Here is a 72089-nt window from a genome sequence, read left to right on the forward strand (position 1 = left end):
CAGTGGTGGAGCAGAAGAGAAGGGGGTACAGCAGTTGAGGAGATAAACAGGGGGTTACAGCACTGGGGCAAATGAGCAGAAAAGTACAGCGGTGGGACAGAAGAGCAGGGGGTTGAGCAGATGAGCAATAAATACATTGGTGAGGAAGATGAGAAAGGGGGTAAAATAGTGAGGCAGATGAGAAAGGGGGTAAAATAGTGAGGCAGATGAGAAAAGAGGTACAGTGGTGGGGCAGATAAGAGGGTACAGTGGTGGGTTAGATGAGTGAGAAGAACAGTGGTGGGACAGATGTGCAGACATGGGTATGGTGATTTGAGATGTGAAGTAGCAGGAATTGAAGCTGATCTGAAATGTGGAGGTACAGAAATTGGGAGTGATCTGGGGTGTGGAGCTGCAGAATTGGGCTGATCTGAGGTGTAGGAATTGGAGTGATATGAGGTGTGATGGTGCAGGAATTGCGGTGATATGAGGTGTGATGGTGCAAGAATTTGGGTGATCTGAGGTGTAAAGGTGCAAGCATTGGGGTGATCTGAGGTGTGATTGTAATGATTGTGCGCAATAGAGACATGGAACCTGTACGTGACTACCATTTTTGTTTTTCATGAGCAATGATCTTCCTCCCCTTCCCTCTCCTAAATTAAAACACAGAGCTGGCCAGGCTGTAAACAGCTAATTAGTCTTGGCAGGATGTCTGCTTCCACTAACCATGGAAAACACTTTCCTCTGCCCTATTGTAAAACAATAATAACTCAGTCAAGCAGTCACACATGACCTGTAAGGCCATTAAGGCTCTAAAAATGCAGAGCGTGACATAAAACGTCTATTCCACAACTTAATTCCTTCAATGCATAGAATTCAACAGGAACAGGACACATTAATATTAGACATATATTTGAATGGGGAATGTCCTACCGAACAAATCAAGGCCATTCATGACTATGTTAGCACATACAAAAGGGGAGAAAGCAGTCTCTTCCCTCCTGGGTGACAAAGTACGCTGTGTTTGGTATCCCTGGGTTTGAAATATAATTCCCAATATTAATCTGCTAGTTGCTAGAATATCACCTGTACATTTTGGAGGTTATTAATTTTAGTGTAAAACTGTAGTTAAGACTTGGTCATAAATTTAGTGACCTCCTACCACCCATCCCTTAAACCAGATTATTGGTCAGTTGGTCTCTAGCGACACCCCTTTGATATCATAGAAAAGGGACTGACCAGATCTAGTAAAAGAACTGTCATTTAACATCAGCCAAGGAACACCCAAGAGAGCCACAGCAATGTTTTTGCTTGGACAATTGGACTCTGCTAAAACCAGGACTTTGCAAATATTCTATCTTAACTCCATTCTTTTATTTCTCTGTTGCTTTATTGTTCTTTATTTATTTTTAACATCCTTTTCTGTAAATATTTTAATTGCACCATTTGACCTTTTCATTAATAAACTCTATTGAAAAGTGTTAAAATGATCTCTAAGGCTTTTAATGCAAACTAAAGAATCCCCATCTCTTGAAGACTGCTACTGTATGTAATAATCATCTGAATATACTTGTCTGTGGTGACAGTGTGTATTAAAGATATTTATTGTTCACATTTGTTCTTGCTAACATTGTGAAGGGTTGATAGTCCCAAAACTATGGCAGTTTGCACTTTGAAGGGTTAATTGCGTAATTAACCTAACCCAGTGACAATCGCTCTCAGGCTGCTGGCACATAGATTGTGGTCGCACGAGCTGGAAAATCTTTGTGCAGGGCGCAGCTGAGAGTGGCATTGTTATGCAAGTGACAGCGCGGTGTGAGATAAGCTGGTCTTTTGTCACCAGTTGGTGAGAAGGGCAGGGGTCGGGCACTGCGTTCATCACAGTGGTGGTGCAGGAACTGGGGTGTTCTGAGGTGTGATGGTGCAAGATTTGGGACTGATCTGAGGTGTGAAGGTGCAGCAAGCTGGGGTGATCTGAGGTGTGAAGGTACAGGAATTGGGACTGATAGGAGGTGTGAAGATGGAAGAATTGGGACTGATCAAAAGGTATGAAGGTGTAGGAATTGTGGTGATCTGGGGTGTGAAAGTGCAGGAATTGGGGTGATCAGAGGAGTGAAAGTGCAGGAATTGGGGTGATCAGAGGAGTGAAGGTGCAGGAAATGGGATAATCAGAGGTGTGAAGGTGCAGGAATTGGGGTGATCAGAGGTGTGAAGGTGCAGGAATTGGAGTGATCTGAGGTGTGAAGGTGCAGGAATTGGGGTGATCAGAGGAGTGAAGGTGCAGGAAATGGGATAATCAGAGGTATGAAGGTGCAGGAATTGGGGTGATCTGAGGTGTGAAGGTGCAGGAATTGGGTTGATGAGGTGTGAAGGTGCAGGAATTGGGGTGATCTGAGGTGTGAAGGTGCAGACATTGGGTTGATGAAGTGTGAAGGTGCAGGAATTGGGGTGATCAGAGGTGTGGAGGTGCAGGAATTGGGGTGATCTGAGGTGTGAAGGTGCAGGAACTGAGCCTGATCTGAGAGAACGTTATTAGGGTGACAGTTATTACATCATGCTTTATTTCCAACTGTATATTTTGCAATGATGGCCAAATCGGCCGATCGTTTTAACAATAAAAATTTGCGCATGAGCCGTGACCTGCAAGGGACAGAAGTTATGAGGTGAACTTTATGATTTAGTCTGCAGATTTTTTTAATCGTTGGTGGTAACGTTGGCCGAACGGACGACCGATTTTTTGTTTATCATTCGAAAAATCGGCCGATGTTCGACCCATCTATGGACTGCATATGTTGCACTTTACATACTCCTGACCAAAGTGTTTATTGTCTTAATAGCTGATGGCTGCAATTTGAATGAAATTCTTCTTTAACCCCTTGACGCCGATCACATGCAAATAAGCGGCCTCTCGGCGTCTGGGCCTTGACGCCATATATTTGCGTGCAATTAAAAATTGCATACTTGCTGAGAGCGCGCTCCCAGCACATATGTCCGCAACTCCCGGAAAGGTATCGATCTGCCCCGGGACCTTTTCCGATCATGTGCCGGCGAATCACGGCAGTCACATGACCCTAAAACCCCACCCCGCCCTCCCAGCTTCTGAAATGCTTAAAGGGCCGGGAGGCACCAGCCCGAAGAGGTTAAGGTAGGCTCTCTGTCTATATTCAGTTTACGCAAAATCGTATGCAATAGAAGTTTCATTTAAAGAAAAAAAAAATTGATTGTGCTGATTTTTTTTATACGTCTGTGAGGCTCTTGCCTGTGGCACAGCAATCAAAACATAGCTTGAGGGTACAAGAAGGCTGCCAGTACAGTGGGGATTAAAAGGAGAAATTTGGGGATTGCAAGAAAAAAAAAATCATACCTACTGTAGATTGCTGCAGCACCGATCCCAGCTGTAACCTCGCCCGTTAAGACTGAGAATCAAGCGATCAAACACCGCTGATCGCTCAGCTTCCAGCCTGCAAAGTGCTAGTGACTGTCAATCACCGGTTCTCCGATCTTCTCCTCCACTACCAGGCTGTGGAGGAAGTGGAAGTGGCTGGCTCAGGCTCTCGGTGGATCAATGTTAGGCTCAGCCAGGTTCTGCTTCAAGCTTCTGGGTAGATCCTGACCATGTTATTATTATACAGGATTTATATAGCGCCAACAGTTTGCGCAGCGCTTTACAAACTGAAGGCAGACGTTGCAGTACAATTTGGTAGAAAAGGAATCAGAGGGCCCTGTTGGTTAGAGATTACATATGGTCAGGATCTTTTCAGAGCCTGGACCAGCTCTGTGACAGCAGAAGACAGTTGACTGTCAGCTGAAAACAGGCCACAGGAGTGCAAAACTAGCTGTACTCCTGTGACCCTCAGAAGAATTTGCCAAAAAAAAGCATTAACCATACTTCATTAATACAAGTGGCTGGACCTGTCACAGGCAATTGTCAAAAGTGCTGACTATGCCCACACTATGACTACGCACTTTCCACCCTCATGTTCCCTTTACAAAAGCTGTAGTATCTGTTCTGGCAGCGAGAAGTGCTCTAGGAATGGAGGAGGTGGACCTTTCATTCATCTGCCTGTCTGCCATTCAGAGAGTGCTTTTCACTGTGGAAAGCAGCAATACAGCTTTAAGAAATGAAGCAGTGAGGCAGAGAGGGTGGGCATAGTCAGCACTTTTGACAAGTGCCTGTGACAGATCCAGCTGCTCTGATTAACCCCTGCAGCACCAGAAAATCATAGTTGTGGGGATATCCAGGCTGCGGCAGAGGAATTAAGATTTCAATGAACATAGCAGGCACTAGAAAATGGACATTTTCATCTATTGTATGACCTGTCCCTGTTACGGATTAAAAAAAATACTGCAATGAAGTTAAGCTTTAAAAGTTTTTAGCAAGGAGTTCCCCACAGACCTGAATATTAATATATTGTAAGCTCATTGTACATTACCAAGACAAGCGACTAGTGGTCAGTGAAGTGCTTCTTGTACTGTCAATGGTGCAGTGTCCCCTTACACTGTTGGCTAGTGGTGAAAAGCCTTCTCACATAGGTGGTTCGCATTTAAGTGCCCCCTTACATTGGTAATCAATAATGAAACACCACTTATTTGGGGGGTTAGTAGTGAAGTGCTTTGTTACACTAGTGTACAAGTCACTGCCAGTAGACGAGAGGGGGAGAACAATTTTGGTGCTTCTGATTTAGATAGGGCCACTCTCAAATTAGGACATTTGTTTAAAAAAAAAACATGCATCTTTCTCAGAAAACTTTTTTTTTTAAAGGTCTGTCTGGGCATACTGTTCCTTGAATATTATACAGTATACCAAGATAAAACCAAACCAGCACTCAGATCTTCAGGCTCCACAAGCACACGGTGTCTGTCACTCGCTGAGGTGCAGTCCTCTAGAGATCGGGGGAATCTTCATACTAACTAGAAGAAAATACAAAAGAGCCCACTCTCCTCATGCTTTACTGTGATAAAAAAAACAATAGGATTTATTAAAAAAAAAAATGAATTTATTATAAAAAATTTTATTAAACAAAAAAAATGGCAAGTGAATACTCACAAACTAAGGGTCATATAACCAGACAGCTAAAAGTAGCAGTCTCAAACAGCAGGGGTCATGTGGTAAAGAAAGCTAATGCGTTTCAGGAGTAGAACTCCCTTCCTCAGAGCTGAAGTTGTTAGTAGCCCATATATAGGGGAGCAAATTATGTGCGAAAACAAAAACTGCACCCTCTCGATGTGGGAGTGAGCTGGGGTGTTTGGAAGTATTCACTCGTCACTTTTTTTTTTTTATAATCCATTTTTTTTTTTTATCACGGTAATGCACAAGGAGAGTGCACCTTTTTGTGTTTTCTTCCCTTCCTGCCGACGTCACACAAATATGCGGCCTCACGGAACTGGGTTTTTTTCCGTGGGGCCGCATATTTGCGTACCTGTCTTTGTGCTGCGCTCAACTGAGACTGCGGTGTCACTGAGAGCACCAGGTCCCGTTCTAACGATCGTGACCCGGAACTCCCGGGCCCCATGATCGCTGTGATAGCCTCTGATTGGCTATCACAGTGATCAGTCACTGTGCAGCCTGGCCCCCTTGTTGCTTTTTTTTTTTTCTCTCTATGAATGGAGGAGAGAGATACAATGTATGAGATACTCCTGGCATAGAGAGAATAAAAAAATTAGTAAATAAAATAAAAGAATATTAAAAAATAAAAGAAACAAATAAAGAAAAAACACCTAGATCAAGTTTTCATCTAGTTCAGTGCCAGGGTTAGTGTTTAGGTCAAAAGTCAGGATTTAAAAAAAAAAAAAATTATTGGTGTCAGTGTTAATGTCAGCGTGTTTTAGGTAAAAAAAAAAAAAAAAAGACAAAAACAAAATGCACACTATTGTTTCTGGGCTGTATTACGGGTACAAATAACATACACATATATGGTATCGCTGCGATCGTCAAGAGCTGGAGAGTTTATTTTGGGGTGTTCTTTGATGGTAGGTTATAGTCGTAACAAGAAACACACAGCTAAATAAAAAAAAAAATATTTTTTTTTTACTATTTTGGGTCACTTTTCCTTTGATAATAATAATAAAAAAAAAATCAGGAGCTATCCATTACCATTTATCACCAAATGAAAGCCCAATTTGTCCTGAAAAAAATCAAGGTATAATTCACCTGGATGTACAAAGTAGTTGTGCTGGTTTTTCTATCACATGTCAACGTTATAGACTTGTGCTTAGGCATTTAGATTTGTTTTACCCTTAGGCGTGAAGGGGTTAATGACTACAGAAATGGTTTTTCAGCAACAAGACTTTGGACTGTTCCTAAGCCTTTACATGTATGTATTCCTCAGTTGGAAAATAAAATGCTACATTTTTGTCTTCATCCTCTTAATTCTTTGGTTTAGCTGGAAAGCCAACCTGTTTGCTATTGCTGAAAGAACAGCTGGGAAAGGGATACCTGTTCTTATTGGTTTTAAAAACAAAGAAAACTTTCTACTTATCAGTAACTCTTTCTCTAGGAGTCATCCATGACAAGAGAGAGTGAAGCTCCACCTCCAGAGACAAGAAACAAAGAGGAAGTCATTGAAAGGTGATTTGCTTTGCCAGTATCTTGATCAAGAAACACACCAGGGCGTAACTACAACACACAGTACCCCAATATTTACAACAAATCAGGGGGGGGGGGTGTTTGTAGCTCCTGCTGTCCTGTACAACTCCTAGAAAAAGTCACTGGTATTGTAATTCTGGGTGTCTGTCCAGCACAGCGCAAGAGAGGATAAAAGTGAGAATTTACCAAATTTAGGGAGGGAACTATCGCCTGTACGACGTTTCTCCCAAATGCCTGGTCTTGGGCTGAGTGAAGGTCAAACCAATAGTGCTTGATGTAAGAGTAGCTAGACCATGTTGCTGCTCGATATATAAATGTTCTGGAGATGCTCCTGTTCACTCCTTCCAAGAGGTGGACATGGCCTTAGTAGAATGGGCCACAGAAGATAGAGAACCAACTTTGTCGAAAGCGTTATAGGATTCCATGATCACTTGCTTAATCCACTGGGTCGTATTTTTTTTGAGCTTGACATCCTGCCCTATTCCCTGAGTGCAAAACAAAAAAGGCATTTGACTATTAGATTTAAGTATTGTAGAATACAAGCTCTCACTGCAAGGAGAAGGAGTTCCTTAAGCTCCTGAGACCGGTGGAACCTTGAGGACACCTTAGGAAGGAAAACTGTGTCAAAAGTGCAGAACCAACTAAAGACTGCGCCAAAAAACACTCCATGCTGCTACATGCACCCTAAAAAAAAAAAAAGTACTGATTGCAAGGCCTTGGTCTCCCCCATCCTATATAAATTCAAAGATGAACAGAACCTCCAGGGTGACCTTCTTGGTCTGGTGCCAAGAACAGAAAACCTTCCAGACCTGTCCAGTCGCCTTCATCCAACTCTGACAAACCCTTCGCTTTCAAGATGGTTTCTTCAGAAACCAGGCCAAAAGCTTTAGGGTTTGAAACATGGGAAAAACCACTGGTTCTTGAAATAAGTTCTCTCTCTCCTGGAACATCAGAGGAGGCTCAGTTGCCATGCGCAATAGGCTAGAGAACAGAGCCCTTATGGGCCAAGGCCAATGAGGTGCTAACAAAATCATTGCTGTTTTCTCTTATTTGAACTTCCTTAGGTCAAGAGGAATAAGTTTGAACAGAAAAAAGGCATAACATATGAAAATTCCACAAATGAATCACAGCGACTTGGTCAAGCAGAGTCAGCTCCGGGGATAGAGTGAAAAAAGCTGGAACTTTGGCCTGCTCGAAAACAGGTCTACTTGCAAAACTCAAGTTCTGTTCGATAGTATGGATAGTAAACAAAACATTTCCTGATTTCTCCTGTACCTGATGACAACTCAGAAAATCTGCTAATAGGTTCATAGAGCCCATCAGATGACAGATCTTAGACCACAGAGATCAATAGAAGACTGATCACTGTCCAAGCAAAGATGCTGCCTGTTAGAACGATACCATGCCTCCCCTTTCTTAAGTGACTGTCACCACATTTTCCAACAGTATTTGAGGGTGGTGCCCCACATTCTCTTTGTCAAACACCTGGAGGGCCTCCCAGACTGCTCTCAGCTCACTCCAGTTGGCTGATTTTGGGCCTCTGCCTTGGACCAGGAGCTTTGAGCCACTGTCACCAGAGTGCGTGCTCCAACCAAAGGAGTTCACATTTGTGGTTAATCTCACCGAGACTGGGAAGGACTACAGGAGACCTCAAGAAAGATTCTTCCTGTCCCTCCACTACAGGGATCTCCTGGGTTTATGGGACAAATGTAAGGTCTTGTATAAAGACTCCTGGTTTCTGTCCCAGACTCCAAGAATGTTGGACTGGAGGCACCTGAAGTGAGCTTTAGCCCATGGCACCTTCAGCCTTAACAGTGACATAGCCATATGAATGGATACTGGAAGATTGTACTGGAGGAAGGCTGATATCTTCATCACCCTGCGTATTTTCTCCTCTGGGAGAAACACCTTTTATGTCACATAGTCTACTCTGTACCTGAAAAACTATTTATGACCCATTCTGGACTCTAAAAAGGAATTGCTCCCTGCTGGTCCTTTTTTAGCTGGTCCTTTCTGGACCAAGAAAAAAAAGATAATCATCCAGCCAGATAGGGGATAACAGACCCCCTTTAATCCTAGCTGGGTCAGAACCTCCACCAGGACATTTGTGAAAATCCTGGGGGCTGTTGCCAGGCTGAAAAAGTGTGCCCTGAATTGAAAATGGTGCATCTTTCTGCCCCACCGGAAAAACCCACAGAAATTTTTGGGATTCTGCGTGAATATGTAGTTAGACATCCCTCAAGTTGAAGGGAGGCCAGAAAACAATCCGTGATCCGAAGTCTTCACTGAAAAATATTCTTTCCATACAAAATCTTTTCTTATCTACCTATTTGTTCAAGGGTTTTAGGTTCAAAATAAGTCAATACTTGCCTGATGGCTTTTGAACAACAAAAACGTGAGGATAAAAGCCCCAATTTATTTTTGAGCAGGGACTGAAATACTCACTGGTCTACCAAATCCCTCAGAGATAAGAGGGCTATCACTTTCTGAGGATCTTTGGGAGGGGAAGTCAGGAACGTTTTTGTGGGTGGACTGCCCTCTAATGCCAATCTATAACCCTCCACAATGAACCTCTGAACAACGACTGCCACTGCAGTAGGAAGAGCACCAACCTTCCTCCTACCGGGACCAATCATTGGGACTTTGAGGCATTGCTAGGAGAGGGGAAAAAGTATCCCTCCCTTTTGTTTGCCTTTGCCCCACTATTTCTTTTGGGTTGGCTCCTTGGAACTCTGGGATTGGGCTTCCTGCCCTTGGAAGAAATGCTTCACCAGAGTTTTTCTTTTTAACCGGTAAAGCTTTTTCTTATCTGGCGGCCGGTCCAAGGTCTTTTCCAGGTCCGGACCTAACAACAGATCCTCAAAAGAAATGCCACAGAGACACACTTTAGAGCCTGGGTCCCCCATCTGGACTTCAACCAGATTGTCCTGCATGTAGAATTGACAAAAGCTGCCGTTTTGGCTAATAATTTAGCAGACTCTGCCGAAGCATCAGGCATGTGGACCGCAGCCTGAAATAAAACTGAAAAGACTCCAGGATCTCATCTTGAAGTTCCCAGGTCAAGTTGCGACTGCATCTTGGATAGCCAATACTCCAGGTTCCACGGCACCACAGTGGTTTCCATAGCAGGTTTAAGCTTAGCCTTCACAACCTTCCATGCCCACTTTAACAAGACCTCCATCCTCTTGTTCACGAGTTCTGTCAGGATACCCATATCTTTGAATGATAAGTCTGTGGACTTGGATGCATGGGAGAAGGATGCATCAAGTTTAGGAACTTTGTGGGCTCATCATTCAAAGGGAACCTGCACTTCAGGGTTTTAGGGAAAAATGTTTTCCAGGTCCAGACATTCTTTTTTGTTGGATTAGGATAAAGTGCTATGCACCAGGAAAACTGTCCCTCCTCTATCAGAGTTTAGTACATTTTGTCATAAAGAGACAAGGAAACCTTCTCCTCCTGAATATCTAGCGTGTCATACATTGTACCAAACAAATAATCTGCTCCCCTAGCTAGTCTACTCCATCATATTTTGTTTTCCCTCCTCCATGGCTGAAACGGAAGGCACAACTACAGGCTGGCTGAGGGAGGAATGAGATCAGTTAATCTCAGAAATTTCCTGCTGAACTCCTGAAAGGGAGCCCCTTGCAAACCACTGCAGATCCCTTGAGGACAAACCTATCACTAAAATGTTTACATATTGGCTTGCTCCAGTATTCTCAACGCAGCAGAAAAAAAGGGCAATTTTCATTCCCCCATATTTATCCACATCTTTGGACGGAGCTCGAAATTAAAGAACAAACCAGTCCCCTCACCCCCAAAGAAGGGTACATCCACCTGCATCAAAAGAAAGCCAGCCCCATGCCACACACAGGGAAGCCAAGGTAGCCAGTGTACGCAAATCTCTGCAGAAAAAGTGATGAAAAAAAAAAACAAGCTCATCCCTCCCTCGGACAGATAATACAGATCTCCCATTCCCCTTACCCGAGCCAGTACTAGTGATGCCCGGTTCCACCTCAGCTGCGTCCTCCTGTAGAACACAGAAGTGGCCAGATAACAAAAGGAGCCTGTGCAAAACCATGTTCATCAACCAACCAATCCAACTCCTTTCTAATGCATCCAGGGGCTCCTTGCAGGACCCAAAACTGGAGGTGGTTTACTGCCAGCCCCTTCCCCCCCCCCCCCCCCAGCATTCCATGGGCCAGAACTCTCCATGGCCCAGTGCCAACCATGTTTCTCGTCCCTACTGGAAATAATGTACATATGCCCTTGATCCGAAAAACCGCATTCACCAATCAAAAGGGGGTAGCAGCGGTGAGTGTCCCAAGCCCACACGGACCATAGAAGCCAGGGAAGAAGCTACAAACTTGTGTGCATCTTAAAACCGGGCCCAGGTGGCTGAAAAAGTGGTAGTTGAGATTTGCACAAATGCATTCTGATTTTCAGGGCCCTGGGCTCATCTTCAAGGTTTGTGAGCACTCACTTAAATCATCTTTAGGTAGAGTTTAACATTCCAAAAAATACAGCCCTCCCAACTTTCCTGCCACTGTCAAACCACAAATGTTTTGAAAGGAAAAAGCTTTGGTACTCTTGTTAGTGCTGAAGCTTACCCTCCTATCCTGCCTTCTGCACATTCCTATTGGTCAGTGAAATTACTCATCACAGAGATGGGCCAGTAGTAAATGTCTGTGTGGCTTGTGTGTCAGCTCCAAACCTCCCCAAAAGTGATCAGTTCTATCAGGACAGTTTGGAATTCAGCTGTGACAAGAGGGTTTGGGATGCTACAGCAGGAATTCTGGAGGTGCCTTAATGTTAAAACCTGTAGCTTTTTGCTTTCACCAGTCTATTTAAGAGTCTACTTTCCATCACGACGTAACACTTTGAATGTGATTGTAGGCCCACAAAAGTTGTATGACCATCTGACTAACCTGTAAAGAAATATATTTTCTACCATTACTTCTGAGAAAGCATGCAATGTTTATTATGCATTTCAAAGGTGACTGTTTACAAAAAGTATACTGCATTTATAGAAAATAGAAGTTGAAATCCCTGGAAGAAAAGCAGAACTCAAACCATGTTCTTCCTTTTATTTGTAATGTTATCTTACATTGAGACATGCCATTATAAGAGAAGATGTAAAACATTCATAATGAACTGTCACAGAGTGTTACATTATTTAAAGAAGTATAAACATATATAGGTCTGCATGAGCAGCTGCACAGTTAGAATCTCAGGACTAATTTCACATAACACTTGTGTATGAAAAAATGCTTTGTTGGAACAGTTTTCTAGACTGGACAAAGTTAAAAAATATATTGCGATCAGCGCTCAGATAACAGGTGCATGCAGAAAAACACATCCAACCCACTGTTCAACTACATTGTAGGTTACAAATCTGTATGAACTATTTACAAACTATTTGGAGTGTGAATTTTCTCCATTACAATAAGAAAAACAGCCTTGCAGGTGTTCTGCACAAGTAACATTTGCAGAGAGGACTAATAATACATTTAGTTAGCCCATACTGTAGTTGTAGAGGTTTCTATGTGATGTTTAAGGATTATTTTCCAAGTGCAAAAAACTAGTTTATATAAAAGAAGTGGATGCCAGTTTTACTTGCCAAGCTACACCAACAAATATTTCTAAAGATGAACCATGTATTCACCAGGTTACAGTTTATAGGTTTTAAAGATATAGTTAAACTGTGTCAAGTTAAGGGCTGTGTCAAGCACTCAGTTCCGATTTGTGATCAGTTGTGCTGAGACAGACTTGTTGTTAGAGAAGGTTATACCACAGATGTTCATAGAACTGAACTGATATCTATGGCAGTACTTCCCCTATCAATTAGTTTGTCTCAAGACAGCTGATTAACTATAGGAGCCTCACTTTCACAATGACCCCCTGCCCCTTCATCAATTTAACAAGCTGAGGGTTGTAAATAACTGAACTGCCACCCTCTAAGTAGGTGAAAATTAAAGATTCCATCAGTGAAGAATTAGAGGGGTTAGTTGTCACTACTGTCCTTCCTTTACCACTTGAGAAGTCTTTGACCTAGGAAAATTGAGTGTGTGAGTATCTCAAGTGCCATATACCTCAATGGCTGCATCTTTGTTCATAGTCATTGACCAAGTAGTGAAAGGTGGATAAGGATGACAGTCTCGAAGATTGGAAATTAAAAAAAAAATAATTAGCAGTTGCAAATTGCATATTTTATCCTGATGGGTTAATTTTACCCAAATCAAATCTTCACTGTATTTGAGTGAATACAAAATGACCAAAGCCAGCATGCTGCAAATACAAAATTGTATCCATGACATTGGCTACTCTAACAAGACAGATATTAGTTTTGCATAAAAAATTCAAGCCTACCTACAGTGCTTATAATTTTTGCTCTCATCCTAAGAGCTTTGTATAATGTGTGAGAATAAACATTAACAGAAAAGCAACATAAGTGCGAAGATATACATCAACAGGCTCACAATACACAAACATCAGATGTTTTGATGCATTTAGAGAATGCTCCACCACACACCATGCTGAAGTGCCTACTTAAAGATTAAAAACTGTTCCTTCACCAGCCTATAAGGTCTCAATTACACCTAAGCAGAAGACCATACAGAGTGAAGGTGTTTATGAGGCTAGGAATAACAACAGGTGCTTGCCTACAGCTATCTGTACAAGTATGACTGGCTTTTGTAGGAGGCAGGTCACCTCACATCTGAGCATTTGCAGGAGTACAGACAGGGCCAGATGAGCAGCCCTGGACTCAAAGGGGTTTATTTACTAAAGCTGGAGAGTGCAAAATCAGGCTCACTTCTGCATAGAAACAAATCAGCTTCCAGGTTTTATTGCAAAAGCTTCATTGAACAAGCGGAGGTTAGAAGTGGATTGTTACTATGCAGAAATGAGCCTGATTTTGCACTCTCCAGCCTTTGTAAATAAATCCCAACCTGTCTGCATCCAGGGTCGCACATCCATCCCTGTACACATGTATTTAACTTTACAGGACATTTAAAACAATTCCTTGCAACAGATCAACTCCTTGTTGACCACTGCATCATTTGCAATATAGTGACCATGACAGATAAATTACATTTCTCTTTCTTACAAGCAATTAAATCACATGAAACACTGCCTTAAAGTTAAAAGGAACTGCACCAATGACATGATAAAACTGCACCTGTTTCAAGAGAGCTTAGAAAGCAAAATGAACAGAATTGCAGCTATAAAAAAAAAAAAAAAAAAAAGGGAAAGAAATGAAAGAATAGTGAAACTCAAGAAAATATAAAAAAACATTTAAAAAAAAAAGTGTAAAACTTGATTATATATCTGTCAACCTGTTATTTTAGTGGTTCACTGCAAATCCCTATGATAAGCTACAAAAAAAATTTAAAAATTGATACTAATGGATTGAACTTTCAGAAAAATTAAAATAAAATCATGGCTTTCGATGTTTCCTTCAGGTCACAACCCGTTTAGTTTAAGCTGCTTTCATGTTATATGCATGCCAGGATTTTTCCGCTAACACATAGCAGATCTAAATATAGTGCAACTTCATGAACGTTTTCGGCTCTCATGATCCTAGCTAGCTTCAGTTCACAACCCAGCAATATACACTATATTGCCAAAAGTATTGGGACACCCCTCCAAATCATTGAATTCAGGTGTTCCAATCACCTTCATGGCCACAGGTGTATAAAATCAAGCACCTAGGCATGCAGACTGCTTCTATAAACATTTGTGAAAGAATGGGTCGCTCTCAGGAGCTCAGTGAATCCAAGGGTGGTACTGTGATAGGTTGCCACCTATGCAGTAAGTCCATCCATTAAAATTCCTTGCTACTAAATATTCCACGGTCAACTGTTAGTGGTAACATAACAAATTGGAAGCAACTGGGAACAGCAGCAACAAAGCCACGAAGTGGTAGGCCACGTAAAATGACAGAGCGGGGTCAGTGCATGCTGAAGCGCAAAGTGCGCAGAAGTCTCCAATTGTCTGCAGAGTCAATAAAGACCTCCAAACTTTGTGTGACCTTCAGACTAGACAACAGTACGTAGAAAAGCTTCATGGAATGGGCTTCCATGGCCGTGCAGCTGCATCCAAGCCTTACATCACCATGTGCAATGCAAAGTGTCGGATGCAGTGGTGTAAAGCACGCCACAACTGGATTCTAGAGCAGTGGAGACGTGTTCACTGGAGTGACAAATCACGCTTCTCTGTCTGGCAATCTGATGGGTGTGTCTGGGTTTGGCAGTTGCCAGAAGGCAATGCCTGACTGAATTTTGCCAAGTGTAAAGTTTGGTGGAGGAGGATTATAGTATGGGGTTGGGCTTGGCCCCTTCGTTCCAGTAAAGGTAACTCACAAGGCATCAGCATACCCAAAACATTTTGAGAAATTAATGCTCCCAACTTTGCTGGAACAGTTTGGGGATGGTCCCTTCCTGTTCCAACATGACTGCGCACCAGTGCACAAAGCAAGGTCTATAGAGACATGGATGAGTAAGTTTGGGTTGGAGGAACTTGACTGGTCTGCACAGAGTCCTGACCTCAACCCGATAGAACATTGTTGGGATGAATTAAAGCGGAGACTGCGAGCCAGGCCTTCTCGTCCGACGTCAGTGCCTGACCACACAAATGTGCTTCTGGAAGAATGGTCAAATATTCCCATAGGCACACTCCTTAACCTTGTGGACAGCCTTCCCAGAAGAGTTGAAGCTGTTATAGCTGCAAAGGGTGGGCCAACTCAATATTGAACCCTACGGACCAAGACTGGGATGCCATTAAAGTTCATGTGCGTGTAAAAGCAGGCGTCCCAATACTTTTGGCAATATAATGTATGTGTAAACATGGTCACCCCTTAGAGAAAACAAATGTATCCACACTAAGGCAAGTGCTAATGGGACTGCACCCCTACATAGAACAAAACACCAGACTGACCATCTTCAATATCATTTGTCAGATGATGGTTATGTTAAGACCAGAGCACCTGTTTAATAGGAAGGACTACCTTGAGAACACCAGAAGGGAAATCTCACCTGAGTGTTAAACCAAAAGTGTTTTTCAGTCTAAAAGAACTCTTACATAGTGAGCCCCTCCAAAAAAAAGCTCAGCTGCAGTTTCATTTGTGATGTGAAAAATATAGGGCCTGCCATTGCTGAATTATTAGGAATTCTTGACAATTGTTATACTGCCAATAGGTTTCAATACTTTGACACACTGAACCAGCGCACATGTGCAGTTCACGGGAGTCAGATAGTTCATTAGTCCTTACTTGCATTCTTGTACTTGAGAAGATTCAAAGTACTGAAGAATAAGAGTGGCATGACAGCAAAGCAAATAGCACCACCAGAAAAAGAGCTCAACAGTGTCAGCCTCTTCTTTATACCTGCAGCTATTGGTACTCTTCTTTGTTCGTGGCAATCCATGATTGTAGTTTGTACACCATGAAATGTCACCAGACTTCATACCACCAGCCACATGTTTCTAGTGAACACCTTTCATCTCCTATTACATTACACATACTCCTCCAGCAAATAGGACGTACAGTAAACCTAAACTTAAAGGGAAAGTATAGTATTTTAATAGAACTTTAGACATGTGCATGTGATCAGCTTAATGTAAATCTGTTATGAAAGTGATTTTTATATACAGCCTGTAAGTATACATGTACATGTACATAAGAGCAGAGAAATTTGCTCATGTTATCTGCCTTCTGCTTTTCAGTCCTACACAGCTGGTTGTGCTTTACAACTCCTTCAAACAAATTAAGTCTAAGTCTGCCCACCTACCAAAAACAATGCACTCATATTAAGCATAAAAATGATAAATCCTGTTTGTTCCCACTTAAAATACACCATCGTTTCCCTCTGAGTGACAAAATGATTCCTAAGGATGAGGGTAATGGTACTTCGTTCTTTCATTGTTGCAGGTTTGTGCATTTTGAAACCATGATATTTAAAGACATGTTTTAATCCCAAGCATCCCTGTGAAACAGGTGTTGCATTATTATTTTGCATATCAGATCATCATGACCAATACCACTAGACTCTTTCACTAACTGGTCACTTGAGAGAGGACATATGGAAAACGGAGGGTGCTTAAAGGCAATGAGATTGGGTTCAGTTAATGCAGGTGAACAGTTTGCAAGGCAGAGCCTACCATTACTCTTTGAAAATGCCCTGAAACCAGAACTGGGAAAAGTAATTTCCCTTTTACGTACACGTTTCATAAGAGCAGAGGTTTGGGAAGTGAACTCCAGAAGACAAAGCGTGCAAGTATTTCTAGAGTCCCTGTTAATACATTGATCGGTTTTAAATTTGGTTGAAATGTAGAATTAAATTTCACAGAAAACTGGTCTTGAGAAACATGAAGGTTGCTACTACTGACATCTAAAAAAATTCTACTTACCTGGCTGTCATGCTGAAACTCCAGCTTTAAGTACAAGTAAAGCCATGCATAAAACGTTTGATATCTTGGCAAGTTCAACAGGTACCGGCCGAGATTCGATCCATATATGGGCAGGATGAAAGTACCCAAGCTGATCGATCAACTTAGGTACAACCAGCCTGCCGGATTTTACATGTAAAAATCGCTAGCAGCTGTTATAGCCACCAACAATAATCACTGTCTTCTGGTGGAGATGGCTTCCCCTGGTGGGAGGGATATCCCTGTCAATACGGTGTTGGAGGAATTGAGCTGCCCGTCGTTGCGGGACAGAAATTCACACAGTCTATGGCCTGCCTAAGGGCATCTGAAATTTGTCCAAGATTTTGACCTACCATACATTGTCTCAAGTCAAGTATTAAAGCCACTAGTTCAGCACAAAAACAAACTACCATTTTTGAAGAAAGTCAGCAATGCAGCCCTCATCTATAATTCCATCAGGAGTGCTGTAAAATGATTTGATTTACACCAAAACACATTGTGTAAAGGTTTCTATACAGGTTCATGTAAAATGCATGACTGGGAGATAAAGTCCTATTCAAAAGAAAAATGGGAGGGCTAAGGACAGGAAATATTTACATCCTTACCCCAAAAAAGCAATAGGTTTAAGTGGAGATCTTAATAAATGGATAGTGACTTCCTGAAATGTACCATATTCCAATTAGCTCAATTCATGAACATAAATGGTTACAATTAATATACCACAACCTGATGTGCTCATGGTCACATATTTTATACCTGTTCTATAAAGAATTAATCTTCCTTAAGGAGATCTTATCTGGATAACATATCAGTTAATATTGTTGATTTCTTTTTTTTTTTTAAAGAGGGAAGGCTTGGGTCTGTCAACGTCATGCTTGCTTCCCCAACTAGCAAGTCTCCAACCCAGAACAATGGTGCAGACTGGCCAATCTGACTTGTTGGCTGAGATGGCAGATTCCATATTTTAACCCTGACACCTTTAAGGCTGCTTTCACACTGATCCATTTTTCTTCCTCTTGTATTTAAAAAGCGGAAGAAAAACACGTGAGCATGTAATCTTATTAAACTCCGGCTTGGTGCGGTAAAATAAAATGCACCAAAAATGCATTTAAATAAATGGAAAATGCATCAAAAACAAACAAAAGGCACCCCCCATTGCGTTTCTGAGTCACGTCCTATAAAAAAATACACAGAAAACGCAAAAAAATGCATATGCGTTTTTGCTATGAATATGTGTGAAAGTAGTCATACAGATGTTACAGCAGTCTGTCTCTACAGCAAGCTCCATTACCAGAAATGAAATCACGTCTTACTTATGTTGATGTGATCATGTCCACACCTATCTTTGATGGATCATTGATGGGAAGCCAAGATAGGTTACACTAATTTAAGTTCTGAATGTGAGAAGTACACCTCAGGGTGTAATGACTTGCCATCTGATAAATTAGCAATCAGAAGTGCATTTATAGACCTTGTATGAATACAAAGACAAAAATGTGAAAACTCTATATGAGTAAATTTAACATTACATTTAATTCTAATAATTAATATAAAAAAAAAAAAAAAACATTTTTTACAGTCATTCCATGTTTAAATTTGTTCATGAGGATGGTGGGGTTCAAGGGTCTCTCCTATCGTATCTCTAATTTGGTGTGCGATGCAGAAAAAGACAGATACCAAGTCTTCTCACATGTGTTCTGCTTTGTGTCAGTCTCTTTAGGAAAAACAGGAAATGAACTGCAGCTCAATAAATATGAGGAAGAGATCTCCAATGCCCTAAAAAGAGGTGGCATTCTGCTGTAAAATTCACATTTCAACATAGCACCCTAAATGTAGGACTATTCTGCAAATCATCTCACTGTTATGCCAAGGTAATTAGAATGCCAACAAACCTAACGATATTCACAGCTCAGCAAAAATATACAGTTTTGCTTTGCTGAGGATCCCTTTCACACTTAATAGACCTGTCAAGTTTGTATGTGTTAAAGAAAAATTAAGGAAAAACTGTACAAAGGCAAAAGTAGAATAACAAAAAAATATTTTACTAAAACATAAGATTTACAGATTTCCAAGACAAGCCATACAAAATGGTCACAAGCTTTGGATGGTTTAACACTCAAAAAGAGAAGTTAGTTATAATTTAATAGGGGTCACACTGAATTCACAACTTTGTGTCTTCGGGCAAGCTTGTCTGTCTACAGAAGCGAGCTAGGGGGCTAACATACTACAGACAAGTTAGCCTTTTTCAAACAATATTAATAAAAAGGAAGTACTCATTTGTTAAAAGGGGGAGGGAAAAAAAAAAAAAAAAGTAGGATACTGCAACAACCCTAGACTATTTCCATTTACAGTGCTCACACTGAAATTATGATGCTAAAATGGAAACTTACAGGAGGTCTTGCCACCTCTTGAACATTAAGGAACATGCTGATGATAATCTACTGCCTCTGCTCATGCGGTACAACAGTGAATCAGGACAAGACATGAGATTTGCTATTGTGCACTTAATCACCAAAGACTGACCATGTCTGGGCTTTTTTTTATTCTGTATTTTTATTTAATTTTTTTCTTTTTAAGACTGTGTCCATTGAACGCAAAGAAAAATATAAGGAAGAAATCTTGGCAGAACAGAAGAAGTGATGCACACTTGAAGAGCAAGATGAGTTTAACAGTTATTCGTGGCATATAGCCTAGTCCATGCTCTGGCTGTAAGGAAGAAAAGAAAAATGTGTCAATGTCAACAATACAACAGAACCACTGAACCATACAGCAAATCAAATGCATTATGATTACGAAAAAACAGTGCATGGAGCCATAACCTGAAAGAACTGGACTATGTATTTTCTCAGTCAGACCTATAGCATCTCTTGCTATTCAAATCTTCAGCAAAAAAAAACCCAGTTCTTGAACAAGATTTCAATTTTAAAAAGTACCATAAAATCACCACCTAAAAATCAGGTCACATGATCATATTTCAAATTATACAGCCTAGGAAGGGGAGACTTACTAAATAGCTATGACATGGGGAGTACTATTTTGTCAACTAGCTTCTATGGGTAGAGGGAGTAGCGCTATGTCACTGGAAGATTTATTGGCAGTATCACTCCTGTCTTACTGCAGTGTCAGCCTATGGGAACTCACTGGCATATCAGGACAGATTTAGTTCATGTACTAAAATGACAGTACGATTAGGGGTAAGGTTTGCAACAGGAAGAATTATATTGTAAAAGCAGCAGGGTGATGGACTACTCAGCAGCAAGACAAGTTAAATATGGTAATGTGTGTAAATCAAATTACTTCTATGGCAATATTGTCTTTTCTTGGATATTACAGAACTTTAAGCACCTAGATTTCAATTTGGAGCTAAAAGAAAAGCATGCAGCAAGACTGGTGTTAATCTGTGGCTCCAATAAACTGGAAATGATGCCTTTGTGTAAGTATACCTGTCTCTATAGCTTGGGCTTCATTTGTCTTCCACTGCTCAGCTACATCGTTTGCTAATGGATCGTCTGGATTCGGTGCACTTAACAAAGCCTGAATTGATAGAAGCACTGTACGGATCTGCAGAGCTGGAGACCATTTATCTGCAGATAGGAAAGAGACATTCAACACACTGTCACTGAGGAAAAAAATAAAAATGTCAACCACTATGTTCCAAAAAAAAAAAAAAAAAAAAAAAAAGAAAGTTATAATCGTCCTAACAATTTAAAGTGGTTCTAATGTCTAAGAGTGTTTTAAACTTAATGCATTTCCTGCGTTAGTGAAAAAACTCTCCACTTTCTGCTCCCCCTACCTCCAAATGCTACCAGAGCCTGTCAGCTCTGATCCAGTGCTGTGCTTAGCTGCAGGCCTTCTCTTCACGTCCTGGTATCACTGGAGACTCAGGCATGGGCAGGAACCATTGGCCCCTACTTGAGTCAGTCAAATTCTGTGTGTGGCCAAGCCACACACAAACCAGGTCAGGAGCGCACCGGCACCTGTGTTTCCCCACAGCAAGCAACTTGCTATGGGAGCACACACAAGAAAGTAGGAGTGCCGGCAGGGTACTCCAGAAGAAGCGGTAAGGCATGCAGGTAAGCATAGCATCTTTTTATTTTAATTTTAAAAAATTAGGCTTTAAAAACAAACAATTAGGGTTGCTCCAAAATTTTAGCCTTCGAAAACATATAGATCGACATTTTGCCAATAGGAAAATTTAGCCGATACAGGTGCTGATACAGGAGACTGTGTACTGCAGATGTGGAGGGGGTGGCAGAGAAAGACAGGAGAGGCGCAGTGTATACAGTGACTGGCTGTCTATATGTCATTGCCAGTTTTAAATGCGATTGCCGGATTTTTTCTTTTCCTAATTACATCTCAGAGAATGAGCGGTCACTTTCCCTGAAGCTAAAGGAAACTAAGGGGCGGGGTCACCCAGTGACATTACCCAGTGACCCCACCCCTTAGTTTCCTTTAGCTCCAGGGAAAAGTGACAGCTCATTCTCTGAGCTATATAATGAAGAAAAAAAAAAAAGCCGCTAATTGCATTTAAAAACAGACACTGACATGTAGTAACAGCCAGTGAGGGAGCCTCTCTGTATACACTGCTCCCCTCCGTGCACACACTGACCCCCTTTCCTTACAAAGAGGACCTGTCACTTACATGCTATCACATAGGGACTATTGGTCCCCTATGTGATAGCAATACAATCATAAGTTAAAAAAAATATACAGTAAAGTAGAAAATAAAAAATTGGAGCCTCCCCACCCCCCACATACGCAGACATTTCGGTTCACATTGCATTCTGAATTTTCTGTATCGGTTTCGGCAACAGAAAATATATTTCGATGCACCACTAAATTTAGTATCTTGTCTTTGCTCAGATACATGAACATAAATTTAAAGATAACACAAAGCAGAATAAGCAGCTTTTTTTTTTTTTTTTGGGATAGGGTGGCGAGGAGGCCTGTTAAATTCTTATTGCTGTATATTGCCTGATGCCAATGACCACTGAAAGGGAGCTATCAGAACCGGAAAAAGGCAATCTCCCAACAAGAATGCTTGCTCTGGTGATAACTTTCTAAGAGGGTATATTCCTCACTTTGAAGAGGCTGTTTTTCCAGAGCAGGAAGTAAAAAGAAATCTCTCCAATGGGACACAGATGACTAAAAATACTGACAGGGGTTTTCACCATTTCCTACTCTATCCAAAATTAAAAGTTTTGGCTTTAGCTATACTTTGATTTTGAATGTAACTTCACTACTGGCAGTTGCTATGGAGTATTTTGAATTGGTGTATGTATGAATCTTTACATAGGACTAGCTCGTCTTCTGGAAAGGCCTCATTACGGCTCCAGTTCAATTCTATCTTCTAGCAGACAAGTATCTCAGCTCTACATTATCAGTTGATGACAGCAACCAGCAGTTTACACTTCAATAACACATGCAGGCAGGACGTTATTATGGTATATTTGTAGACAGCAGAAAAACTCACAATAACTATGCCACACAAAGCAGGTTCTTCTGTTTATTTTTTAACATTTCTAAAGAGTGCTCAGAACTATGCAGGCTGCCATATCTGAACTCTTTATAATTTTTTTTCACCCAAATAGAGATTTCGTTGGTGGTATTTACATGCCGCTGGGCATTTTATTTTTCGCGCAATAAACGAAAAAAAAAAAAAAAAAAAGCAAAAAATGTTTAAAAAAAAAAAAAAAAAAAAAAAAAAAAAAAGTTACTTTGTTTCTATTATAAAATTTTGCAAACAGGTAATTTTTCTCCTTCACGGATATGCGTTGATGAGGCAGCACTGATGGGTGGCACTGCTGGGCAGCACTGATGGGCAACACTGATGATCAGTGTCAATCACCTCTGACAATTGCTGGTTATCGGCAATACTTTCCTCACGCTGTGACAGCGTAAGGAAAGTGCAGCCGATAACCGGCAACTGTATTTACCCGGTGATCTGCTGCGTCATTGGGCCACCACTGAACATGCCCAGGAGTCAATATCCAAAAATATCTCAAATACTTTTTAAAATTAATCTCCTGTCTCCTGTGTGTGACCTCAGGGAGGGTTAAAGAAAGGTGCCCTAGGTTACTACTACTAGAACAAGTTGTGGCCATGCAAACTACGCCTCAAGGAGCACAACTGTCATGTCTGTAGTGTTTGGGCATGAGGCTGCCATTTACAACTGAGGGGCACTGGGTGGAACAAACAACTTAATAAACTCTAAGCCTGCTGGATATAGGAAACCCTTGACAACACATAAAGATCCATTATAAAACAGAGATTGTGACAACACATAAGGGTCTGTTATAAAGCAGGGAATGTGACATCCACAAACAAACATTCCCTGATTGAGTACTATCCAGATTTGTTTTAAATGGAACTATTGATTCTCCAGCAGCAAATGTTTGTAAAAGTCACATTTTCTGCTTTATAAATAGACCCAATAGTGTAGACCATTTAAAAAGAAATAGAACATGGGATCTGTTCTATATTGGTCCCTTAGAAAATCCTGGGCTGACTCCTCTTTTCTCTATACTAGCTGCCTATCCTCCTCCTCTTTTTCTCTTGTTGGTATTTTTGAATGTTTCAGATGTCTTCGGGTCCTTATATGGCTCTGAATTTGATTATATTCTCAGGCAAGAGAACAGTTGTTTCCCCCTTACCTTCTACCCATCACCTTCCATACCCCCCCCCCCCCCCCTCCCAACTGTGCATTTGTTACTCTAACCTTCATAAACTACAGATATTAAATCTGCTGATTGGGATTGTTATGCTTCTGGTCCCTTGTGGATTAGGTTTAAGGTTCCTAGTTTCTGATAACGAACATCATCCTTACTTTACAGAAGACTACTTGTCAGAGAATTCCAATGCTGTCGTACGTTTCTCTGATGGTTTACACTGTCTTTGTTAATCTTTTGACAAACTTGTGATTTTGTCACAATGATTACTTGAGCTATGACTACTGTTTAAATGATATATTTGTTACTTTTAGATCATTTCAATAAAAATACTTAAATATAAAGAAAAAGGGAAAAGTAAAGTAACTGACCACAGTGGCCAAAAAGGTTTAATCTTTAACATAGAATCATGAATTTGAATGCTTATTATAACAAGGGTGCAAGCCATCCCCCAGTGATGTCACAAACCTTTCATGCAATCCTTGGACAGTACAGGGGGATCTGACCGGTAATGCTATAAAAGTTAGACCTCTTTTACATGCAGCAGACTCTGCTTGCTCACCAGGTGGGTCCTGTCTGCTGATCCCCCACTGAACAAGCAGATGAGAGGTCCATGTCCATTCCGCTTATGCAGATCAGACACAGACACAGCCTGCTCTGCTCTATGGGCAGTCGAATGTAAAATGGACTGGCTGTCCATTTACACCGACTGTCCTCTGATCAAATCTGCCCAGATGGAGGGGAATTGATCACCTTCCATTTGTTTTTGGTGAATCAGATTATAGGTAGGTGGGTGTAAACGTACACCCACTGCTCCATAGAGCAGAATGGAAAAACTTAAATGTGCGAAAAACGGACAGGCGGACCCGACTGGAACGCTTGTGTGAAAGGGGCCTTACTGAATATGAAAACGGAACTGAAAAGGAAATGATGCACTGCCCTTACATAAGAGGTTTTTTTTTCCTCCTCGATAATACATCTGGATTTGCTGTATATAAGAAAAGAGCAATCAATTGTTATTACAGTAAATGGAATTACAAATGAATATCGGTGCTGACTGGAGATCCCAAAACTCAAGCTTCACTAATCCGAAATAGTCAGCTGCCACTCCAAAAAAGTGCCTTCCTTGTTTACACTTGTGTAGTAAAAAAATTGTGAGTGGCGCTAATAAAACGAATCACGTGCCATCCGCCCTATAGCAGAAGTACTGCTAGAGGGCAGCACGACTGCGCAAAACCTTATATGTATATACACACGTGATTTGGGGGCGTGTGCGTGCACCAATCTATGCCCGCCGCTATTGGTGGCTGGGGATGTCTCGGTGATCGTCGACAAAGCTGATAGGGTGGAGACCTGTGTGTAAACAACACAGGTCTCTCTCGTCAGCATGGATATGCTGCTTTGCATCTCTCAGCACAGCAGAGAGATACAAAAAAAAGCATGTCTCCCAAGTAAAACAGTACACAATGTAAAAACACACACAGCACACAGGTAACCCTTTGATCACCCCAGATGTTATCCCCTTCCTGCCCAAAGTCATTAGTACAGTGTCAGTGCTTTTTATTAGCACTGATCACTGTATTAGTGTCACTGGCGATGTCAGTGGCAGCCAGTTCCCATCCAGTGTCAGAATGCCCACAACAGTTCCGCTATAAGTTGCTCATCGCCACCATTACTAGTATATATATTAAAAAAAAAAAAAAATCCAATATATACTTTATAACTTTCATGTAAACCAATATACAATTATTGGGATTTGTTTTTAGCAAATTTTTGTTGCAGAATACATTTTGGCCTAAATTTATGAAGAAGTTTACAAATAAAATGTTGAATGTGTCACGCTCCTCAAAAAGTGTTTAGTAATGAATAATATATACTTATGTGTAAATAAATTAAATGAATCTAAATAAATACATTAAATATATTTTTTAGTTATTTATAATTAATTATAGCACTGGGAGTGTTTTAAATATAATTTAAAATTATATCACCATGAGTTAATATTTATTTAGATTTATTTAATTTATTTACACATAAGTATATATTATTCATTACTAAACACTTTTTGAGGAGCGCGACACATTCAACATTTTATTTGTATATTTTCACACAGCATTTTGAGTATGTGGTTTATGTGTTGATGCACCATCACATTTAAAGGAGAAAATTACTTATAAGCATCTCTGTGCCACCATAGTAGCTCACAAGTACACACCCTTATAAGATTTATGAAGAAGTTTAATTTTTTTTATTGGATATGTTTTATAGCAAAAAGTAAAAAATATTGTTTTTATTCAAAATTGTCAGTCTTTTTCTTGTTTATAGCGCAAAAAATAAAAACCACACGCGATCAAATACCACCAAAAGAAAGCCCTATTTGAGAAAAAAAAAAAAAGATAAAATTTCATTTATGTAGTGTTGCATGACCATGCAATTGTCAGTTAAAAGTAACGCAGTGCCGTATTGCAAAAAATGGCCTGGTCAGGAAGGGGGGGGGGGTAAATCCTCTGGAGGGAAAGTGGTTAAAAGTGAAATAAAAACAGCCCAAAAAAAAAAAAGTTTCTCCACACACCTTATCGTGTAACCGCTATAAAAACATAAAAAGGTGCCAAATATTTAGCAGTGGACAGTTTATTTCACTTTTAATTTTATTAGCACCACTTCTTTAGTAAAGAAATGAAGCCTTACCTTTCAATATATCTAGACATATTCTTCCCAACTTGTCTACATTCGGATGATAGATTTTGGTCATGAATCGTACTTTAGGAGCTGCCATTGGGTACTCTTCAGGAAGGAATAGTTCAAGTTTAAATGTTCCTCCTTCAAATGGTGAATCCTGTGGACCTGCAATTACAACATGGAAATACCGTGCATTGCTGTCATCTGGTTCAGCTTTTATTCCAGGAACTGGTTCTGCCATTAAGCGCTGGGTTTCCTGTGAAAAAAATAAAGGGGGAAACTTGTATAACAATTATATTTGATGGGCAAAGAAAACCAAAGTATAGAAAACAGTCACATCAAAGCATCAAGGGACTTTACAGTTTCTTAGAAGTATTGAAATTGGACAGCCAGGTAATAATTTTTTAGAAAGAGTCCAAAAATTGCGTACCTTAACCAGTTGCCCTCTGCCCTATAGCAGAAGTACTGCTACAGGGCGGCAGGGCTGCGCAAAATCGTGCATATATAAGCTAATTGCATTTCTGGGTATTGGAGGTGTGCGCACGACACCCTATCCACGGAGCTATTGGAGGCTAGAGATATCAATCACCGGGTCCCGGACGGCAATTCCCGGCTGGCACTTGGCGACTGTCAGGGAAAGCGGACAGGGGAGAGACCTGTGCATAAAACACAGGTCTCTCACCTGTCAGCATGGACATGCTGTTTTGTATATGCACAGCAGAGAGATACAAAGCAGCATGTCTCCCTAGTAAAACACAGCACACAGTAAAACACTCACAGCACACAGTTAACCCACTGATCGCCCCAGATGTTGACCCCTTCCTTCCCAGTGTCATTAGTAGAGTGTCAGTGCTTTTATTAGCACTGATCACTATTAGTGTCATTGGGGATGTCAGTGGCAGTCAGTTCCCACCCAGTGTCAGAATGCACACCGCAGTCCCGCTATAAGTAACTGATCGTTGCCATTACTAGTGTAAACAAAAATTAAAATTAAAATTCCAGTACATATCCACCGCCCTTTGTAGACGCTATAACTTTCACGTAAACCAATTAATTTACAAGTAATGGGATTTTTTTTTTCGCAAAAGACATGTAACAGAATACATTATGGCCTAAATTTAGGAAGAAATTAGATTTTTTTATTGGATATGTTTTATAGCAAAAAAATCGACAAAAAAAAATATATTTTTGGACTTTTTTTATTTATAGCACAAAAAACTAAAAACCTCAGAAACCTTTGAAGAGCAGGAAATACTGGCATATGCAGGTATGCGTTCTTGATGTCTATGGATGCTAGAAAGTCTCCCTCTTAAAAAGATGCAACTACTGACTCCATCCGAAATGAATTAATCTTTTGGAACCTGTTCAGCCCCTTTAAGTCTAGAATAGGCCTTACTTCCCCTGGGACAACAGCCAGTTGAGTGCCTGAAACAAAGAATTCCTTTTCAATGGATTCATGGATACATTGGACCTTAAGAAATAGGGAGGAGGTATTCCCCGAAACTCCATTTTGTACCCCTGTGCAACTGTAGCAGGGACCCACTTGTCCTGGATCAGCACTTCCTAGATTTGCGCAAAAACCAAAAGTCTATCCCCCATAATCAAGCGGACTTAGAATCTGACCGGGTGGGCTTTTGCACCCAGGGTTTCTTGAGAGAGAGGGGGGGGGGGATGGAGGGGGGGGGGGAGAGCGAGAGGGGGGGATGGAGGGGGGGGGAGAGCGAGAGGGGGGGTGGAGGGGGGGGAGAGCGAGAGGGGGGTGGAGGGGGGGGAGAGCGAGAGGGGGTGGAGGGGGAGAGCGAGGAGGGGGAGAGAGAGAGAGGGGGGGGAGAGAGAGAGAGGGGGGGAGAGAGAGAGGGGGGGGAGAGAGAGAGGGGGGGGGAGAGAGAGAGGGGGGGGAGAGAGAGAGAGAGAGGGGGGGAGAGAGAGAGAGGGGGGGAGAGAGAGGGAGGGGGGAGAGAGAGGGAGGGGGGAGAGAGAGGGAGGGGGGGAGAGAGAGGGAGGGAGAGAGAGGGAGGGGGAGAGAGGGAGGGGAGAGAGAGGGAGGGGGAGAGAGGGAGGGGAGAGGGGAGAGAGAGGGAGGGGAGAGGGGGGCAAGGCTCGTGTACCATCCATTTTGGGTAACAGCTTTTCGAAGGTATCTAATTGAGGCCCTTGACTCTCAGAATCATTCCAGCCCTCCCAGTATGCTTCACAGAGCATATGTAGCACGTTTAGTGAACATCCACCTTACAGACACGGTTGAAAAAAAAACTCCCCTCTTTCTGGATTTTCATTTCTTGCTACAAAAACTGAGTACTTCCTGTATAGGAATGGTTATATGGGGGAGGACTTCCTGTTTGATTGGTTCACTAGTGAAAAGGCTCTATTTAAATCATAATTTTTAAAGAGCAACTGGCATCTCTGTCCCACAGCAGCTCCTCTGACCCGCTGTTGACTCACAGACAGTCCCATTCACTTTAATGGAATGGCTGGTAATGTGGCAATGACAACAAAGTGAGGGACGTGGCGGCAGCAGGTGATGCCCACTAACAGGTGCTGCCATGATGGATCTAAAATGACAGGTGCTCTTTAATATTTGCAAACCAAATGAAGGTTTCCTTTTTAGAATAATAAACTGTCAGGTTAGTAAAACAGCGATATCAGAGCAGATTTTAGGTTAATAGGTTAATAGGAGAATTTGTGAATGCATCAATGCAGTGCATGTTATCTCAGCTCGTAGAGCTTTGGATTAACTGAATGAGTTTACCAAAAATGTAAATATTGCAGAATATACAGCCTCATGCCACATAACTAAGCTCCATTTCATGCTGAATAAACTAAATTATTAATGTAGCTTAAATAGAAAACTATCTTTAGATAGATTTTTACTGCAAAAGCATTTTATTAAAATTAATTTGATAAAAATAAAAAAAATCCACCCTGTTATGGCCTGTTCTGTGTCCCATAAAAGAAAAGCATTGCAATTTCAACACGTGTAAACCCAGTGTAAAGAGGTTGCTTACCCACAACAGGACTAAATGTAAAATAACTAAAATAAAAACCCAAAAATATCACACCTGGAACTGCATGTCCCGGGCGTCGGCGATAGGATTTCCACATCCCTGAGACTAATGTTCAAAAATGTCAGTAATTAGAATTTTTGCACAGCTACCAATGAAACTCATACTTGGCTTGTAAATTTAAATAGGACTAGTGATAAAGGAAGCTGATAGAGTAAGCTACATAGTCGAGGCACTGGGAAGTATACTCCTAGTCATCCTAGGACACGTGCTCTGTATTTCGGGTATAGCAGGTTATGATGAACCAGGATAAGGTAAATGGAGTAACTCATCTGACTTTGGCAAAGCTGGAGAGTGTTTGCTGAATAACATTAGCTGCCCACTGACTGCATTGTTCATTAACCTACACTTTTTTTTTTTTCCTTTTTAAAAACAAGCCTGTCATACTTCCCTGCTCTGTGCATTGGTTTAGTATAGAGCAGCCCCGATCCTCTTCTGGGGTCCACCTGCCGGCTCTCCTGGCCCTTCCCCGAGTGCCCCCCAAACAAGCTGCTTGTTCTGGGAGAACTCATGCAGGCTCCCGCCTGATCCACCTGTGTGCGTCTATGAGACACACAGAGCGCGGCTAGGCTCTGGTCCCACCTCACTGGCTGCGACTGACTGCAGTGGCAGCCAATGGCTTCTGCTGCTGTGTCTCAGTCATTGAGGAGAGAGAGACCCGGGAGAGATTCTGCTCTTGTGTACATACCTGAATTGGGATCGGGCTCAGGTAAGTATTAGGGGGTTGAGGGGGGGGGGGGGGTGGCACACTGAAGGTTTTTTCACCTTCATGCATAGAACCACTTTAAACTCAAGGGCATACATACAAACTTATGTGCACAATGAAATGTATTCACACAATTAGAATTATGAGCTGAACATTACAGACTTGATATGTTAAAATTCAGGCTGATGACCTCCACCATACAAATCGTGCATCGTAAATGACGCACATCATCCGTACATCCACTTCTACTTATCAAAGAAGCACGTCAAACGTTCAAGTACCACAAGTGGCAAGGAATATTTTGCTGGAGAAGAAAAAAATTGGCTGGCCTCCTAGCTTTTACAGGTGACCTCCAAGCACAAGATAATGGAATCAGCCCATATTAGGCTGGCAGGTTTGCAAAAAAGCATCTAATGAATGTACATGTGCAAGTTGCAGTTCACTGAAAAACATATATATATGAATAAATGTTAACTTGATCTAACTTAAAAAATGTTTCAAGCAACACCTTGTGATAGCTGCATGTTAGTCTTCGAATCAACCATTTGGTCTCTGCAAAACAAAACGAATCAACCGCAAAAATAGGCTGTGTACATGCAATATGAACTTATGTCTAAACCAATATTAAGTAATTAAAGTGTTACTAAACCCACAACAGTAACATCAGTCTGTATATGAAGCAAAGCATGCTTGTTATACTCGCTGTGGAACCTAAGGCTAATCCGTGCATTGTGTAAAAAGCATGTTTAATCCTGTCTTCTCTGAATCTCCTCCACTTCCACAACTCATTTCCTGATAGAACAGAGTCTTGGGGGCAAGCTACATATGCTCAGTTTGGTGTGTATTGCTAGAAAGATTTTTTTCTTCCTTCTTGGGAGAGTGCATGTGATCAGCACAGGGCCAAACAGTGCTGTCCAGACAGAGGGTCAGGGGTCATGCAGTCTCATAGGACAGTGAGAAGAGAATGAAAACTACAAGCTTTAACCAGTGCTCCACTGGACATTGATAGAAGTCATAAGACTGCTCTAACTTCTGATGAGAAAAGGCAGTTTATATTCACTAAAATAATTACATTTCCATGTTCTGTGAGACCAGATATAGTGAATGCAGGGTCCTGGGTTTAGTAACACTAAGTCCTCATGCACACTGGACAGTTTTACAGCTGCTGTTTTTGGCTTCTGATGTTTTTTTCTACAGTCAGTAAACTCCCCAGCATGTTATCCTATGTGTCAATGTACACAGACTAATCAACGTTTTTTGGCAGGGACGTTTTTTGGCTGGAAAAAAAACCCAGATCAAGTGGATTTCTGGAGGAGTTATTTAGCTTTAAAACGCTCTAACTCTGAAAAATGTAGTAAAATGCTGCAAACCAGCTGTTGACGTTTTTTGGTTAAGAAAACCCTCTAAAAAACGTGAAAAAAAAAACAAAAAAAAAAAACAAACTTTACCAGCATTAGTCTTACTCCCTGTCATTCAACTGCCAAAAGCCAGAATGTTAGTAGAGACTATGGCATCACCTGGTGATTTAGCCAGTTACAACTGGCCATAGGTAAAATTTCGAATAAAAAATTCTTAGGAAAAGAAAGTTCTAAGAAAGCTCATTAGAGCCCCTGGAAAAAAGTATGGAATCATGACTCTTAGAAAATGTTTATTCAATTGTGTAATTGTACATAGAAAAAAAAAAACACCACAGACATGCCTCAAAACTATTTCAACCTTCGGGCTTTAACCACTTGCCCTCCTGAGGATTTAACCCCCCCCCCCCTTCCCGGGCCATTTTTTGTTTTATGGTACTGTGTTACTTTGACAATTGCGCGGTCATGCAAAGCTGCACCTAAATGAAATTTACGTCTTTTTTTTTGCACAAATAGAGCTTTCTTTTGGTGGTATATGTTTGCCTATGTTTTTATTTTTTTTTGCACTAAGTAAAAAAATAAAAAAAAACCCGACAATGAGAAAAAAAAAACAAAAAAAAAAAAACAAAAAATAATATTTTTTACTTTTTGCAATTAAACATGTCCAGTAAAAAAATTTAAAATATCAAATTTAGTAATAAATTTAGGCCAAAATGTATTCTGCTACATCTTTGCTGAAAAAAAAAGAAAACAAATCCCAATACGTGTAAATTAAATTGGTTTACGTGAAAGTTATAGCGTTTACAAATGGCGGTATATATACACTGGGATTTTATTTATTTTTTATTTTTACTAGTAAAGGCGGCGATCGACGATTTATAGCGGTACTGCAGCAGGCATTCTCACACTGGGGGGGACTGACTTGTTGTCGCTGACATCCCCAGTGACACCAATACAGCGATCAGTGCTAATAAAAAAAAGCACTGACACTGTACTAATGGCACTGGGCAGGAAGGGGTTAACATGTGGAGCGATCAGAGGGTTAACTATGTGCTCTTTTACTGTAAGCTGTGTGTGCGCGCTACACTGTAAGCACACTGCTTTGCATGGCTCTGCTATGCAAAGCCATGCATAGCAGTGTTCACTAGCTGACGGGAAAGAACTGTATTTACGTACAGTTCTCCTCCTCCATCGGTAATGCTCCTCGATCACCGGGTGCCAGCGAGTAATCACAGCTTGGGACCTGGTGACTGACAGCCGAAGCTGCTCGTGTGCGTACCCTAACCAGAGATGCAAAATCGCGTATATATACACACATGTGATTTTGTGCACCCCTGCCGCCCTGTAGTAGTATATCTGCTATAAGGTGGCGGGAAAGTGGTTAGGAACCACTTAAAGAAAACTAGCCAGTCTCAACTGTTTTTGCAGATCAAGCAGAGGAAATAAAATTATTATTATTATTATTATTACTACGAGTTTATATAGCGCCAAAGGGTTTGCTCAGCGCTGTACAATAGGGGGGGACAATACATGGCACAGTACAACAAAGACAGACAGCGTACGAGGGGTAAGAGGGCCCTACTCTTACGAGCTTACAATCTAGGAGGGAGGGGGTAAAGGTACAGTAGGAAGTGGCTGGGGGGGATAAAGTGGTAGGAGGAATGAGGGAGGATGGCCGTTAGGTGAGGGTGGGGTAGGCTTCCCTGAAGAGATGGGTTTTGAGGGAGCGCCTGAATGTGAATAGAGAAGGCGACAGTCTGATGGATTGGGGCAGTGAGTTCCAGAGGATGGGGGAGGACCTGGAGAAGTCCTGCAGTCGTGCATGGGAGGAGGAGACCAGGGAGCAGGATAGAAGGAGGTCCTGTGAGGAGCGAAGGGTACGGGTAGGGTGGTACCTGGTGATCAGATTGGTGAGGTAGTCAGGGGCAGTGTTGTGAACGGCTTTGTAGGTCAGGGTAAGGAAATATGGAAATATGGAATGATTTAATTCTGAGGCAAATATGTAATCATGATAAAAAAAATAAATAAATAAAAAAAAAATAAACACACACACACACACACACACTACAGAGCATCACTAGTACTTTGTTGCACCACCTCTGGCTTTTATAATAGCTTGAATTCTGAGGCATGGATTTAACTATCGACAAACAGTATTCTTAATCAGTCCAGCTCCAACTTTCTCCTATTGCAGTTGCCAGATCAGCTTTGCAAAGTTTTCACGGCTTTTGCCCTATGGCAAGATGCATTATCTTGAAAAATTATGTTATCACCAAGCATCTTTTCAATTGATGGAATAAGAAAGGTGTCCAAATTCTCAATGTAAACTTGTGCATTTATTGAAGATTTAATGACTGTCATCTCCCCCATATTACCTGACATGCAACCCCATATCAACAATGATTGCGGAAATTAGCATGTTTTCTTCAAGTCATCTTTATACATTTCATTGGAATGGCACCAAACAAAAGTTCCAGCATCATCACCCTGCCCAATGCAGATTTGTGATTCATCACTATCACTTTTCATCCAGTCATGGATGTCCATGACTGCTTTTCTTTAGCCCACTGTAACCTTTTTTGGTTGAGGTGTTAATGATGGTTTTTGTTTGGCTTTTCTGTATGTAAATCTCATTTTCTTTAGGCGATGTCTCACAGTTCGGTCACAGACATTGACTCCAGTTTCTGCCCATTTGTTTTGTTGTGCATTTTCTATCTTTACACCAGGGGCGGACTGACAACTCATGGGGCTCGAAGGCCTTGTTCCCACCATGGTGCAAAGACATGGGTTTTTCTGCACGTGTTCTGCGAAGGCATAAAAGAGAACAACTGTTCTCTATGGTCCTTGTTCACACCGCAACACTGGCATCACGTGCAAATTTATTTTACACGCAGGAATCTGCAACGTATCTAACACTCACTGAAACATGCATGAAAACTGTTGTAAACGTGTATCTGCATGTCAGTTTCCATAAATTTACTGCACGTATGGTGTGAATGAGGTCTAAAAAAGGAAGAAAAAAAAAAAAAAAAGACCGCTTTGTTAATGCTAGGGTGACAGACTACAACATACATGTCATTTGTGCAGACAACATGTTAAGTTTGGGCCTAGGATCCAAGTGGCTACATAAAAAGGTATTCTTTTGAAAATCAACATGTATGTGCATAAGAGTCTTGAAGAAAGAAAGAATATAGAAAGTGCATCAAGGCAGTTGTAAACAGGAAATCATTTGAAGCCAGTGTGAGTGCGGAATACACGACTACCCACTGCCTACCTATTGTTTCCAACTAGCAATGAAGCTAGACCTGCTCTGCAGCACAGTGTACCTTGTAGCATTGGGTTTTTGGCCTAATTAAAATGCAGACCGCCATATTGATAGAGATTCGTCCAAGTGCTCTAATACTTTTCTCCATGACTATTTATACCTGTACAACTATAGTACTAAGGCTGGATTGTAAACAAGGAAAGCACTGAAAAACATATTTGCTACAAGTTAATTTTATTTTTTTTTAATTAAATGGACCTTGCCACCCTATTAAAGATATGCCTTAACAAAATATATCAATACTCCTCCTCGTTCTACTCCAACGTGTTATGGCCCTTGGGCCTTCGTGCATTTGTTTTCCTTCAGTCAAATATTCATGGAACTAAAAAAAGGGACCTTGCAAAACCAAGATCCCCACAAAAAAAAAAAAAAAATGAAAAACAAACATAAGGAGAGTAAAAAAAATAATTTGACTTTCTTGTAAATTCTATATCGGAGTACTGTACAGAACACAGACTTGATATTAGTAGATGCTGGTTAAAGGCTGGTAGCTTCAAGTGAATGGACATTGGCAAAGCTTTTGATTACATGCAATACAGAACACAGAGACAGAGGGGAAGGTGTTCTGTACTCCAAGATATGGAGTTTACAGGCAAGTAAAAATTCTTTTGATTCTAATTGTACAGTACAGGACATAGGCTTGAAATTTTTGGAAAAAAAATGGACAAGCCTGAAATCTGTCTCTTAGGGCCAAACCCTGATTTTATGAAGGCAAGGAACAAAATCCAATAGCAGTGGTAGAGGATCCTTGGTCCTGGCCACAGACAGGAGGTAATGTTAAATCTGGAGGCCAGGATATCCACATCAACAGTCACCCATTTCTGAAATATTAAGCTGAATAGGTTGGGGTGAAGGGTTCATTCCCCGTGATTAAGGTGGTGACAATTTAACCACTAGCCTACCGGGCACTTATACCCCCTTCCTTACCAGGCCAATTTTAGCTTTCAGTGCTGTCGCACTTTGAATGACAATTGCAGTGCCCTGATGATCGGTGCCGATCCCCGCTCTGACAACTGCCGGTTCTCGGCAGTACTTTCCCCACGTTCTGACAGCGTGAGGAAAGTGCAGCCGAGAACCGGCAATTGCATTTCCCTGTGATCAGCGTGTCATTGGACACGGTTGATCACATGGTAAAAGGCCGCTGTGGTCAGCTGTGTCTGTAGGACACAGTGATCACGGAGATCGCCGGGGGCACGCAGGAGAGCGCTTTCTGGGAGGACATCATATGATGCCCTCCCAAAACTGTCCGGCCGCAGTGTAGCCGTCATTCGGCTATCTGCGGTCGGCAACTAGTTAAGTAACCTGCCGTCGAATTGTCCTCTCTTGAGATGTGGACAGCAGAATTTGTTGGACAGTGGTTTTTCATCCATGTGATGATCAGGCTGATTTCCTTCAAGGCTGCATGACTTCTGGTGCTCCCTTAGTGAGTGATGTAGGCCACTGTCATGGCGTTGTCCTATTGCACCCCAATGGGTGTACCTGAAGGAGGAGAGTTCAGCCAGTTTGATTACTCTGAGCTCCAAGATGTTGAAGGGGAGTTTGGCTTCCTCTGGTAACCAGGTTCCCTGAACTGTGACAGATTGTTCCCCCTTATCCTGAGAGACTTGTATCTTTTTTTTTATCACTTTCCTATGGTATGGTAGAAGTGATTTCCACACTGCCAAGGCTGGGTTGTAAATCCACCAAGCTAGGGGGTTCCTAGCTTGGCTGGATAGCAGCACAGACAGGTCAAGAGAGGCAAGTAGATTTATTCCATGACATCAAGATGTTTTGTTGGAGAGGCCTTGAATTGAATTGGGCAAATGGAGCAGCCTCAAAAAGGAAGCCATCAGGAGGCCCAGAACTCTCAGAATGTCACACAGGGATGCTTCTCTCAAGGCCTGCGCATGGGATCTTAGAGAGACCAGTTTGTTTTCCAGATGAAAGACTTTTGTTTAGGCGGTGCCTAGAATGAGAACCAAGTACTCCAGGCAAAAAGAAGGGTGGAGAGTTGTTATCTGGAGGCTGATTACTCAACAGAAAGTCTGAGTATCTGAATACTCCTATGATCATTGATTTGCTTTAATCTGCATTTTAAAGGAATTGTAAAATACAGGTCAGCATAGTGTTGTAGAGTGAACAGGCAAAAAAAACCCAAAATGGTTTTTAGGTGTCTATGCACTGATCCGCATTTTACAAGTAAAAGGCAGATCAATGCACATAAAAAATGCACATAAAAAAACAGATGGAAATGTACATCCATTTCCCTGCATTTTACCACAAGTCAGCCTGAAACCAGCCTGAGAGAAGAAAGCAGCGAGGGAGAAGATTTTAGAACTTTATTTTGTACCCCTTTGAAACCACAGAGCACAAAAAGCACTTTGTGTGTTTTTCACCTAGCACATATAGGACAGCTCATTCATTTCAATGGGCTGCCTGTGGACAGCAAAGTAGCGCATGGAGAAGTTTGCACATTCAAGTTTGCATGTTTTTATTTTACTGTGTTTTTGCAGGATTTTAAAATGAAGGAACAGTGGTCTCCAAACTGCAGTCCAGGGGCCAGATGCGGCCCTTTGCTTGCCTATATCTGGCCAATGGACACCAACAATGGGGCACCATGCCTTCTGACACCAATGATGGGGCACTATTCCTTTCCCCTGATATCGATTGATGCTATTCCTCTACTACAAGGGGCTATTCCTCAGACTGACACCAACAATGGAGCACCATTCCGTTCACTGAAACCAGTGATAAGGAAATATTCCTTCCCCTGACACAAACAATTGGCACTACTCCTCCCACTAAAACCAATAATGAAGCATTGTATACTACCATTGACGCCAAAGCATTTTCTATTCACACTGGCCACATTCCAGCCCCCAAAGAGTCTGAAGTACAGTAAACTGGCCCTTTGTTTATAAACTTGAGACCCCTGATCTAAAAAGGTAAAGTAAGATGTTAAACCATTTCTAGAGAAGACGTATCAGGTTCCGACTCAGACTGTGGGGGTGGGGAAGGAGCTTGGCGCTTTTGAGTCCTGCACAGCGATGGCTGTATTACAACTGTTATTTGTCCAAGTATTTGTGACAATACTGAAGGAAAAAAAAAGTCTGCTTTAGGCCTCATGTACACTGCTGCTTCTAAACGAGAGTTTAGGAGCTTTTGGCGTTTTTTTGCCAAAGCCGGTGAACTCAAGTCAATAAAAGCCTGTGTGTCCATGTACACATAGGCTTTTACCAGAGTTTAGAAGCAGCAGAGTTTAGGGGCAGTTAAAACGGTCCTCTTCTGAACACAGAATTATCGCGTTCAGGAGAGGAACGTTTTGGACAAAAAAAAAAAAAAAAACAGTTTAGTGCTTGGGCGTTTATCCATGTCAATGGAAAATACTCTGGCCAATCAAATGAATAAACACCCAAGCGCTAAACGAGCATTTTTCTGCTGCCAGGAGAGTTTGGTGACTAGGTGAGTTCATGTGTACATGAAGCCTTATTCAGGTAGGCTTTGTGTATGCTGCATGCCTGGAACTAGAACTGGATGTAGGGACTGGTACTAAAATAGGGTCTGGCTCAAGAGTAAGGAAGCATCATCACTAATTGGCCTTAGTGTTTTGCAGGTCTTTTGCAAAGCAACTGCCTGCACTTTTGCCATGGTTCCCTTTGCATTTAGTTTCTGCCATTGCTATTAGTAAGAGTATTCCCCTGTGGAGTACTCAAGAGTACAGTGTGGAAATATGCATGTTCGAGATAAAGTACGCAACAGACCAGTGGTGACCATCCTGTAGTTAATGCGGGGTTCCACCCATTTGTCATGTTCCTTGCAACACAATGCTCACTCGCATAACAGTATGTAATGACAATTTTAATTTTTTCCCCCTAAATACCTTATTTTTCTATATGTGGTCTACACTTCCGGTACCAGCCACCTAGGGGATTTCGTCATTAGGCAATTCCCTAGGGCTCCTGGGATACCGCCGTCATCTATCTCAAGAACCTTCAGACCACACTTCCTTCCGGGTTCTGTGTTGATTGACAGGTTACCATAACAACGTTGCGGGAACCTCCGCCAATGCTATGGCAACCTGAACAACAGAGCACAGCGCTGTGTCCTTACTGCGCATGTGCAAAATCGGGAGGCGCATGCTGGGTAGCAAGCTGCACGGAATCCCAGAAGCAAGTAGGTGTGGGCTTCAGATGCCCACACTAGTAATGGTCAATGCCTGCTTGCTGGGATCCTGTGATGAATGTCATTTACAAGAAGAAATACACTTATAAAACAGTATCTTATGTATATTGTGCACCCAAAGAGAATCACAGTGGAGCCTTTTGGAGAAAACTGCCAAGGAGACCGGAGCTCTGCTTTAAGTGATTGAGGTAAAAGAGCAGGAGGAAGATCTGAGTACTTCAAAAGGGCTCTAGGAGGAAGTGGCTGTAAAGTTCAGGACCTGTGGTGTGATGCAGTACCTGGTCATCCACCTGAGACTAAGCTGTAAGAATTTTAGTGCAGAGTTTGACATTTTACACCACATAAGTGAATAAGTTCCCATCATGTTTTCTGATAGTTTTTCCATTAAATGCATACTATTATTATAATACAGTATTTATATAGAGCCAATAGTTCGCTCAGCGCTGTACATTACAATGGGAGACAATACATGAGAGAGTACAATACAATGCGATACACGAGGGGTTCGAGGGCCCTGCTCCTTGGAGCTTACAATCTAGGAGGGAGGGGATAGTGGTACGGGAGGAATAGCTGTGGGGGATGGAGTGGTAGGAAGAGTGGAGGAGAAGGCAATTAGCAGAGGGCAGGGTAGGCTTCCCTGAACAGGTGGGTTTTCAGGGTGCGCCTAAAAGGAGAGGAGAGTAGGTGATAGTCTGATGGATTGGGGTAGGGAGTTCCACAGGATGGGTGATGCCCTGGGGGTGGGCATGGGAGGATGAGACCAGGGAACTAGAGAGAAGGAGGTCTTGTGAGGAGCGGAGAGTGCGTTTTGGGTGGTATTTGGATATTAGGTCAGTGATGTAGATTGGGGCAGAGTTATGGACAGCTTTGTACGTCAGTGTTAGCATTTTGAATTTGATCCATTGGGTAATCGAAAGCCAGTGGAGGGATTGGCAGATGGGGGGGTGGCGGAGACGGAGCGGTTGGTAAGGTGGATGAGTCTGGCCGCCGTATTCAGGATCGACTGAAGCAGGGATAGCCTGTGATGAGGCAGGCCAGTGAGGAGGGAGTTGCAGTAATCGAGTCGTGATATGAGGGAGTGGATGAGTTGCTTAGTAGTTTCTGGGGTTAGGAATGGGCGTATTTTGGAGATGTTGCGGAGGTGGAGTCTGCATGAGTTTGTTAGTGATTGGACTTGGGGCTGGAAGGACAGATTGGAGTCTAGAATGACACCAAGTACTCTGGCTTGCGGGGTGGGACTGATACTATTGAGATCATATATAAAAAAAAAAAAAAGTGTAAAGCAAGCCATGAAGATAACCATTGTTACACTTACCAGTAACAGTATTTCTGAGACTCCTAAAGGACAGCTTTTTGAGAGGATTGGCTCCACCTTCAACAGGGAACTAGAGTCAAATTTTTTATTGTCTTTCCTAGGTAAAAAGCTACAATTTTAAACACAGTCACTTTAAACGAAAAACACCCGGTTGGGGATATAAACACTGTCCTGGAAGATGACCGTTACAAGTGTAACCATGGTTTTCCCAAAACATCTTACAGGACAGCTACTTGAGAGGATAAACAAGTAAACACACCTTGGGATGGGGACTAATGCCTGCAATACCTTACTTCCAAAAGGACAAGTAGTGGCTGGACAACATTTCCACAGGGCAGCGCTTGACAAAAGCATGGCTTGAGGACCATACAGCAGTCTGAGATTTCTTCCCACAAAGCACTTTCCCTCTCTGCGCCTGATGCGGCCATCAACCTTGAGCCTAGGCTTATAATGATGCAGTGCCAGCTGAATCCATTTTGCAGTGTGATTTCAGGAACAGCTCTAGTGCAAGTTATTTACTGGAATCTCCTACAGTCCATAGCAGTAGTTTCCATTCAAGTCTGTGGAGCTACAAATTGCACCACACTAAATTCGCACAGGACCCTTTTTCAAATCACATCAGATTCGCACTGCATATAGGTTATCAGCCTCCATAAAAACTCATGTTTCACTTGTCATGCGACTCGGAAACGCATCTGAAATCGCATTAGTATGAACCAGCGATGAAGAGTGAGCTCTGGTTCTAGCAGGTGGTAACTGACCAGAACTGATGTATGCTGAAATAATAGTCTCTCTAATCCATCAGGTCATGGTACAGGAGGCACACTGCCCTAGCAGCCACGTTCATAACATCATAATATCCTAGCACTGTTTAAGTGCTGTCTCCTGTAAGTGGCTTTTTTTAATCAACAGCATTAAACTTTTGAAAAATAAAGAGCATTATTGGCTGTTTTGGTCTTCCTTGACTGTCCCTACAAGCTCGAGTCATTGTACAGAGAAGATCAGCATACTATCTAGGAATTAACCTTTGAAAGGAAAAATGGCATTCGTCCTGTTAGTTAAGGGGTCATAGTCTGAAGGTGATCAACTTTTTAAGAAGTTTGATGGAGACCAAATAGCACAACGGCTGGTGGTCAAGAAGAGCATAATAGTATTGAGTGCACGTAGCGATTTGATGGTCCATAAAATCCATAATCCAATCTTTATTTGTGGACTATAATTTTTATTATTTGACAGGAATTTTTTTTCACAAGGGGCTGTGCTGCACTTTTTACGTCTGTATATTTGAGGATTAGGGTGTTGTGGAATGGCCTTGCAAGTGGCACAGCTGGCAACCTTACCTATTTTACACAGCTTTTGTTTGTTGTGCAATTTTGATATATTTGTTCTTTATAATTTTGACTGCCCTTTTTAAAAATGGAAGCCCTGTTAGTGTGCCACTGGAGGTATCCCTCAAAATCAGCTAGTACTGTATGTGGTGCATACTAGCACATTATGCCATTAACCTGCAGAACAAGGCTTTTTTTTTTTTAAAACTTCACTAGCGCTTTAAAAAGGCACTGAAAATTATAAATATAACTCAAGCAATTACTATGGTGAATACACGTCAATTAAAAAATAAGTATATAGGTATAATATAAAAGCTGTAGCCACTAGTACACACAACCCATGTCTCAGTAGGCTAACCAGTGAAATATTGTAAGTGAAAAAAAGTGCAACGCTACATATACAAAAAACGCACAATTCTTATAAAATAGAACTAAAAACCAAAAAACTCAGGACAGAGAACTCCAATCAATTAAGTGTTCTTCTGTGAACCCTGCTTGAGATAATGACCGTGAGCAACTGTCACAGGATTCCAGTCTATCCTCCACCATAAATCTGCTCACCTGCAGCAGTGTGACCTCACATTATACAATGTTTTGGTCTAACTGCAGCTTTGATCTCAAACGCATTGACTCTGAAGATCAACTTGTTGAATAATAACTCCAAGGATGCCCCCTCCAGATAACAGCCTAAGGGTCAGCCGTATTCTTCATAAACAAAAGCTCAACATAGTGCTTTATCCTTTAAAAACTTTTATTGTGCAATAAACCACATTCAGTGGGTGAATAACCGCACCAGGTATGATGAACATCCAGTAATGTACTTCTTTAGGCACAAGATGGTAGTATCAGTCCAGCAGTATAGACCAGTCCAGGCTCCAAAACGTCACCACACAGTGTATAGTGCAAGGCAAAGCACGGGCCCTGTGTGTAAATGCAATTGCCTTAAAATAATGACGATCCTGGAGCGGTGTGGATTACTATACGGCTGTTTTGATGAATGGTAACGCAGTGACGTCATCCACATGCTCTTACCTGATGCATGTCGTCACTGATCACGTGACTATCAAGGGGATCTGATTGGACCTACCGACATTCAGTTTATATAGAGGCCTATACTTAAATTGGACACCGCTAGGTTTATATACAAAAAAGCCCCTACTCGAAATGATAAATTAGTGAATAATGTGGTGGACCCCCCCATATTCATGTGGAACTACATTAAGGATCAGAAATACAGGATGACCCTATCTTACCTGCATGTCACTATGTGCCTATATAGGGTCCAGACTTCGCTCATCAAAGTGGGTATACCTGGGCCTTTGGGGTCTGCATCCTATAGGGATGGACCATGGTCCTGGACCTGTATATCACCCCGTAGCCAACTACATGCATTAGACCAAGTTCCAAGCTGAGCACTCATGCAGGATTCAGTGTCCAAAGCAAAATTACAGTCTGTCCACTAACAAAAAGGAGAAGGAGCCACAAAATGCGGAGGTGTTATAAGAGGGACACCAAGGGGACATATCCTCAAAAGCTTTGCTAGTGTCCAGTCATTTGAAGGTACCAGCCTATGACAAAAGTCTATGAATAGCAAGCTCATGTACTGTACAATTAAAATATAATACTGACCTTGGACCCTAACTTCCAACGTGCTTGTAGGGCCACGGTGACCATACTTATACTTTTTGTGAGATCGTTTGAAAGCTAAGGATCCTAAATCGTGCGAGAAGATGCTCTAGCACTGTGCATTCTTACAAGATCTGGGATCTTTAGCTTTCAGAGGATCTCACAAAAAAAAAAAAAAAACCACAGTCTGAATATTTTTTTCCGTGGTTTCATTTTTTTAGGTTTTAATTTGCATTTTTGTTGGGGAGATCTGAGCGGATATTAAAAAAAGGACGTTCCATTTTTATGCATGGTCTTTAATCTATTTGTTCCAAAACCTGACAGATGATGATTTTACAATGAAATTCTCTGGTATCAAAAGTTCTAACTTTTGCTTACTGATCAACTGTACTAGCCAATCTAGATAAGGCAGATTACTGTTGGCCCGCTGCTCTAAGCTCTTGGGTCTATTCTTTTGAGCCAATACTGTCTGCCTAATTTACTTGTACAAGCCGATTAGGCTGACAGTCACCTATTCACTTATATTATTTTGCTGTTTATATCAGGGAACAGAAGTGGTGTGGGCAGCAGTATCAACACTAGTTACACAATTATACCCTAAGATTTGGGACAGTTTTTTTTTTTTTAGGATACATGATTTAATTCAAGTTTTAATTTTTTTTCCAGTTCTTTTACAATAAGAAATTTTGCTGAATTCTCTCTTACCACATTTCTCTGTTATCTTAAGTGATTGCACTGAGGTTTTTCTTATCCTATTCAAAAATTATATACCTGCACTTTTTAACCCAATGTTACTGAAAGCTCTGTGGTAGAATGCGAATATAGGACATGCTCCGAACGCACAAAATTATGGCAATGTATTGGCATGCTATTTTTTTTAAAAATAACAAACAGCCAGCAGAGCTACATCATCACAGATTTGATAAGCACATATGTGCAAACCCTTTAAAATTTAAAAAACAATTGCCTCCACTTATATTTTTTCATGATGTTCACAACACTTGTTATTGCAGAGATAAATGCAGAGATAGGTAAATTTGAATGCCCTGTTCACATCTGGCGATTTGGGATCGCGGGCAGATCCACAATTCTGCTTCCAATTCTAAATCGATCTGCATTCATGGCAAATATGGCAAGTGTGTGTACCATTCATTTTCATTGCTCCTCAAACATGGTTCAGTGTCGGCATGATTGTCGCACGACAGAATCACGTGGCAAACCTCACTGAGTGAGTCTTATTGCCCAAAAAGGAGAAGGAGCTTCTTTTGGGCAACAAGCTTCGAGGATGCAGTTTGCTGGCAACAATCGAGGTGAAACCACACTGCGTTTGAGGAGCCATTAAAAATGAATGGCACACAAACACCCGATTCCACCGCAATCCCAAATTGCCAGATGTGACCGGGGCTTTATTGGTGTCTATATGCCTATGTAAGCCATTTAAGTAACCACACTGCATTGCGGTTTCCTACGCGATTTTCTACAATAGAGCAAGTTAATGGGAGCACAAAGAACGGATGGTAGAACATAACAGTGTAGATAGACTACTTCTCTACCTTTAATACAGCCTCACACATGGTGGAATAACACATCGAAAGCGCACATAACATGTTAAAAGCAGTTATAAGACTGCATACTCATGTTATAAATGAGCAGTATTACTTCCACATACTTCTGAAGTAGCACCAAGATATACAGTGAAGGAAATAAGTATTTGATCCCCTGCTGATTTTGAATGTTTGCCCACTCACAAAAAAATGATCATTCAAAAAAAAAAAAAAAAAATTTGAATGGTAGGTGTATTGTAACACTGAGAGAAAAGCAACAAAAAACATTCAAAAGAAATGCATGTCTAACAAATTATGCACCGATTTCCATGTTCATGAGGGAAAGGAGTATTTGATCCCCTTCACAAAACATGACTTCGTACTTGGTGGCAAATCCCTTGTTGGCCATCACAGAGGTCAGATGTTTCCCGTAGTTGGCCATCAGGTTTGTACACATCTCAGGAGGGATTTTGGCCTAAGCCTCTTGGCAGATCCTCTCCAAGTCATTAAGGTTTGGTGGCTGACATTTGGCAACTTTCAGCTCCCTCTACAGATTTTCAATCGGATTAAGGTCTGGAGACTGGCTAGGCCACTCCAGGACCTTAATGAGCTTCTTCTTCAGCCACTCCTTTGTTGCCTTGGCCGTGTGTTTTCGGTAATTGTCATGCTGGAACACCCATCCACGACCCATTTTCAATGCCCTGGCTGAGGGAAGAAGGTTCTCACCCAAGATTTGACGATACATTGCCCCGTTCATCGTCCCTTTGATGTGGTGCAGTTGTCCTGTCCTCTTAGCAGAAAAACACCCCCAAAGCAGAATGTTTCCACCACGTTTGACAGTTGGGATGTGTTTTAGGGGTCATAGGCAGCATTCCTCCTCCAAACATGGCCAGCCAAGTTGATGCCAAAGAACTTGATTTTGGTCTCATCTGACCACAACACTTTCAACCAGTCCTTCTCTGCATCATTCAGATGTTCAGTGGCAAACTTCAGACGGGCCTGGACATGTGCTTTCTTGAGCAGAGGGACCTTGTGGGCACTGCTGGATGTCAATCCTTGTCGGCGTAGTATATTACCAATTGTTGGTGACTGTGGTCCCAGCTGCCTGGAGATCATTGACAAGATCTTCACGTGTAGTTCTGGGATGATTCCTCACTGTTCTCATGATCATTGACACTCCACGAGGTGAGATCTTGCATGGTGCACCAGACCTAGGGAGACTGACAGTTGTTTTGTGTTTCTTCCATTTGCGAATAATTGCACCAGCTGCTGTCACCTTCTCACCAAGCTGCTTGGTGAAAGTTAGGTAGCCCTGTCCAGCCTTGTGTAGGTCTACAATCTTGTCCCTGACATCCTTGGATGGCTCTTTGGTCTTTGCCATGGTGGAGAGTTTGGAATCTGATTGTTTGATTGCTCCTGTGGACAGGTGTCTTTTATACAGGGAACAAAATGAGATTAGCAACACTCCCTTTAAGAGACTGCTTCTAATCTCAGCTTGTTACCTGTATGAAAGACACCTGGTAGCCAGAAATCCTGCTGACTGATAGGGGATCAAATACTTATTTCCCTCATGAACATGCAAACCAGTGCATAATTTGTTAGACATGCATTTCTTTTGAATTTTTTGTTGCTATTCTCTCAGTGTTACAATACACCTACCATTCGTTTTTTAGACTGATCATTTCTTTGTGAGTGGGCAAACATTCAAAATCAGCAGGGGATCAAATACTTATTTCCTTCACTGTACCATATGATTAAAGGACAAATTTCTGAAAATCTGTATTACAACTTTTCCACAGGGAAAAAAAAAAACAATACAAAAAAAAAAAAAAAACATACCGCTTCATACATTTAAACCTGGGATCCTTAAATTCAAGGAAACAAAATCACGGCTTACCAAGCTTGCTTTTGGTCTCAAGCACACAGGCAGTTTGACCCATAAAGCATAATATCTAGGCACTTGGGGGCAAAGGTATAGCGTACAACCCGCTGCCAGTGGCCTGTAAAAATCTATTACCTGCTGAAATATGCTGCATCTGTACGGTGTCTCAAGCAGTACTTGTGTATAGAGACAAATACCCCAAACACAGAAAGTTCATGTTCAGGGCCATACGTCCCTGCAAACAAATAGAAATGCATGATGTAAAAGATGCCTGTACTAAGATCTGCCTCATTCACCAGCCTGAGTTCATATGTAACTGGTTATGCAGGAAGCATAAAGAAAATTATAGAGCACAGACTTCAGTAGAACGGAAGGTGTGTGTTTTCTGAAGTTGGAAATGGTTTGTGTGCTGTAGACGCAATGAATTTTTGAGACCTCAATATATAGTAAACCTGTACTTTTCCCCTGGAAAGCAAAGTAACAGGTTCCTTTAATACACCCCTCTACTGCTGCACACACACACAGAGCACTATTAGGGAAGATTGGTGTGTTTAGAATTGCAATGGTGTGCACAAAATGCACAATACACATTTTTATGGGAGGCTTTAAGCAGATATGTCCACGCAGCATCAAGTGATGTCACATATATTATGGTTTTCTATAAGCGAATACAAAAGAGCCTGAAGGTCAAATGCTGACAACATGCATGACAAAATGACCACAAAACATGCAAACACAACGTTTAATGTGAATAAAACCTTATTCTGCTATCGTGACGAGAAAAGGATGCCCTGTTTGACTATGCAAGCGCAAGTTTCTCTGTCACATGGGAGGAAAATGGACAAGCTACATGCTTCTACACATCTAAAATAGAGTGGCGGAAAACATTATTTGATGCCCTGCAGATTTTGCCCACTTACAAAACGAAGGGTCTATAATTTTTATCATAGGTGTATTTTAAATGATAGAGACAGAATATCAACCAAAAATCCAGAAAAGAAACAAAAAACACATGATGCAAAGGTAATAAACTGAGTTACAGTTCAGTGAGTAAAATAAGTATTTGATCCCCCACCAACCAACAATAATTCTGGCTCCCACAGACTGGCTATGTGCTCATGTGGTACACAGATTAGTCCTGTCAAAATAGGAAGGTGCTCCATCGACAACTCTTTGTGAATAAAAAAGACACCTGTCCAACAAATCTTTTTCTTCCATTCAAACCTCACCACCATGGACAAGACTAAAGAGCTGTCAAAGGACGTCAGGGACAAGATTGTAGACCTGTACAAGGCTGGAATGGGCTACAAGACCATCAGCAAGAAGCTTGGTGAGAAGAAGACAACTGTTGGAATGATAATTCGCAAACAGAAGAAATACAAAATAGCCATCAATTGCCCTCAGTCTGAAGCTCTATACAAGATTTTGCCTCATGGAGTAAGAACGATCATGAGTAAAGTGAGGGATCAGCACAGAACTACACAGGAGGAGCTTGCTTCTGAATGACCTCAAAGTAGTTGGGACCACAGTCAAACTATTGATAACACAATGTGTTGCCATGGATTGAAATCCTGCACTGCCTGCAAGGTCCCCCTCCTCAAGAAGGCACATGTATAGGTCCTTCTGAAGTTTGCCAACGAACATCTAAATGATTCAGAGAAGGACTGGGAGAAAGTGTGGTGGTCAGAGGAGACCAAAATTGAGCTATTTGGCATTAAATGGACTTGCTGTGTTTGGAGGAATAAAAAAGCTGACCATGACCCTAAGAACACCATCCCTAAAGTCAAGCACGGAGGTGGAAATATTATGCTTTTGGGAGGGTTTCTCTGCTAGAGGTACAGGCTGACTTTAGTGCATTGAGGGGCCAATGGATGGAGCCATGTATTGTAAAATCTAGGATGAGAACCATCTTCCCTTAGCCAGAACACTGAAGATGGGTCATGGATGGGTCTTCAGCATGACAATGACCCAAAACATACCATCAAGGCAACAAAGGAGTAGGAGTAGATCAAGAAGAAGCACTTTAGGTCATTGAGTGGCCTAGCCAGTCTCCATATCTTTTCTATAAGATTAAGGTCTGGAGTGAGCTGAAACTTCAAGTTGCCAAGTGACATCCAAGAAACCTTAAGGATTTAGAGAAGATCTGTAAAGAGTGGACCAAAATCCCACCTGAGATGTGTGCAAACCTGGTAAGAAACTACAAGAAATGTTTTACCAAGGGTTTCTCCACCAAGTACCAAATCATGTTTTGCTTGGGGATCAAAAATTTATTTTACTCACTGAACTGCAACTCAATGTATAACATTTGTATCATGTGTTTTTCTGGATTTTTGGTTGATATTCTGTCTCTTAAAAATACAACTATAATAAAAATCATGGACTCTTCATTTCTTTAAGTGGACAAACTTATAAAATCTGCAGGGGATTGAATAATTTTCCCCATCGCAGGAGATTTTTTTTTCCTCAGTAGAAACTGCTTCTCCAAGCAGAGCTTGTAATTGCAAGAATTCTGACTGTATAGTTCTGGCCTTTACAAATTAAAAGTGAGCTGCTGTACAGAAACGCAAACCTGTCTGTTTAAAACAAAAAACTTGAAAAAAAAAGAAAAACAAAAAAAAGGAAGCAATGGTCTGGATCTCAAGAGTTGTTTACAATTACTGGGCCAGTTGTGATGTGCAAGAGAGCACATATGTACACCTGTGGGAGTCAGATAAGCTTGCCATCACAGAAGATTTTCCAACAGTCCAAATCTCCCATCTGAAAAGTGTTAGCTTTGCAAATAAAGCCCTATAGTCACGTGACAAGCAGGCTCCTCTTCAAGCAGTATTAAAACCAAAAGCAAACATTATATTGCAGCTTACAAATTCTAAATGTGATGGCTGCATTAGTTTTCTTTTTAGGCTCTTTCTTCTATTTTCATCTGGAAGTTCAGCCAGCAGGTTTGTTGTTTTTCACAGCACAAACTTTCCAGCAGAAAGTGTTAGTTTGCATGGATGAGACAAACCATTTAACACTGGCAGGAGTGCTTTCAATGATCAGCTTTTATTTGTGTTAAAACTTTTATCCCAAAAGGAAAAAACTGATCAGAATATGCTAGCCAGAGTTTGGATTACATTTGTTAGTTTATCTAAGTCTGCTAATACAATTAACACACCCCCTCCAGATGGACAATGCTGCTATCTGCTGTGCATCCTGTGTTCATTCCTTCAGAGTTGTGTCTCACTAATACCAGTGGTGTGTTACTGGCCAGATGCCCAGGTGAAAACAGAGGGAAAAAAAAGCCAAAGAAAAGAAACCATATGCAGACAGTACATCTACATAATTAGTAAGCTGCAATATAATACATTTTTATTGTATTTAAAGAGTAACTCCACTGTTGAGAAAGTAAAAAACATTCCCCTCTGGGTGATCGATGTACATTGCAAGAATTTTAACAAACTGTTGCAGATTCCATCATTTTGTTATTCTGAAGAAAGTTTGTGTCTTTGTACAAAGTGAATCTGTATGGGAGTGGTTTTATAATTGTCAGATTCTGCACCTGCAGGGCCCGAATGAGAAAATTGGCAAGGTCCGCATTCCTTTAATTTCCCTTTGGGAGTATGTCATCAAAAATGAAATTTTTGCTGCAGTGGATGCCAAAAAGCTGACTTGTATCTTAGCAACGACTTTTGAGAAAATCAGTAAGCACTCACACAAGCAAAAAAATTAAAATTTTCAGGGGCTATTCTGTACACCACCTGTGTACAGAACACCTCCAAATAGCCATATTGCATTTTACAGAATCAGCTGTGCAAATTGAAAAGGAAAGGTCACTTTTAATAACATCCAATTACAATATTACTTTAGTCGCAATTGTAAATGCTATATATTTATTTGCCAATATTTTTTCCCATGAAAGTGGAGTTACCGTTTAATACCGCTTTCATCTCCTCTTCACCATTGGGAGGACCTCACTGATGTGAACCCATCAGGGCTGCTGTCTGCTTTATTGCACTGCAGTGATGCCACGCTAGGGGCCTGGCCTTTGAAGCCATGTTCTCAGAGAAGTGAGTGGAACTTTAGGCAAGCAGAATTAACCACAATCAGATGTATGGCATATGGAGATCGGCCAGTCAATAAAGTGAAAGAACTACCAACTAGGCAGAAGAGTAACGATTTATACCTACATTTCTAAAGCATTGATTAGCAATTACATAGCTCTATAGTGAAAATTATTGTGCACCAATATTGCAAACCTTTGCTAATATAAACTAAGCACATTGGAAAGAATAATTCATATGAAGAGGCAACCTGTACTGAAATCCACATCGAAAATACTAGATCAAAGATACAGGTAGCTAACTTGTATGCAAATCTTGATTTATTTTTTTCCAGTCATCCAGAGAAAGGCAACACACAGGCAATATTTAGGCAATTTACAAAGGATTCAATGGACCTACCAGCATGTCTTTGGAGTGCACATGCTCAGTTTGGTGTGTATTGCTGGAGAGTTAAGTTTTTTTTCTCTGGAGAGGGTACATTATTATTATTATACAGTATTTATAAAGCACCAATGGTTCGCTCAGCGCTGTACATTACAAAGGGGGACAGAACATGTGACAGAACAATACCAATATAATGCAAAACATGAGGGGATCGAGGGCCCTGCTCTTTCGAGCTTACAATCTAGGAGGGAGGGGGTGGCGGCACAGGAGGAGATAGCTGTGGGGGATGGAGTGGTAGGAAGAGTGGAAAAGGTCAGCAGGTTAGCAGGGGGTGGGGTAGGGTTCCCTGAAGAGGTGGGTTTTCAGTGTGCGCCTAAAGGAGAGGAGTGTGTGATCAGCATAGGGCCCATCAGCACTGTCCAGACAGAGGTCAGGGGTTCTGCATCCTCCTAGAGAAAATGAAAACTCCTCCTACAAGCTTTAACCAGCGCTCTGCTGGACATTGATAGAAGTCACAAAACTGTTTTAACTGCTGATGAGAAAAGGTATTTAGCAGTTTATATTTCCTAAAATAATTGCACTTCCATGTTCTGTGTACTGTGGGAGACCAGATATAGTGAATGCAGGGTCCTGGGTTTAGTAACACTTTAAAGCAAATAGGAGGAATTGGGGGAAAATCTGCTATATTCTACCATAGAGCAAAGGAGAAGAATGTTTATGCAGCGAGGGGTTAATAGTGACCCTGGTGCTGAGCTGCATCTCCTCACCGTATGGCCAACAAGGAATGATTGCAGTGTGGTGTACAGAGGGGGGTGAGGGGTGTCATTGATACCCTGGGAGAGGCCGGTGTCCTGACACCCAGTGACAGAGGAGGGAGATGCGGCAGTGGCCGGGCTCCGGGGTGATGTGTGGAGGGCGGGATGTCTGTGGCGGGGGTGGGTGTGGCCCTATACACATTCAATGACTAGGCCTGGTCATGGCGCTGCTCCGTCCGGCCTCGTGGTCACCACAGTGCGGGGGGCGCCCATTGTACCCTTATTGCGGCCCGAACTTCCTCCACACAGCCCAGTCAAAGCAGAGGAGAGCAGGCCTCGCCATCACCCGGCGGCTGCCATATTGGAGAGAAGCGGAGAACAGACCAGTCCCACCATGGCGTCTGGGACACGCAGGACGGGGAGCCCATTGCTCAGCCCATTGCTCCCCATTCACATGTTTACCTTGACGATCCTGCGGGGAAGCCCGGCCATCTTATCTTATAGCGAATGCAGCCTCAACTCTCTCTGCGTGCCGCCGGATCCTCCTGTCACGCACAAGTGAGAGCCCGACGTTCGCTTCCGAAGACGTCATGACGGCGGCGTGGGGGGGTTGCCGGGAAAAGTAGTTTTGCCCATCAGCTGCTGCAATGCATGCTGATAATGTAACCAGGCCTGGAAAGCGCAGGCTCATTCCTAGCATACGAAACTTGAGGGGAGGGAGCCTTTCTCCTTCACCTCTATAACTGCTTGAAAACCAGGCCAATTCTGGCTCTGAACTCAGACATGGAAAATACCCAACCTTTGGTAAAGCAGAGCTCCACCCAAAAGGGGAAGTTCCACTTCAACCTCTTCACGCCGGCCGCACGCAAATGTGCGGCCTCACGGCATCTAGGCCGGGGCACGCAAATGTGCGGCCTCCCGGCGTCTGGGCCTGGGCACGCAAATGTGCGGCCTCCCGGCGTCTGGGCACGCAAATGTACGGCGTCTGAGCACGCAAATGTGCGGCCGCCCGGCGTCTGGGCACGCAAATGTGCGACCCCACGGCGTCTGGGCCGGGGCACGCAAATGTGCGGCCTCTTGGCGCCTGGGCACGCAAATGTGCGGCCTCCCGGCGTCTGGGCCTGGGCACGCAAATGTGCACCCTCACGGCGCCTGGGCACGCAAATGTGCAGCCTCCCGGCGTCTGGGCCGGGGCACGCAAATGTGCAGCCTACTGGCGTCTGGGCCGGGGCACGCAAATGTGCAGCCTCCCGGCGTCTGGGCCTGGGCATGCAAATGTGCAGCCTTCCGGCGCCTGGGCACACAAATGTGCAGCCTCCCGGTGTCTGGGCCTGGGCACGCAAATGTGCAGCCTCCCGGCGTCTGCACATTTGCGTGCCCAGGCCCAGACGCCAAGAGGCCGCACATTTGCGTGCCTCGGCCCAGACGCCATGAGGCCGCACATTTGCGTGCCCAGGCCCAGACGCCGGGCGGCTGCACATCTGCGTGCCCAGGCCGGGAGGCCGCACATTTGCGTACCCCGGCCCAGACGCAGGGAGGCCGCACATTTGCATGCCCAGGCCCAGACGCCGTGAGGCCACACATTTGCGTGCCCAGGCCCAGACGCCGGGAGGCCGCACATTTGCGTGCCCAGACGCCGGGAGGCCGCACATTTGCGTGCCCAGACGCCGTGAGGCCGCACATTTGCGTGCGGCCGGCGTGAAGAGGTTAAAGTGGAACTTCCCTTTTGGGTGGAGCTCTGCTTTACCAAAGATTGGGTATTTTCCATGTCTTAGTTTAGAGCCAGAACTGGCCTGTTTTTCAAGCAGTTAAGAGGCGTCTGGGCCGGGGCACGCAAATGTGCATCCTCCCGGCGCCTGGGCACGCAAATGTGCAGCCTCCCGGCGTCTGGGCCGGGGCACGCAAATGTGCAGCCTCCCGGCGTCTGGGCCAGGGAACGCAAATGTGCATCCTCCCGGCGTCTGGGCCCGGGGCACGCAAATGTGCAGCCTCCCGGCGTCTGGGCCCGGGGCACGCAAATGTGCAGCCTCCCGGCGTCTGGGCCTGGGCACGCAAATGTGCAGCCTCCCAGTGTCTGGGCCTGGGCACGCAAATGTGCAGCCTCCCGGCGCCTGGGCACGCAAATGTGCACCCTCACGGCATCTGGGCCGGGGCACGCAAATGTGCAGCCTCCTGGCGTCTGGGCCGCGGCACGCAAATGTGCACCCTCCCGGCGTCTGGGTCGGGGCACGCAAATGTGCAGCCTCCCGGCGTCTGGGCCGGGGCACGCAAATGTGCATCCTCCCGGCGTCTGGGCCTGGGCACGCAAATGTGCAGCCTCCCGGCGTCTGGGCCGGGGCACGCAAATATGCAGCCTCCCGGCGTCTGGACCGGGGAACGCAAATGTGCATCCTCCTGGCGTCTGGGCCCAGGGCACGCAAATGTGCAGCCTCCCGGCGTCTGGGCACGGGGCACGCAAATGTACAGCCTCCCGGCGTCTGGGCCTGGGCACGCAAATGTGCAGCCTCCCGGTGTCTGGGCCTGGGCACGCAAATGTGCAGCCTCCCGGCGCCTGGGCACGCAAATGTGCACCCTCACGGCGTCTGGCCCGGGGCACGCAAATGTGCAGCCTCCTGGCGTCTGGGCCGGGGCACGCAAATGTGCACCCTCCCGGCGTCTGGGTCGGGGTACGCAAATGTGCAGCCTCCCAGCGTCTGGGCCTGGGCACGCAAATGTGCACCCTCACGGCGTCTGGGCCGGGGCACGCAAATGTGCACCCTCACGGCGTCTGGGCCTGGGCACGCAAATGTGCACCCTCACGGCGTCTGGGCCGGGGCACGCAAATGTGCAGCCTCCCGGCGTCTGGGCCGGGGTACGCAAATGTGCAGCCTCCCGGCGTCTGGGCCGGGGCACGCAAATGTGCAGCCTCCCGGCGTCTGGGCCGGGGCACGCAAATGTGCAGCCTCCCGGCATCTGGGCCGGGGCACGCAAATGTGCACCCTCACGGCGTCTGGACCGGGGCACGCAAATGTGCAGCCTCCCGGCGTCTGGGCCGGGGCACGCAAATGTGCACCCTCACAGCGTCTGGGCCTTGATGCCGAGCGGCCGCACATTTGCATGCAATTAACAAAACCGTGCTGAGAGCGCATGTCCAGCACACATGTCCGGTACTCATGGAAAGGTCCCAATCTCTTTCAATCGGGACCTTTCCCGATCATGTGATGGCGAATCACTGCTGTCACATGACCTTAAAACCCCGCCTCCCAGCTTCTGAAACCCTTAAAGGGTCAGGAGGTGCCAAGGGGTTAAAGACTGGTCCCCCGCTCCCCATTAAGGATTGGCAGCTTTGGGGAGCGGGGGATACCTGAAATTGACAGGAACCCACTTCCGCTGCGATCAGCTAGGTGATCAAAAGCGGAAGTTGTCCTCCTACCCTCCCTCCCTGTAGTCTTCTGGGACACGTGACAGGTCCCAGAAGACGACGGGGCCATTCAGGAAGCGCAGCGCTTTTCGCGCATGCGCAGTGGGCACCCGGCTGTGAAGCTGCAAGCTGTCACAGCCGGGTGCCCACACTGAAGATGCCGGCGCTTGGAACACCTGACAGCTGGTGAAACCGGCTGCGGGTAGGACACCGCGGGATCGTGGGACGGGCGAGTGTTCGTTTTTTAAAAGTCAGCAGCTACAGTTTTTGTACCTGCTGACTTTTATTTTTTTACAGAGTGAGTGGAACTCCGCTTTAAAAGATGATGTTGCACTGAGTAAATACATACATACATGTCATGCATCAACCACTTGCCTACCAGGCAATTTCTGACATTTTTCTCATAAATGTAAAATCAGCATTTATTTGCTAGAAAATTACATCAAACCCCCAAACATTACATATTTTCAAGCAGAAGCCCTATATAATATACCCAATTTGTTGGTAAAATATAAAAGATGATGTCACGCTGAGTAAATAGACACCAAACATGTCATGCTTTAAATCCTTTACAGGTACCCAGCTTAACTAATAAATATATGTACTGCTGCACCAACTTATATACAGTGAAGGAATTAAGTATTTGGTCCCCTGCTGATTTTGAAAGTTTGACCACTCACAAAGAAATGATCAGTCTAAAAATCGAATGGTAGGTGTATTGTAACACTGAGAGACAGAATAGCAACACAAAATTCAAAAGAAATGCAGAAAAACTCAAACTCGCTGTGTTTGGAGGAGGAGGAATGCTGCCTATGACCCCAAGAACACCATCCCAACTGTCAAACATGGTGGTGGAAACATTCTGCTTTGGGGGTGTTTTTGTGCTAAGGGGACAGGACAACTGCACCACATCAAAGGGACGATGGACGGGGCAATGTACCGTCAAATCTTGGGTGAGAACCTTCTTCCCTCAGCCAGGGCATTGAAAATGGGTCGTGGATGGGTGTTCCAGCATGACAATGACCCAAAACACACAGCCAATGCATCAAAGGAGTGGCTTAAGAAGAAGCACATTAAGGTCTTGGAGTGACCTAGCCAGTCTCCAGACTTTAATCTGATTGAAAATCTGTGGATGGAGCTGAAATTTCGAGTTGCCAAACGTCAGCCACCAAACCTTAAAGACTTGCAGAGGATCTGCCAAGAGGAGTGGGCCAAAATCCCTCCTGAGATGTGTGCAAACCTGATGGCCAACTACAGGAAACGTCTGACCTCTGTGATTGCCAACAAGGGATTTGCCAGCAAGTACTAAGTCTCATGTTTTGTGAAGGGGATCAAATACTTATTTCCCTCATGAACATGCAAATCAGTGCATAATTTATTAGACATGCATTTCTTTTGAATGTTTTGTTGCTATTCTGTCTCTCAGTGTTACAATACACCTACTATTTGATTTTTAGACTGATCATTTCTTTGTGAGTGGGCAAACATTCAAAATCAGCAGGGGATCAAATACTTATTTCCTTCACTGTATAAATCAATGTGGTAAAATTCAACCTAATAAAAATTAATAGGAAGATGTCAGCGACCAATGACACCGCAGCACTGGAGAGAAGACCTGACATATTTACTCCCTGAAGAAGAAAACACGAGTTCTGAAATGCGTTGAATTTGCTTACCATCATAATTTTTTATTCTATGTCTATTAGACCCCAGATGTCTCCTCTGGCCTCCAAAGCAGCAGATCAAACCAAGATCAGTTTGATCAGCTGCTTTACAAGGCAGTAACAGCCTGTAAACAAGCAAGCCGAAACCAGAAGTGATTCAGTCCTCAGTGCTTCCAGTTTCTGACATCACAGAAGGAGAAAGGAATTTCGGTTTCTTCCAATCTTCAGAGTGAATGTGATCAGATCAGTTGCATCTGCACTGGGCTGGCCGATGGCATGGAAGAGCCCAGTAAAGGCAGCAGCAGGAGCGGGTGCCTTTTCACCACCTGTAAAAGTGATAGAGTGGCTGTATAGACTCTTGGATCCCTTTTATCCAGAGTATCGCCGACTGCAAAGAGTGATACCAGAATCATGGTTGCAGCTACAATAACCACCTCAATACGATAATATACGATTATATAATAAGAAATACACGTCTCAAAAAAATTAAAGGAACACTTTTTATTAAGAGTATAGCATCAAGGTAATTAACCACTTGACTACCGGGCACTTTCACTCCCTTCCTGCCCACTCCAATTTTCAGCTTTCAGTGCGTCTGGGCCGCGGCACGCAAATGTGCACCCTCCCGGCGTCTGGGTCGGGGCACGCAAATGTGCAGCCTCCCGGCGTCTGGGCCGGGGCACGCAAATGTGCATCCTCCCGGCGTCTGGGCCTGGGCACGCAAATGTGCAGCCTCCCGGCGTCTGGGCCGGGGCACGCAAATATGCAGCCTCCCGGCGTCTGGACCGGGGAACGCAAATGTGCATCCTCCTGGCGTCTGGGCCCGGGGCACGCAAATGTGCAGCCTCCCGGCGTCTGGGCACGGGGCACGCAAATGTACAGCCTCCCGGCGTCTGGGCCTGGGCACGCAAATGTGCAGCCTCCCGGTGTCTGGGCCTGGGCACGCAAATGTGCAGCCTCCCGGCGCCTGGGCACGCAAATGTGCACCCTCACGGCGTCTGGCCCGGGGCACGCAAATGTGCAGCCTCCTGGCGTCTGGGCCGGGGCACGCAAATGTGCATCCTCCCGGCGTCTGGGTCGGGGTACGCAAATGTGCAGCCTCCCAGCGTCTGGGCCTGGGCACGCAAATGTGCACCCTCACGGCGTCTGGGCCGGGGCACGCAAATGTGCACCCTCACGGCGTCTGGGCCTGGGCACGCAAATGTGCACCCTCACGGCGTCTGGGCCGGGGCACGCAAATGTGCAGCCTCCCGGCGTCTGGGCCGGGGTACGCAAATGTGCAGCCTCCCGGCGTCTGGGCCGGGGCACGCAAATGTGCAGCCTCCCGGCGTCTGGGCCGGGGCACGCAAATGTGCAGCCTCCCGGCATCTGGGCCGGGGCACGCAAATGTGCACCCTCACGGCGTCTGGACCGGGGCACGCAAATGTGCAGCCTCCCGGCGTCTGGGCCGGGGCACGCAAATGTGCACCCTCACAGCGTCTGGGCCTTGATGCCGAGCGGCCGCACATTTGCATGCAATTAACAAAACCGTGCTGAGAGCGCATGTCCAGCACACATGTCCGGTACTCATGGAAAGGTCCCAATCTCTTTCAATCGGGACCTTTCCCGATCATGTGATGGCGAATCACTGCTGTCACATGACCTTAAAACCCCGCCTCCCAGCTTCTGAAACCCTTAAAGGGTCAGGAGGTGCCAAGGGGTTAAAGACTGGTCCCCCGCTCCCCATTAAGGATTGGCAGCTTTGGGGAGCGGGGGATACCTGAAATTGACAGGAACCCACTTCCGCTGCGATCAGCTAGGTGATCAAAAGCGGAAGTTGTCCTCCTACCCTCCCTCCCTGTAGTCTTCTGGGACACGTGACAGGTCCCAGAAGACGACGGGGCCATTCAGGAAGCGCAGCGCTTTTTGCGCATGCGCAGTGGGCACCCGGCTGTGAAGCTGCAAGCTGTCACAGCCGGGTGCCCACACTGAAGATGCCGGCGCTTGGAACACCTGACAGCTGGTGAAACCGGCTGCGGGTAGGACACCGCGGGATCGTGGGACGGGCGAGTGTTCGTTTTTTAAAAGTCAGCAGCTACAGTTTTTGTACCTGCTGACTTTTATTTTTTTACAGAGTGAGTGGAACTCCGCTTTAAAAGATGATGTTGCACTGAGTAAATACATACATACATGTCATGCATCAACCACTTGCCTACCAGGCAATTTCTGACATTTTTCTCATAAATGTAAAATCAGCATTTATTTGCTAGAAAATTACATCAAACCCCCAAACATTACATATTTTCAAGCAGAAGCCCTATATAATATACCCAATTTGTTGGTAAAATATAAAAGATGATGTCACGCTGAGTAAATAGACACCAAACATGTCATGCTTTAAATCCTTTACAGGTACCCAGCTTAACTAATAAATATATGTACTGCTGCACCAACTTATATACAGTGAAGGAATTAAGTATTTGGTCCCCTGCTGATTTTGAAAGTTTGACCACTCACAAAGAAATGATCAGTCTAAAAATCGAATGGTAGGTGTATTGTAACACTGAGAGACAGAATAGCAACACAAAATTCAAAAGAAATGCAGAAAAACTCAAACTCGCTGTGTTTGGAGGAGGAGGAATGCTGCCTATGACCCCAAGAACACCATCCCAACTGTCAAACATGGTGGTGGAAACATTCTGCTTTGGGGGTGTTTTTGTGCTAAGGGGACAGGACAACTGCACCACATCAAAGGGACGATGGACGGGGCAATGTACCGTCAAATCTTGGGTGAGAACCTTCTTCCCTCAGCCAGGGCATTGAAAATGGGTCGTGGATGGGTGTTCCAGCATGACAATGACCCAAAACACACAGCCAATGCATCAAAGGAGTGGCTTAAGAAGAAGCACATTAAGGTCTTGGAGTGACCTAGCCAGTCTCCAGACTTTAATCTGATTGAAAATCTGTGGATGGAGCTGAAATTTCGAGTTGCCAAACGTCAGCCACCAAACCTTAAAGACTTGCAGAGGATCTGCCAAGAGGAGTGGGCCAAAATCCCTCCTGAGATGTGTGCAAACCTGATGGCCAACTACAGGAAACGTCTGACCTCTGTGATTGCCAACAAGGGATTTGCCAGCAAGTACTAAGTCTCATGTTTTGTGAAGGGGATCAAATACTTATTTCCCTCATGAACATGCAAATCAGTGCATAATTTGTTAGACATGCATTTCTTTTGAATGTTTTGTTGCTATTCTGTCTCTCAGTGTTACAATACACCTACTATTTGATTTTTAGACTGATCATTTCTTTGTGAGTGGGCAAACATTCAAAATCAGCAGGGGATCAAATACTTATTTCCTTCACTGTATAAATCAATGTGGTAAAATTCAACCTAATAAAAATTAATAGGAAGATGTCAGCGACCAATGACACCGCAGCACTGGAGAGAAGACCTGACATATTTACTCCCTGAAGAAGAAAACACGAGTTCTGAAATGCGTTGAATTTGCTTACCATCATAATTTTTTATTCTATGTCTATTAGACCCCAGATGTCTCCTCTGGCCTCCAAAGCAGCAGATCAAACCAAGATCAGTTTGATCAGCTGCTTTACAAGGCAGTAACAGCCTGTAAACAAGCAAGCCGAAACCAGAAGTGATTCAGTCCTCAGTGCTTCCAGTTTCTGACATCACAGAAGGAGAAAGGAATTTCGGTTTCTTCCAATCTTCAGAGTGAATGTGATCAGATCAGTTGCATCTGCACTGGGCTGGCCGATGGCATGGAAGAGCCCAGTAAAGGCAGCAGCAGGAGCGGGTGCCTTTTCACCACCTGTAAAAGTGATAGAGTGGCTGTATAGACTCTTGGATCCCTTTTATCCAGAGTATCGCCGACTGCAAAGAGTGATACCAGAATCATGGTTGCAGCTACAATAACCACCTCAATACGATAATATACGATTATATAATAAGAAATACACGTCTCAAAAAAATTAAAGGAACACTTTTTATTAAGAGTATAGCATCAAGGTAATTAACCACTTGACTACCGGGCACTTTCACTCCCTTCCTGCCCACTCCAATTTTCAGCTTTCAGTGCTGTTGTACTTTGAATGACAATTATGCGTTCATGCAACACTGTACCCATATGAAATTTTTATACTTTTTTCACACAAATAGAGCTTTATTTTGGTGGTATTTAATAGCCACTGGCTATTTTTTGCACTATAAACAAAAAAAGAACAAAAATTTAAAAAAAAAGGTTTTCTTTGTTTCTTTTATAAAATTTTGCAAACAGGTAATTTTTCTCCTTCACTGATGTGTGTTGATGAGGCTGCAGTTATAGGCAGCACTGATGGGCAATGATAGGTGGCACTGATGAGGTGGCACTAGTGGACATTGATGAGGAGGCATTGATGATGCACTGATATGCAGCACTGATAATCAGTGCAGACCTCCTCTGTCACATTTGCCGGTTATCGGCAGCACTTTCCTCATGTTGTGAAAGCATGAGTAAAATGCTGCCGATAACCAACAACTGTTTGGACACAGCTGATCATGTGGTAAAAGGCCTCTGTGATTGGCCTTTTACCTTGTCATGTGATCAGCTGTGTCTGTAGGACAAAACAGCGCCAATTGTGCACCGCAGGGGGTGCGTTCTGGGAAGACGTCCATAGACACCCTCCCAGAACTGGACAACCACGCTGTAGCCGTCTTTCGGCTATAGCGCTGTTAGCAAGCGGTTAAACTCCTGGGATATTGATCTGGTCAGTTAAGAAGCAGAGGGGGTTGTTGATCAGTTTCAGCTGCTTTGGTGTTAATAAAATTAACAACAGGTGCACTAGATGGGCAACAATGAGATGTCCCCCAAAATAGTAATAGTTTTACAGGTGGAGGCCACTGACATTTTTTTGCCTACTCATCTTTTCTAATTGTTTTTCACTAGTTTTGCATTTGGCTAGGGTCAGTGTCACTACTGGTAGCATGAGGCAATACCTGGACCCTACAGAGGTTGCACAGGCAGTCCAACTCCTCCAGGATAGCACTTCAATACGTGCCATTGCCAGAAGGTTTGCTGTGTCTCCCAGCACAGTCTCAAGAGCATGGAGGAGATTCCAGGAAACAGACACTTACTCTAGGAGAGATGGACAGGGTCATAGAAGGTCCCTAACCCATCAGCAGGACCTGTATCTGCTCCTTTGTGCAACGATGAACAGGATGAGCACTGCCAGAGCCCTACAAAATGACCTCAGGCAGACCACTGGTGTGAATGTCTCTGACCAATCAGAAACAGACTTCATGAGGGTGGCCTGAGGGCCCAACGTCCTCTAATGGGCCCTGTGCTCACTGCCCAGCACCATGGAGCTCAATTGGCATTTGCCACTGAACACCAGAATTGGCAGGTCCGCCACTGGTGCTTTGTGCTTTTCACAGGTGAGAGCATGTTCACCCTGAGCACATGTGACAGACGTGAAAGGGTCTGGAGAAGCCATGGAGAATGCTTTGCTGCCTGTATCATCGTTCAGCATGACCGTTTTGGCAGTGGGTCAGTGATGGTCTGGGAAGGCATATCCTTGGAGGGACACACAGACCTCTACAGGCTAGAAAATGGCACCCTGACTGCCATTAGGTATCATAATGAAATATTGGACCCACTGTCAGACCCTACGCTGGTGCAGTGGGTTCTGAGTTCCTGCTGGTGCACAATGCCCGGCCTCATGTGGGGAGAGTATGCAGGCAGTTCCTGGAGAATTAAGGAATTGATATCATTGAATGGCCCCCACACTCGGCTGACCTAAATCCAATTGAACACTGCTGGGATATCATGTTTCGGTCCATCCGATGCCGCCAGGTTGCACCTCAGACTGTCCAGGAGTTCAGTGATGGTCTGGTCCAGATCTGGGAGGAAATACCACAGGGCACCATCCGTTGTCTCATTAGGAGCATGCTCCAACATTGTCAAGCATGCATACAAGCACGTGGGGGCCATACAAACTACTGAGCACCATTTTTCAGTTGCTGCAATGAAATTTCAGCAAAATGGACTAGCCTGTTTGCGTCATTTTTTCACTTTGATTTTCAGGGTGTCTTTGAATTCAGTCCTCTGTAGGTTGATAATTTTAATTTTTATCAAACAATGGGGCATCCTTACATTCCCTAACACATTACCCAGTCCATATCAGTATAGATATCCAGCATGATATTTTCCCCCATCGAGATCTCATGTGTTTTCAGAGTGTACCTTTAACTTTTTTGAGCAGTGTATGTATAATAATAATAATGTGTATGTATGTATATACAGTTGTGTTCAAAATAATAGCAGTCAGACATCACTAACCTGATCAATCACTGTTTTTGGTAGAAATGATATTTCTACATGGCAAATAATTTACTAGCAAGTGTAGTAGAGTAATAGAAATCCAACAGACCCAACAGTCATGACATGCATGCTGCTGATTCTGTGTAATTGAAAGGGGCATGTTCAAAATAATAGCAGTGTGGAGTTCTATTAGTGAGGTCATTCATTCTTTGAAAAACAGGTGGCAATTATTGCCCTTATTTAAGGAAGGAAGGCAGCAAATGTTGTACATGCTGGTTACAGTGCACTTCTCTCTGAAATTCTGAGGAAAATGGGTCGTTCCAGACATTGTTCAGAAGAACAGCGTACCTTGATTAAAAAGTTGATTGGAAAGGGGAAAACATATAAAGAAGTGCAGAAAATGATAGGCTGCTCAGCTAAAATGATCGCAAATGCTTTAAAATGGCAACCAAAACCTGACAGACGTGGAAGAAAGCGAAAAACTACCATTCGAATGGATAGAAGAATAGCCAAAATGGCAAAGACTCAGCCAACAATCAGCTCCAGGAAGATCAAAGAAGGTCTAAAGTTACCTGTGAGTACTGTTACAATTAGAAGACGCCTATGTGAAGCCAAGCTATCTGCAAGAAGCCCCCGCAAAGTCCCACTGTTGAAAAAAAGACGTGCTGAAGACGTTACAATTTGCCAAAGAGCACATTGACTGGCCTAAAGAGAAATGGCACAACATTTTGTGGACTGATGAAAGCAAGATTGTTCTTTTTGGGTCTAGTGACCGGAGACAGTTTGTCAGACGACCCCCAAACACTGAATTCAAGCCACAGTACACTGTGAAGACAGTGAAGCATGGTTGCGCAAGCATCATGATATGGGGATGTTTCTCATACTACAGTGTTGGGCCTATTTATCACATACCAGGGATCATGGATCAGTTTGAATACATCAGAATACTTGAAGAGGTCATGCTGCCTTATGCTGAAGAGGAAATACCCTTGAAATGGGTGTTCCAACAAGACAACGACCCCAAACACACCAGTAAACGTGCAACATCTTGGTTCCAGACCAACAAGATTGACGTTATGGAGTGGCCAGCCCAATTCCCAGATCTTAACCACTTCCTGTCCGGACACTTTTACCCCCTTCCTGTCCAGGGCAATTTTCAGCTTTCAGCGCTATCACACTTTGAATGACAATTGCGCGGTCATGCAATACTGTACCCATATGAATTTTTTACCATTTTTTTGAGACAGATAAAGCTTTATTTTGGTGGTATTTATTCACCGCTGGGATTTTTATTTTTTTTACTATGTAAATGAAAAAGTCCAAAAATTTTGAAAAAAAGTTTTTTTTTTAATAAAATTTTGCAAATAAATAATATTTCATCATAAATCTTGGCCAAAATTTATTCCGTTATTTTTTAAGTAAAAATAAAAAAAATCCAAATTCGTTTATAACCAAAAATTATAATTTTTAAACTTTTTTTTTACATTTTTATATTATTTTTTTTTACATACTATCACCCTAGCAGTACAGTGTCACCATGGTGACACTGTACTACTTGTGGGGGGTGATAGTTTTTTTTTTTTACACTGATTGCTTTTACACCCATATAGGATGTAAAAGCAATCATTTCTCTTTCTCTGTCTGCATTCTTGCAAGCATTGAGAAGTACTGAGTGAGCTGTGATTGGTCACAGCTTGTCACATGGTACAAGGCTGTTGTGAATAGCCTTGTACCATGTGACCTCTGTGATCATTCACAGATTTCACACGTAGTAAGCAATGATGTCACAAGTGACATCTTGCTTACTACTTTGCATGTGACCACTGATTCGCCAATCAGTGATCACATGATCGGGACCTCGTACAGAGGTCCCGTCCGACGATCGGTGTTTCACTGTGTCCGGAGGACACAGCGGACACCGGATCGCGGTGGTGCGCGCTCCCAGGGAGCGCGCACAGCTAGAAAAGGCGGGTGCCGTTTAGGAACGGCAACCCGCCCCTGGACTGCCACCGCCCTGCCGTTTATAAACAGCAGGCGGACGGCAAGAGGTTAATCCAATAGAAAACTTGTGGGGTGACATCAAAAATGTAGTTTCTGAGGCAAAACCAAGAAATAGAGAAGAACTGTGGAATGTAGTCCAATCATGGGCTGGAATACCTGTTCACAGGTGCCAGAAACAGTGGTTATACAACTAAATCTTAATTGATTCAAAGGAAAGCAAAATCTTCAAACATTTTTCAGTTTATATAGTGAATGTTTGAGTTTGTAAAGAAGAATACAAACACTGCTATTTTTTTGAACAGTCGAATATTCACTTTTCTTCAATTTTTTTAGAGGAACAACACAAATTTGATATATTTTTCTTCATGTTTTGATTTGGAATAGAATGTGTAGTGTTCCCAATGCATTTGTGTGTATGGAAATAAAAGCTATTAGAAGGATTTTGAGCTTATTCACTTTTTTCAACACACTGCTATTATTTTGAACACAACTGTATGTACTATGAGTAGCAAAAATATAATTGGGCTAAGACAAATGTTTCATGGGTAGGTCTAGAACTTTTTAGTCGCCCCTTGTACTTGCAGTTTTTGCATGACAAATGTGTTTTTTTTTTAATATTTGCAATTTAGCCCTGGTCCACACTGTGTGAGCTGGTTGCGGGTATGAGAATCGCATCTGTTCCTGCACCCACAACCAAATTGCACTGCTCTGACGAGATACAGCGGACTGCCATTCATTCTGAATGGCAGCCCCACGCATCTCAGCCTGCAGCACATTTTTAAAAAAGATGCATGCACCTTTTCTTTTTGTGGAAAATGCAGGCATAGCAGCATATTCACAAAATGAATGGGCTGCCGTGACCACACAAACGCAGGCCGCACAGCCCACACAAGTGTGAACCAAGGCTTCAGGCAAATGTGTATTAAATATAAAAGGTAATTACCTGAGGGCAGGGGTAATAAATAACCTAGAGTTGCCTTTGCGTGGGAGTTATTTAGTTATAGGCCCAAATTAAATTCAAAAGTACTGAAAAAAACCCTGAAATACTGAAAGAGGCTCTGTCACTAAAATAAAAATGTAACTCAAGTCCCCTGTAAAGAAGATAGTAACAAGTAAACTCTACTGCTGCCCGTGCCACCCAAAGACCCTTCGGAGTCTGGCACTTCCAGCTTTGCAAGATCTCTGGTCCCCTGCTGCACTCAGTAGTTCAACCCACTAGCTCCTTCCAGTGGAAGGAACCACAGAAATCAGCAGGGAAGCAGAAAATTGACACTCCTAGAAGTACTGGATTCTGAAGATTCTTTGGGTGAAGGTTTCTCTTTATTGCAGCAATGTTAGGTAGGTGGGGTGTGTATTCAGTATCTTTCCAGGGGACCCTCTTTTCATGTTTCAGCAAAAGAGTCCCTTTAACTGTCTTGGAAAAAAAACCCATTGCTTTAGGCTCTAACCCTAGCCAACTATATGACCCTAGACATTGGTCATGCAATCTCTTTTATAGGGAGAGATAGCTGTTGATTAGCTACCTCTGCCTGAACTTTAATACACAGTTTTTATTCGCTGAGACCACTCTACCATTACCTGGGTATTTGGGCATGTGACTGGCTGTTTCTGCATCATCATCTTCTTTAGACCAGTATATATGAATTTAATGAAGCAGGACAGCAGGGTTTTATTTCTCTATAGGTGTAGTTTCCTTCTGCGCCCTCAATATAGCCCTGATCCAGGTGATATGCCGCAGCTAATAACCCCTCCTTGGCCCCAGGGCTCACCTCAGTCTCTCCAGACACACAGCTCCAATCGATTACACTTCCATATTCAAACTTCCAATCTTGCAAGTAGAAATGCTTTTGAACATATTAACCCCAACACTTAGCCTGCATTCCCACAGAGCATATTCCTGGTGATTTTGAAACTTTTTTTCAGGTGTTTTAAGTGTTTTTGCACTTGTACGAAGCCTCAGACATTTGTTTCCTGCTGAGCAAGGGAAGGAGAGCAGTTGCATATGAGAAGAGGCATTATTCAGGCATGAAAACTCAAATAATGCGCTCCCACAGGTGCTTCTATTAGAGTCTATTGGGCCAAAAAACTCCTGAATGCGCTAAAAAAAGGAAAAAGAAAAAAGCTCATGTGCTTTGAGTATAGAGCAAAGTGGGTAGCAGGGCGCGTCATTGGACGATGCTGTGGAAGTATGGCAGCCAATGATGGATGATGTTTAGGAAAACCGGTACTGAGCAGCACTTCTAAAGAGTGGAAGCAAACTGTGCAGAAGAAGATGAAACAGGAAGGAGCCAAGTGCAGTATTCCAAGGTCAACTTTTAATAAAAGCGGTTAAAAACACTTACAGTGTGGTAATACAAACAGGCTCTAATGTAATCCGTCAGTAGCAGGGCTCTGTCCTCTAAGCGATGGAGCCGCTGTGCCAGCCAGCAGCTTCAGGGGGAGCTTGAGAAGAGGTGTTAAAGATGGTTGCAGCTCTATTCAGATCGCTGGACCGCACGCTGGAACGTACGCTGTCCTTGGATTGGAAGTGACGTAAGCATGGAGCGGTGACGCGTTTCAGAGCATGCCCAGAGCTCCTTCAAGACCGATGTCTAGGCTGAGAGCCAGTTAAGCCCCTTTAACCTATTTAACTGGTTCTCCCTTAGCCTGGACATCGGTCTTGAAGGAGCTCTACGCATGCTCCGAAACGTGTCACTGCTCCATGCTCACATCACTTCTGGTCCATGGACAGCGTGCTTTCAGCGGTCCGGATAGAGCTGCGGCCATCTTTAAACATCTCTTCTCAAGCTCCCCCTGCAGCTGCTGGCTGGCACAGCAGCTCCATCGCTTACAGCACAGAGCCCTGCTATTGACAGATTACATTAGAGCCTGTTTGTACTACCACATTGTGTTTTTAACCGTTTTCATTAAAAGTTGACCTTGGAATACTGTACTTAGAAGCGCCTTCCTGTTTCATCTTCTTTGAGTATAGAGCGACTGAGCATACAACTGTGAACAGGGACAATTAGAAAGAATATGATTCTGCTTATGCAGCATAGTAAGGCTTAGGGAAACAAGCTTAAAACCACTTGAGTATGAATGGTGGCTTACTAGCATCTAACCTTTGTAAAGGGGGCACTTTTACATTATCTGGAGTTGGGCTTCAATTATTAAACCCATGCAGCAGTACAGAATAAGAAGCACTTGTTTCCCCCATGTGACCTGTTTAACTTCCAGGTACAGTTTACTCCTGCCTGTGCAGGCCCTGGCCACTGCCTCCTCCCATGCTGCTATGTAGGTAGATATCAGGAGCTGGCGCAGCTACTTCTTAGTAAATCATAGGGGTTTTTTTTTTAGCCAAGATCGTTAGTTTATTATCTAATGTGTCTCTATTATAGAGTCATTAGTGGACAAACAATTTTAACAAAACAGGTGCTGTTTTCAGTATTGTACAGTACTGTATTCCTAGATTTCCCCAAGACCAGGCAAAATGGGATACAGACATTCCAAACATGGATTGGGATGAGGTTTCTGCTTCCTATTTTATCACAAACATCTCCGCTACAGACAATCTAGGTTCTACTTTACATCAGAACTGCTCAAAGTGAGGAAAAGTGACAAGTGTTAGGGAGATGATGGGGATATTATACATATGATAGCAACAGCCCTATGGTTAACCCTGTATGGTCTCAGATTATGGAATTTATTTCAGAGAACTTTCAAAATCCCCAATATTTGTAACTCAAAGTGGTGCCTATTGGGGTATTTGGTGATATGGATTTTGAAAGAGCTCAAAAGACCTGACAGTACTTTTATATTCTCCTAGGAAGAATGTAGTATTACACTGGATTTCCATGGAGCCCTTTGATATGATTGATTCCTCTGGAACTCACTACCCCAATCCATCAGACTGTCACCTACCCTCCTCACCTTTAGGCACACCCTGAAAACCCATCTCTTCAGGGAAGCCTACCCCGCCCTCACCTAACAGCCGATCTCCTCCACTCCATCCCCCACAGCCACTTCCTCCTGTACCACTATCCCCTCCCTCCTAGATTGTAAGCTTGAAAGAGCAGGGCCCTTGACCCCCTCGTGTTTTGTTTTGTTACTGTATTGTCTCATGTTCTGTCCCCCACTATAATGTACAGCGCTGAGCAAACCGTTTAGCGCTGTATAAATACTGTATAATAATAATAATATCAACGCCTGGAAAAATGTATGTTTACACTTATCAATCTCTTCACCTAAACTTGCAAATTCTGCTCTCATAGGTTTCTGTTACATATATATTTTGGTGTTGTTACTGTTCTGTGTGATGTGGATACGTGTACAAGCTAAACAATGCAAATTTACTATTAAAAAAAAAAAAAAAGCAGAAGTTGAAATGAAATTTGAGCAGAGTGGAGGAAGTGTCATTGCTAGCATTATTCAGTACTCTGCTGTGTGTGAGCTCCTACTATCAACCTCTCTGCCCGTCATCAGATAAATTGGAGGCTGTTCAGTGAGCCTTCAATATAACCGAATGATAGCAGGGGAATACTACAAAGTGTCTTTGAATGAAAGCTTAGTCTATCTGGAGTTGCTGATTTCACAGCCAAGATGGAGGCACCCAGTAGCAGTCTCAGGCTTGTTCAATATCATATCATCATCCATTCAACTACAAAAGCAGCCAAACTATTAAAAATGCCCTTTCTGCGTCAGCATTTTTTTCACTCTTTTATGCATTTTGCAGACCACAGCCAATAATACTGGGTAGCACAATAATGCACATACAACAAACAATAGCGAAACACAGTTTTGGATAGAAAGGCCTTAGGAAATTGTGAAACTTTATTTTACCAATCATTATGACTTGCATTGTCAGATATTTATAATATATTACATAGACTGAAGAAATTCAAGGTGGAAGTTATCGGTCCCTTGGATGTTCTTTGATCATTCGTCTTCTATGGTATCTGAAAGTTAGATAGTAAATGTTTTTTAGAAAATGTAAAAATCATGGCACAATGAACACTGAATACTTTAAAAGTAAGGGCTAAGGGTAAGGCTTAAAGGGGATTCTCCACCTTTGTACCTGTGAAAACAAAATCCTTCCTGACAGCCTAAACAAAAAGCAAGGCTAAAACATTCATGCACATACATATAAACAAAAAGCAAGGCAAAAAAGCAACCAAATATTTAGAATATCATTCATATACTACTTATCACAAATCTTGGGAATCTTGGATGTGTTAGCTTAAGAAACAAGAAAAAAAAACCCAAAAACAAAAATAGGGGACAATGTAGGAAAGAATTCCTGTGTCACAGGAGCAATGTGAAGTCAAAATCTCAGTAAATAGTTTACACAAAGAGAGCTCATGTGATCATCAAAATACTATATTAGATAATTGTGAGAAATAGTAGTATTTTCATTTTTTGGAATTTGGTCATATAAAAGAGAAAACTTAAACTTACAGTCCTACAGGGTACCATCGGTGCTTGGTGGTATAGAACATTTTACTGAGCTCTTCTATAGTTGGTCCCCGTTTCGAACTTGTATCAATCAGTCTGGCTTTTAAGACCTGATCATGATTGTCCTCATGGTTCTCTATTGGGTCTCGTCTAGGGAGAGGCTGGACAAAACAGCAGGTAAAAATTTAGTGAGATCAGGGTTTCTAAAAATGCAGTTTTGTAAGAATAATTTTACACTAAAGTGTATTTGCAACACAGAAAATGCAGTTAATTTAAAGGATCCTGTAGGACAGTCTAAACAAGCCCCAAATCCAGTTACTATGTGAAACAAAAGCCTCAGAATAAACAAAAAAACTTATCTTTCCTGACTAAGCCAAATTTTTCATCATATGTGTCTTAAACACCCCCTCCCAGAAACTGCAGCTCATTATAGGAGGGTATCAGCAACAGAGGCCATGCTGTCAGTCCAGAAGGCAATGGGCAGGACTAGGCATGACCAAGTGCTAGCTGACAAGATAAATGCTACTGATCGGCAGTGACAATGTTAATAGCCATTCCTCCTGAAGCATTTTCTTATACCTGTAGTGCAAACAGGTACAGCCTATATGAGGGACAAATCTACTCTGAATTCAGGAACTTTGCAATATCAGTGCTACACCATCACAGGAAGCTGCATTATTACAGTTGCAAGAAAAAGTATGTGAACCCCTTGGGATTACGTGGAGTTTTGCATGAACTGGGCATAAAATGTGTTCTGAATGTCATCTAAGTCACAACAATAGAAGAACACAGTCTGCTGAACATAATACTACACAAACATTAGATGTTGCCATGGTTTAATTGCACAAAACATGTAAACATTCACAGTGCAGGGAGGAAAAAGTATGTGAGGCCCTAGCTTAATGACTTCTCCCAGAGCTAATTGGAGCCAGGAGTGAGCCAACCTGGACTCCAATCAGTGTGATGATATTGGATGTGTTGCTGACAGCTGTCCTGCCCTTACAAAACACACACCTGTTTTGGGTTTACTGGTTTCAAGAAGCACTGTCTGATGTGAAACATGCCTCGCAGAAAAGAGCTCTCAGAAGACCTACGATCAAGAATTGTTGACTTGCATTAAGCTGGAAAGGGTTACAAAAGTATCTCCAAAAGCCTTGATGTTCATGTGTCCATGGTAAGACAGACTGTCTACAAATGGAGAAAGTTTAGCACTGTTGCTACTCTCCCTAGGCGTGGTCGTCCTGTAAAAATGACTGCAAGAGCACAGCGCAGAATGCTGCATGAGGTAAAGAAGAATCCCAGAGTGTCAGCTAAAGACCTACAGAAATCTCTGGCACATGCTAACATTTTTGTTGACACATCTACAATAAGGAAAACATTAAACAAGAATGGAGTACATGGGAGGACACCACGGAGGAAGCCATTGCTGTCCAAAAAGAATATTGCAGCACGTTTGAAGTTTGCAAAAGAGCACCTGGATGTTC

The 72089-nt window shown here is 43.1% G+C and overlaps 2 protein-coding genes across 2 annotated transcripts in view; both read right to left on the reverse strand.

Moving 5' to 3' along the window:
• Positions 1-11634: 11634 nt before the first annotated feature.
• Positions 11635-52417, reverse strand: UBE2N (ubiquitin conjugating enzyme E2 N). The gene is made up of 4 exons (XM_089652669.1): positions 52280-52417; positions 26344-26590; positions 20431-20571; positions 11635-19693 (listed from the first exon to the last, which is right to left on the reverse strand). The coding sequence occupies exons 1-4, from the start codon at positions 52307-52309 to the stop codon at positions 19653-19655; spliced, it is 459 nt and encodes a 152-aa protein (XP_089508795.1). The 5' UTR covers positions 52310-52417; the 3' UTR covers positions 11635-19652.
• Positions 52418-69949: 17532 nt separating this feature from the next.
• Positions 69950-72089, reverse strand: part of MRPL42 (mitochondrial ribosomal protein L42) — a 21588-nt gene continuing 19448 nt past the window's right edge. Inside the window, exons 4-5 of the mRNA XM_089652670.1 lie at positions 70609-70766; positions 69950-70109 (exon numbers count right to left, since the gene is read on the reverse strand). Of these exons, the coding sequence (XP_089508796.1) occupies positions 70064-70109; positions 70609-70766 (204 nt within the window). The 3' untranslated portion in view covers positions 69950-70063. The remainder of the gene's footprint in view (positions 70110-70608; positions 70767-72089) is intronic.

Source organism: Staurois parvus, unplaced genomic scaffold (assembly GCF_062004578.1).
Source record: "Staurois parvus isolate SC_StPar_1 unplaced genomic scaffold, SC_StPar_1.0 ptg000025l, whole genome shotgun sequence".
Lineage (NCBI taxonomy): Eukaryota > Metazoa > Chordata > Amphibia > Anura > Ranidae > Staurois > Staurois parvus.

Excerpts from the sequence above, each read along its gene's own strand:
- UBE2N (XM_089652669.1), bottom strand. The coding sequence starts at position 52,309 with ATGGCCGGGCTTCCCCGCAGGATCGTCAAG. Across the intron at positions 26,591-52,279 it reads TTCCCCGCAGGATCGTCAAG|GAAACCCAGCGCTTAATGGC; the intron begins GTAAACATGTGA and ends TTTTTTTCACAG. Across the intron at positions 19,694-20,430 it reads AGCCCAAGCTATAGAGACAG|CCAGAGCATGGACTAGGCTA; the intron begins GTATACTTACAC and ends TCTTCCTTACAG.